At 42.9% G+C, this 72,089-nt stretch overlaps 1 protein-coding gene and 1 pseudogene across 3 annotated transcripts; one reads left to right on the forward strand and one right to left on the reverse strand.

Annotated features, from left to right (window-relative positions):
• Nucleotides 1-13,449: 13,449 nt before the first annotated feature.
• LOC130881022 (40S ribosomal protein S10-like) lies at nt 13,450-13,994 on the reverse strand (annotated as a pseudogene).
• Nucleotides 13,995-44,250: 30,256 nt separating this feature from the next.
• Nucleotides 44,251-55,805, forward strand: Arl14ep (ADP ribosylation factor like GTPase 14 effector protein). 3 transcript variants are annotated; one of them, XM_057781461.1, is made up of 6 exons: nt 44,267-44,357; nt 46,824-46,964; nt 50,183-50,668; nt 51,774-51,901; nt 53,029-53,253; nt 53,727-55,805. In XM_057781461.1, the coding sequence occupies exons 3-6, from the start codon at nt 50,243-50,245 to the stop codon at nt 53,779-53,781; spliced, it is 834 nt and encodes a 277-aa protein (XP_057637444.1). In that variant the 5' UTR covers nt 44,267-44,357; nt 46,824-46,964; nt 50,183-50,242; the 3' UTR covers nt 53,782-55,805. The 3 variants fall into 3 exon arrangements, with proteins under 3 accessions (XP_057637445.1, XP_057637444.1, XP_057637446.1); XM_057781463.1 differs by having other exon boundaries at nt 53,779-55,805; XM_057781462.1 differs by lacking the exon at nt 46,824-46,964 and having other exon boundaries at nt 44,251-44,357.
• The last annotated feature ends 16,284 nt before the right edge of the window (nt 55,806-72,089 follow it).

Here is a 72,089-nt window from a genome sequence, read left to right on the forward strand (position 1 = left end):
ATGCTCACTCTCCTTCTGTTCCTCCTTTGGATCGTGAGACTTCAGTCCAGTGCTCCAATGTTGGTCTCTGTCTCTGTCTTCTTTCATCGCCTGATGAAGGTTAATATTCAGGGGGATGCTTATATGTTTTTCTTTGGGTTCACCTTCTTATTTAGCTTCTCTAGAATCACGAATTATAGTCTCAATGTCCTTTATTTATAACTTGTGCAACCACTTTGGAAAGCAGTGTGGCGGTTTCTCAGGAAAGTCGGGTTCAACCTACCTCTCGACCCAGCAATACCACTATTGGGAATATACCCAAGAGATGCCCAAACATACAACAAAAGTATATGCTCAACTATGTTCATAGCAGCATTGTTTGTAATAGCCAGAACCTGGAAACAACCTAGATGTCCTTCAATGGAAGAATGGATGAAGAAAGTATGGAATATATACATATTAGAGTACTACTCAGCAGTAAAAAGCAATGACTTCTTGAATTTTGCATACAAATGGACGGAAATTGAAAACACTATCCTGAGTGAGGTAAGCCAGACCCAAAAAGAGGAACATGGGATGTACTCACTCATATTTGGTTTCTAGCCATAAATAAAGGACATCGTAGAACTTTTTAATTTCTCTTCCTCTACTTTTTGTTGTACACTCTTGTGATAGATAAGTGTGTGTGTGTGTGTGTGTGTGTGTGTGTGTGTGTGTGTGTGTGTGTGTGTGTGTGTGTGAAATGATTACTGGGACTGAGAATTAGGGGAAAGAAAGCTGTAATCAGAATATTTTGTATGAAAAACTTCCTTGATAAAAAAAGAAGAAGAAAAGAGAATTCTATAAGAGTTCTAAAATTTGTACCTTGATCCCAAAATCTCCCTGGACTGATCAAGTATTTGCTAAAAGATCAGCACATATCTGCATATATAATTAATGATAATAAATAATAGAATTTATATATATTAATGGAAGGTGTGAAGCAAAAAATATCATTTACGTCAATACGCAAACTTTGGCTCCCTACAAAAAAGAAAAGTGCAAATGAGAAATTAAATCAAATGCACGGGGAAAGCAAAAATATAGGAGTTTCAGTCAGGTGGTCGATATTTAAGAATAATAAAGAATTCACTAAAAGGGCATCAGATTCTCAAGGAAACTGTTCACGGTTTAACACCAACACAGCAGAAAGAGTCCAAAAAGGTTGGGAAAAGGTCAAAAGGAAATGCAAGAATGATACCTGATGATACCCAGTGAACTTGGGGAGGTGGGAGAGAAGGTTTGTCCAATCAGTGGGTCAGGGCTAACGTCTAGCACAGTGTGGGGTCTAGACTCTGGAGTACACTTCCACCCAGGAGCTGTGGGAGTGTGTACAGCGGTCACACCATACCCAGATGACAGCACTGCACGGCTCTCCTCCCACCATCTGGCTTACATTCTTACAGCCTCTCTGGCTTTGAGCCATTGGCGGGTGGACACAGATGTCCCCGCCATGCTGGGTACGCTAGCTGCTTACTTGCGGCACTGTCAACAGCTGTGAGTTTCTGCCCTAACTCTACCCACTGCAATAAGAACCTTCTCAGGTCAAGGTTGAGGGCAGCACAGATATGAGCTGCAGCTTCAACCAATTGCACGACTACGGGCAAATACAAGACATACTCTTCCAACTAGAAAATGCAGGAATCCCCTCACTGGGTTCTCCATTTGTGGTTAAATCTGCACCAACTTGACTGAGCCATGGGGTAACCAGATACTTGGTCAAACATCTCTCTCTCTCTCTCTCTCTCTCTCTCTCTCTCTCTCTCTCTCTCTCTCTGTGTGTGTGTGTGTGTGTGTGTGTGTGTGTGTGTGTGTGTATGTGTGTGAGGTTGCCTCTCAGAAGAGGGAGTGTCCTTAGAATCAGAAGTCTGAGTAAAGCAGATTCCTTCTCCTGGTGTGGGCAAGGCTCATAAGATCAGTGAACCTCTGACTAGAAGAAAAATGGCAGGTTTCACATGAATATGAGAGATCCCTTCTTGTCTGCTGGCCTTGAGCTGAGATGTGGGTTTCTTCTGCATTTGAACTTGAACTGAAATGTCAGCCCTTCATCAGTCCTAGCACTAATACTTCCCAACAATACGGCAAGATTGACTCTCTCGGGTATCCAGTTTGTTGACTGTAGAGTTAAGGAATTTCTTTGTAATGACTGGATTAATTTCTTATGGTAAATCTCTGAATCTATTATCTTTCTTTCTCTCTATCTATCTGTCTTTCTATCTATCTATCTATCTATCTATCATCTACCTATCTATCTCTCCTTCTGTTGCTCTTGCTCTCTCTCTCTCTCTCCAACCCCACACACATACACATGCATAACATGTATGCATTCTGTATATTCAGGTTCTGTATATATGTGTTCTATATGCAGGCTCTGCTTTTCTTTGAGATCCCTAACATACACTGTAAATAAAGTCCCTCAAAAATGTCTATAGAAATCCCCTGAAAACGGTAAGTTTGACCACAGCAGTTTTGTATATATTTTGGAAATCAGACCTTTGTCAGTTGCAGAGTTGGTGAAGATCTTCTCCCATTCAGTAGGATGCCTTTTTTTCTTAGTGGCAGTGTCCTTTGCTTTACAGAAGCTTCTCAGTTTCAGGAGGTCCCATTAATTCATTGTTGCTCTTATTGTCTGTGCTACTGGGGTTACCACATCAGTTCTGTACCACAAAGACTATAGTGGCTTCCCCTCCTTCTTAGAGACAAATGTTTTGTTTATTTCAGGGAAGGGGAAGGAAAAGGGGACCGAGAGGAAAATTCCAGCTATGTTTATTTCACCTCCACCCACAGGCAGATGAGGACACAAGACCATGCTGTGTGACTGCGTGGAGATCTGAGTTCATCTTGTTAAGCAAGTGTTATCCTGAGCTTCAGGTGACTGACGCACACTATGTAATGTTAAATTACATGATTTTCTTTTTTAATAAATAATTTTTCATGTTTTCTTTTTTATTTATTATGTGTATAGTGTTCTGCCTGCATGTACACCTGCAGGCCAGAAGAGGGCACCAGATCTCATTACAGATGGTTGTGAGCCACCATGTGGTTGCTGGGAATTGAACTCAAGACAATTAGGAAGAGCAGTCAGTGATCTTAACCTCCGAGCCATCTCTCCAGCCCAAATTACATGATTTTCTTAGACATCAAAAGGTACATGTCAGGAAGTGGCTTACAATGTCTACAACAAAAATGGGGTGTGATGTCAGGTACATAGCTAGACCCTGTAGAGAAGTTCTGATCGAGTCCTGGTCCCTTGTCTAGACACACCTACCACAATTAGTGTCTCTGCTTCCCCTTAGTTAGTAAATACATCAGCATGTAAAGATATTTATCAAGGAACACAGAGTACACATTAATCTGCACTCAAATTTACAACTCAATGGCATGAGTCAGGCATTTTTAGCTGATCCCAATAGCCCGTCTGCCATGAGACGCATAGCATTCTATAATCTGGATATGTCCCACTTGATGGAATAATAAATGCTATGCTACGACCGTTTTGGTGTTTCCATTTTTCACGACAGTGAACACGCTGTACATGTATCATGGAGAGCCACTGAGAGTGTGAATACAAGCAAAATTTCTTGCAGTAAATTATTTGATCAAAGAGGCTATGCAATTCAAGCACTGAACAATATGATCAAATGACCTTTAAAATGTTGTGCAGGGATATGTGTTTGCCAATAACATTAGTACTAGCTATTATTAAATTTAAGAATAACAACCATTTTACAAGTGTAGCTAACATCTTGTTTTGGTTTGTATGTCTCTAATTATGATTTTTTTTCAAATCCATTGACACTTTAAAATGTTTCTCTGTATGTTAGATATTCATGTCCTACGTCTTTTTTCATTATTTCTCTTGTCATAATTGTTAATCCCCATAACTTTTGTGCATGTTAAAATCATTTTCTCCTCCCTCTAAAGTGCCATAAATATTTCGCCAATCTTGGTGATGGTTTTCATGAAATTTTCTTATGTAGTCTGTGGCTTCTCAATTGGATTTTGCTTATAATAGCTGCTCCTGCTCTATGATTTTGAAGTAAGTCACTGATCTTTTTATATTTTGAGGGGTTTTGGAGACACTGTCTCACTATGTAGCTCTGGTTGGCCTGGAGCTCACAGAGCTCTGCCGGGACCTGTCTCCTAAATGCTGGGATTAAAGTCACGTGCCACCACTACTGGCCACTATTTTTTTTTAATTGTATATATATGGATTATTGAGTGTGTATGTGGAGGCTAGAGAATCATTGAAATTCATTGTTTCTTTATAGCCTGTGGGCCTCAGGGCTCAATCTCAAGTATCAGGCTTGGCAGCTACCATCCATACTTACTAAACCATCTCGCTGACCCAGCTTCACTTACAGGTCTTTACTGTCCACAGTTCCAATTTCTTCACACACCCTGCTGTAGGTCTTTTATTTATTCATTTCTGAGTAAGGTTAACAGTCCTGCTTGGTAGAGAATGCAAAGCTGACGTAAGTGCTCTTAATAGGTTTGGATGCTAGATCTTCATCCCCTTGCCTCAGGCTTCTATCCACACTGAATCACTGCAACTGCTTCCAGATCAATACCTTTCTACAATGCATCCCCAAGACAGCAACCAGACTGATCCCTTTTAAATATGAAACAAATCCAGATAAAATAATTTTCATTCTTCTTTTCAAAACTAGCCAATACATCTCAATTTTGTACGCCAAGTGTCCAGATGCCACATAGTGTCTTAAAAATCTTTACATAACCCACATCCCACCGCTTCCTCTGGGTAGTCTCCAGTTTTCTCCTCGCTCCACCTAGATGTATTGCTATCTCTGATTTCCTTCACTTGGTCCAGATATAAATCCACCTTGGATATTAATACTGATTGCTCTCTGGCTAGAAAACTTATCTCAGATGGTGGCAGATCTCTTTCTCCACCTCTCCCAAGCCTTTTATCGAAAGAAATCTCAATCACACCATCTACGGATCAGGTTAAAAATACCTTTTCTCCTTTTTCACAAACTTGACCTTGGGTTTTCATTTTAGCATTGTTCCCCTGGCAACTTGATAAAGGCGGAAGAGTATCCCTGTTACCAAGCAACAGCACTTTAGGAGGCAAAAAGCCTTGATCCATATACAGAAGTATCTGGATTGGAAGGCTGAGTGTGAACTATAAATATGTAGCCGGGGCCCGTATCTCCAGACTTCACTGCAGTGACAGCTCTTTAACTGAGCACAGGGTTTGGTGTGGGACCTGGGAGCAAACCACGAATCCTGCATCAAAGTTGAGTTTCTAAGGCAGGTTGAATGTTAACAGCTGTCCAGATGGTTCTGCTTTTCCTATAACTGGACAAAACTTGGAGTGGGAGAGTCAACACAGTAAAGATGGGTGGTACCGTGACAAGATGTCACATCCAAAATTCAGCTAAGGAACTACACAACAAGTTGCCTAGAAAAAAAAACTCTCCAAAAATATCTCATCAAACTTCACATAAGCTTTCAGTTTTGTGTTGGGCCACATGCGTAACCATCCTAGGCCACATGAGGCACACTGGCCACAGACTGATCTACATGACTGCACAGACGGGTGCAAGGTCCACTTCCACGGAAGAGGACCACCGGGCTTCCCTCCAGGCCAGCATGCCCCTTTTCATGTCATTCTACACAAGGCCAATCCTAGCGTGGCCCACGGCGATTTTGTCGAACCAACTTCCAAAGAAGCGTGTTCTTGATTCCTCTCTTAATATAGAGTAAATGGTTTTGAAGTAACCCGTGTAGCAGACGGGCACAATGTGGAGGACCCAAAAAGTTCTGAGTGAGATTGCTAGGCAAAGCCAGAGCTGACTACAGGAGCTGAGATGCGCAGGCTCCCAAAGGAACTGCAGGGGAGCTCGTCGTCGACACATCGACCCTCCTGTTATCCACTCAGGTCTAGGATGCCTGTGTCCAGCTTCCTGCCTAATAAAGTCCCAACCACTGTGATTACACTTACTGCTAGACCTGACAACTGCCTACACCTGGCTGGAGGGGGTATCACAGCCGATCAACAGCAGCCCCTGGGAAGCCCAGCTAGAAAAGCACGAGACTGAGTCCAAGCCTAAGACTAGTCCAGGAACTCCTGCTCAAGGGTGTGTGATAAGTGCAGCTATTTTACTGCCCCCTAAGCAAATCTCTCATTGCCTCCTCTCAGCCCAGATGTTCTTAGACTACCAGCAAGGACTTTTTCAGACATCTGTTTGTTGACCCTTGGCTTCGACAAATGTGGCAGCAGTTTCTGAAACTGCACAGGGAGAGCACGCCTTTGAGCCCTATGTTGAAGGCAAAGGTGAAAGCTAAGCTGTAAAATTTCACAGCCTCACCTGTGGCTAAATTTCTGTTTTACGGATTGGAGAGATGGCTCAGTGGTTAAGAGCACTCACTGCTCTTCCAGAGGTTCTGAGTTCAGTTTCCAGCAACCACATGGTGGCTCACAACCATCTATAATGAGATCTAGTGCCCTCTTCTGGCCTGTAGACATACATGCAGGCAGAAGACTCTATACATAATAAATAAAATCTTTTTTTTAAAAAAAAAAATTGTTTCACTGAGAGAGGATGACAGCTTCCAGGATGGCTTTCAAGAGTTTGGGTTTCAAACCAGCCAACTGGCCATGTCTACTGGAGAGCACCCTGTTTGGTAAAACCCCTCACACTACACTACTTTTTGATTCTCCATCCTCCTCAACAGTACTCCACTCCAGAACCTCTGAGCACTGCCTCCTTATGGGATGTCCTTCTCTCCATGACTCAATGTGCTGGGCCTTTCAAGACATCCCTTCCTTGGCAAAATATTATTTGATTTGCCTGGCATAGGATTCACATCTTGCTGTCTTTATCTGATTCAGGAAGCTGAGTCCCTTGAACCAAAGTCACTTTTGAGGCAGCTGATTACCTTTCCAGCATCTGCTTCCTCCCCTTCCCTTTTGATCCTGCCCAGTTTTTCATGAAATCTGCTCAAACAGTTCAATGCACATGGATGGAAGCTCTTTGCTCCTGGGCTCGGATGGTAGCATTTCCAGCCTCACTCTGAACCTCTCCCCCTGCCGCTTTCTCCTCTAGCTTTGTATCCTCCTCCAAAGTGCAGACTAGATTATTTTCTATCTGTTCCGCATTTCAATAAATATCGGCATTCTTTTTTCACTGTGTCAGATATTGTACTGAAAGCCTAGGAATCAAATGTCAGGTGAGAAAACCCAGGTCTCTATACCATTTACTGGCCACTGGGAGGCATTAAAAGATTTTAAGAAGCATTTTTTTAAAAATTGGAGACATAGAAACTGCTTTTAAATGTACCTATAAAGTTATGAAAAATGAAAGGAGGGGCGCTCATGGGATCCCAGCCTTTCCTGGGAATTTATATGTAGATAGCAGTTGATGGAGGATGTAATTGCTTTCAATGGTATAGCCATTGCTAAAGGGCATATGTTCTGGTAAACAAACTCTCCCCATGCTTCTGTGAACAGCCCTAATGAAACTCACTGGGTCACACGGAGCAGAACTAAAGACCTAAAAAAAGCAGAAGGGAGGCTAGTCATGAAAAAAGATGAATGAAAGAGGAAGATGAGAGACTAAATATGACCAAATATGCTATGTACATGTATGAAGTATAATAAACTCATTGTGTATAACTAATAGATGTTAATAAAAGTCTTACTTTAAGAGCTATAAAGTATTGTAATTGTGTTTGATATTATTGGATGCAGTCACACATACAATTCATAAATTTTTGTAATTTTATAACAATTGTGAGACTTTGAGATGAAGAAACAAACTTTTCCAAAGATGTCACCCTTAGACATATATTTAAAAAAATCTAAGTCAGGATGTCACAGAGATACCAGCTACCTATGTTTAATGCTTCATATCAACAGTAGTCAGGTTACGGGATTAGCCTAGATGTCAAACAACACAGAATGACGAAGAAAGTTTGGTACATGTGGCGGCTTGAAGGAAAATGGTACCCAAGAGCTCATAGGTTTGAATATTTGATCCCCAGTTGGTAGAGCCATTTGGAATTGAGATTAAGAGGTATGGTTTTGTTAGAGATCTCTCTCTCTCTGTGTGTGTGTGTGTGTGTGTGTGTGTGTGTGTGTGTGTGTGTGTGTGTGCTTGGTACTCAGACATGAGTTCCCGGCTACTGCTCCAAGACCATGCCTTCCTACCTGCTGCTATGCTTTCTGCTATGATTGTCATGGATTCACGCTCTGAACTTGTAAGCATCAAATAAATGCTTTCTTCTGTAAGCTGCCTTGGCCATGGTGTTTTATCATTCCAGTAGCAAGGTAACAAAGATAGTACATATATACAGTGGACATATATTCAGCCCTCAGAAATGAAATATTTTTCATTTGAAAGAAAATAGATATAGAGTCTGAAGCAGCAATCATTGGGCCTGCATGGGTTGACATCAGGTTCTCTGCATATATATATATATATATATATATATATATATATATATATATCATTTGCCAATACTTTCAGTACTTTTGTGGACTCCTGAATATGTGATTGAATGGACCTCTGATTCTTGAGGCACTTTTATTTTTCCGTTTGCTTGACTTGTCCAACTTCAATATAATGTTTTATCTTATTTGCTTTATCTTATTATATTTTATGTTTTGTTATCTCTTAGAAGCCTATTATTTTCTAATGAGAGACAGATATGAAGTGGATCCAGGTGGAAATGGAAGTGGGGAGGAACTGGCAGGAGTAGAGGGAGGGGAATCTGTATCCAGATTATATTGTGTGAGAAAAGAATCTTATGTTTTATAAAAGGGAAAAAACAAAAGTATTTCAAGTGTGAAAAAAAGAAAGGAAGAAAGGGAGAGAGAAAGGAAGGAAGGAAAAAATGGATAAATTTAGAAATTACTGTGCCAAGCAAAATATAGAACACTCAAAAATATAATCATTGCATTATTTTTTCATATGGGTATCTGGGATTCGTGTGTGTGTGTGTGTGTAAGGGAGAATACTTGACTACTTAGGAAGAGAAAAATTAACCACCAGGAGGTGGCAGGAGGAAGAAGAGAAAGTAATGGGAGGCTGATATGGTTTTGTAGGCAAAATGAAAGAAATTTAAATTGAAGGAACCTTCTGAATGAATTCTGACTGTACAAACCATGGGCTTTGAAGTAAGTAACTTTTTGAAGGCAAAAAATATTAATACCTAAATTATTAATAAAATATTTGACTACATATATATTAATTTGGATTTTCTCTATTTTTAATTTTTGAATTATTTATTAACTTGGATTTCCAACTTAACTTCCATGTTTTTTAGGAACATGAATAAAAACATCCACCAATGTTTGGACTTCTTCCCCTCAGTGCAAACAGAAAGTTGCATATCTTGGTACCAACACTTGAGAAAAGCTATCCAGTCAGTTCTGCTTGATAAATGTGGGAGGTGAGGCAGTGACAGCCACACTTTCTCTAGCTCCTTGCTCTCTCTTGGCAAAAATAAATAAATAAATAAATAAATAAATAAATAAATAAATAAATCTTTTCCGGCTGGGTCAACTCAACTCAAAATGGTAGAGGGTCTTTCAGCATGGCTTCTGGAACGTCAGGCTTCATTAACCTGCAGCAGACATGTGACCTAAGCCGGTCATAAAGGCTGTGGTATGAAGCCAGCGAGCCCAGGAAGAGATGCTAATACGGCACAGCCTGGTCACTAACAGGGCATTGTTGGACATTGCTCGCTGCTGCTTTCCTTTTGCTGATCTCTTGCGTGCTCGGGGGTCCTCTAAGCCGGCCCTTGGACGCTGTGCCGACAGGTATCTAGTGCATAAAACAAGCATAAGCCATTCAAAATGGATTACATGTGTGTGTGAAATTCTCAAACAATTAAAAGAAATAGTTCCTGAGTCTTAAGGGAGTTAAAGGGAGAAGTTGAAATGAAGTTTAAACAATGAAATAAGTCGGTGCATATTTACTGAGCTCACAGTATAGAGAAGGAGGATGAAGACAATGCCTCGGTGTTATGGGGATGGGAGGGAGCAGAGCCTCCCCTGGACCAGACGCGGGGTTCCAAGTAGAGGCAAGAGGGATGACGCTATCTAGACAATTGTGTGTTTGCTTTAGTTCGTAACTTCAAAGTTATGGTGAACTGTTTTCACTAATGGCCCCTAATAAAACCAAGATAAGATGCTTCTCATACCAAAGAAAAGAGAAAGAGAAGACCACCTCGAAATCACTGTTGAGAGAGACGGAGGATGGACTCCCACAAGGAAAAGGAGGCTAATTCACTAGACAGGGAAGGAAAAAGCTTCTCTTCCAGAAAGATATGAGAGTGAGAAGAAATTTGCCTGAAAAAAATGATGGTGCCTAGTCATAAACAAGAAAACAGAAAGCGAGAAAAAGCTTTCTGTGCTTCGGGCCTTGAAAGCATCTCTCTAGATCCAGAGCTGGTAATTTATGAGCAAAGGAGTCCCAGACTATAAAATGCTCACTGGGAAGCCAAATGCAGGGACTCCACTTCTGCTGTTGCTGACAATTCCATTTTTCATATTTTATTTTTGCTTTTGCCCTTGTTATGCCTGTACATTTTACAGTATAGTTTTCTATATAAGTGAAGTAATTGTTGCTTTATTAAATGGCGCTATTAAAGCAAAGCTTATCTCAGATAAAATTTAAGAATTTTTAAGCCCACATGTGAGGATTTGTTTTGCCTGTTTTCTGTTGTTGCTTGGTTTTGTTTGGGAAACAAGTTCTCACGTAGCCCATATTGGCCTTGAACTCACTACGTGGCCGAAGGTGATTTTGAACTCCTACGCCTCCTTTCTCCATCCCTTGCTGGAATTGCAGGTCTGAGATACCACACCTAGTTTTCTATGGTGCTGGGCGTAAAGCCCAGAGCCTCCTGCATGTTTACATTGTACAGTAACTTCCTCTGAGGTGACATTCCATCCTGGATGAAGATTCCTTAAGACTCGGTAAGTATTTTTTTTAACTGTTTGAGAATTTCACACATGCATGTCATTCATTGGGGACAAATCCAACCCCCTTTAATTCCTTCCAGCTCTTCCTCTATCCTACCCACCACTTTTCCTTCCTAATTTCTTATGTTTTTTTCTTTTTTAAACCCACTTAGTGAATGATGCCACATGTTCCCATGTGTAGAACCACCTTTTGGTATGAGTAGCCTCTTGGAACCTGAATTCCCGAGGACAGCGGCCTTCCCTTCCATTCTAGGAGCCATTAGTTGTCCTTGGCTCCTCATCTAGGCCTTTCACCGTCCTTGATGGATTCTGGTTGGCTTGGTCTTATACAGGTCTTGAGCCTTCAGTCTCAGCTGCTGTGAGTTCAAGTGCGCAACACTACTGTCACGCCTGACAAACGCTGGTTCGCGGAAGCTGTCCATTACCAACAGCTCTTAGAATCTTCCCACCCCTCTTCTCCAATGAGATCTGAGCTCTGAGAGACAGGATGTGATGTAAGTGTTCTGTTTAAAGCTGAGCACTCCAAAGTCGCTATTTGTGGCATTCTGACTAATTGTGATTCCCTGTGTTAATCACCATCTACTGCAAAAAGAAATTTCTCTGATGAGCATTAAGAAATGTAGTACTCTCTGTGTACAAAGGTAAGAACTTGGAGGGGGGTGGTATCTATTCCTACATTCATTTAATATTCCTAGTTCACTTGCATTTCCCTATAATCTAACCAACCCTGGATTTCTGACCCAGTTAACAGTATCAGGCATTAAATCTGTCTTATTATTGAGTGGGTCTTAAATTCAATCAGAAAGTGCTTTTATTTCTATAACATTGGCACAATCATTGTACCTTGTGCCAGTGGGCCAGGCCAGTCATTATTAAAGCCAAGCTTGTTTGTTTTTCTGATCCTGAAGATCAGCTGCAGTGCCTTGTAGATACTAGACAAGCGCTCTTCTTCTACTGCGCTATAACTCCACCCTAACAAGCTCTGTTTTGAAGGCACAAAGTCTTATCTAACAGTAATGTCAGCACAGAAAACCTTTAGCATACCCCCAAAGAGAAGGTTCCTCATATTTCTCTTGATAGGCAGTCCTTTTACAATGTGGCCTTAATAATCATACCATTCTCAAATCCGTGGGTGAACTCTGATCAGGCTGTACCAAAAACAACCACCCCACAGCTCTCACTTCTCATTCATATGGGAATAAATTAAAAGCCTTTTATTTCACCTAAAATAGTACTACAGACTTTGAGGAGCAAGTAAATGTCCTCTTCTGCTTCAGATGAAGTAACAGAGAATGGACCAGACACCCCCTTATAAGCAGAGAGAATACCGGACAAAAGTCCGGAAGAATTGCTTTCAGACACACGGGGTAAAGCAGGGTGCTTTGTCCTTAGTCCCAGTTTCTGCTCCAAGGAGCCATTGGTGGTAATACTCTATGCACGGAGCCATTGGCGGTAATACTCTATGCAAGGAGCCATTGGCGGTAATACTCTATGCACGGAGCCATTGGCGGTAATACTCTATGCACGGAGCCATTGGCGGTAATACTCTATGCACGGAGCCATTGGCGGTAATACTCTATGCACGGAGCCATTGGCGGTAATACTCTATGCACGGAGCCATTGGCGGTAATACTCTATGCACGGAGCCATTGGCGGTAATACTCTATGCACGGAGCCATTGGCGGTAATACTCTATGCACGGAGCCATTGGCGGTAATACTCTATGCACATCCTAATTGTGTCAGACAGTGTGACTGGTAAGAAAGTAAAGCACGTAGTGGTAAAATGTACTTTATCCCAACACTCATGACGCAGTGGTTTGTGAATCTGAGGTCAGCCCACTCTCCACAGTGAGTTCCATGCCAATTATATAGTGAGACCCTGTGTCAAAAAGAAGAGAATGGGAAGAAAAAGTAAGAAAAGTAAGTAATCCTAAATAAAAAAACAGACATTATTGTATAAATAAATTCGCAGAACATGTAAACTTACTATAGATAATACGTAAATTTGTCAAGTCTAATATACAAGTCCTGCATAAAAATAAATCTGTTTGTGTTAACAAAATAAGTTTTTAAAAATTAACAAAACGAATAGCTTTTGCGTAGGAGACAGATATATGTTCTACACACGCACGCTGACAACCATGAAACAGTTCAGGGGGAGCAAAAGGAGATGTGAGCAGACACCATGCCTCTTATTCAGACGCTTCTAAGATGGAGTTTCTCTATAGACCTAGAGATTCAATGAGATGTCGAGCAAAGTTCCAGCAAGACTGTAAAGAAATTGACAACTTGATACTCAAAGTTATGAAACTAGATAGAAAGCTATTTAAATTTTTAAAAAATAAAAATTTTGCAGCACTTACAGTGATTCATGAAAAGACTCATTCTAAAGCTTCATTAATAACGATAATCTCCTACATACAGACCCGTGGGACAAAATGAAAAAGATGGAAATAGAGTCGCACATTCATGAATTTATCGTTGAATTTCTTTTCTTTGAAGTTTTTCAACACAATATAATCTCCAACTCCACGGAAGTGATTGACCTCGTCCTCAATCAAAGCTACCTCTAAACTGGAATTCAGTTGCTGAGCCAGCCCCAGATTCAGCTTTCCTGCCAGCGCCAGCAGGAACAGCACTCCTGTAGACATCTCTGTTCTGCCTCCCCTCTTGGGAATCTTGCAGGTTGCCCACCCTCTGGACCTATGGGCCAAAGCTGCCAGTCTCAGGACTGCTGCAACACAGCGTGGAAGGCACAACCTCCAGAGGTAGGTCAGGGTAATGTCAGAGATACTGGATGCCCTAGTTCATAAGGTACCAATAGAAAAGTCTCCAGGCAAACTGCTCCTTCACATAGCCTCAAGACTTGAGGTGTCCCTGGCCTTCATTGCATGAAGATTGGGAACATTCTTGTCTGCCAGCTTGGGGTGTCTGGGTATATGAAACATCTTTCTTTGCAACCATCACTGCTTAAAAAGGAGTTCATAGATGTCAGCCTGGTTCTTCTTAGGCATCGACATGGCGGTGGCTGCAGAGTCTAGGGCAGAGGTTGTAAAGCTATCTCACTGTTTAAACCAATATTGAGACAATGCATTGGCAAATGTCAATCTTGTCAACAATAATGTGGCAGCAACTGAAAATTCACAAACAAAAATGAATAACCTGTCCTACATGGCACCCAATACAATAAGTTAACATTTACCTGTCACAAGGTCTATACACAAATACTTCTAAAGTTTTACCTATAGCAGCCAAAACGTAGAAACAAATTGAATGCCCACCAGCAAGTGAGTGGATTGTCAAATTTTAGGATTTCCATACAATGTCATATCATAAACTGTAAAAAAGTAATGAACTGTTGATATATATGTCATATTTGAATTTCAGTAGCATTATGCTAAATGAAGGAAGACTGCCCCCAAAAAAGTCGTATTGTATTATCCCACTCACAAGAAATGTGAAGGCATGTAACCCTAATGACTAACAATAAATATCCCATTAGGCTTCAGGCTGGGTGGGAGGTTGCCTGGAAATGACCTCCAGGGAATCGTGCCAGTTATGGAGATGTGTTATACACCAACTGGGGAGGACAATTACAAATCTGGAAGTTAATTGAGCTTTAAAAAGTACATAAAATGTATTCTATGTAAATTACATCTCCACAAAGTTGATTTTTGAAGATCTACTAAGACATATCTTTAAGAAAACTTTTGAATTATACTCTTCTAAGACTCGAGCCTTGACAATAAATCTAAACATGATTAAAACCAGAAACCTATCATGGTTCTTGCCACAGAAAGAGGCTATAAAATTTCCTGCGTGGATCAAGATTAGAAAATGCAGGCCTTTCTTTTGAGAATATGCTTTCTCATTCTTGAGTTCTGAATTGCTTTATTCCCAAGGGCTCAAAAGGAATGTATATTTCATCCTCAGATTATGTGATTCCTTTCTTTCTATTGCCCCCTTTCTCCCATCCACCTTGATGGGCACTGACATTTCCCACTACACACGGTAACAGACCACAACCTAAAATTTTTAATTTATGTATTATATTTATATAGTTCATAAAATGGCTTGTTATTTTATATAAGCATATAAATATGCTTGCCTATTGCCTATTTTGTTTGTATTTTCTCCAACAGGGAAACATATATTATATATTATTATAAATAAATATATATATATATATATATCCCTGTTTTGTGTCTTCCCACTGATTATCTACTACAGTGTAGACTGCTGTAGCTACGTCATCTATTCACTATACTGAAGACCATCTAGATTTCCCCTGAACTCCCAACACTGAGCACTGTTCTTCTGGATGCACATAGAGGACACTCTCTGTGAGCTACTGGAAATAGAACTTGCTCATTCAGTGTGGTTTTATTTGTGCTACTTGCTTAATTTCCAGAAATACTATACCAGCTTTCATTCCCCAAAGTGTAACATGAGGGGGGGCTGCTTGTTGCTGGGGGTTTTGCCCCACCCGGTACCCCACAACTGTTTAGCCCCAAAGAAAATCACACATAGGTCTCCATAAATTATAAGCTGATTGGCCCATTGCTCTAGCCTCTCACTGGCTAACTCTCACATCTTGATTAACCCATATTTCTGATCTGTGTTAGCCATGTGGCTCAGTACCATTTTCAGTGGGGCAGATCACATCCTGCTGCCTCAGTAGTCTGGGCAGGAGTGGGAGGAATCAACTCCCTCCTTCCTACACCAAAGCAATTCATCATGTAGTTAAACTTAGTCTTATTGAAATATAGGAATATCAAAATAAAAATTGTTTGATTTCTGGATACTCCACTCTCACAAGAAAAGAAATAATGATGCACATCTCCATGGGCAGTGGTCATTACAGGTTCTTCAGGATCTAAGAACAAACTGATGTGCTGTCTTTCAGAGCTGGGGGGAGCTGCCTGGCAGGAACCCACTATTGATGATGACAGCACTAAGTATGATTTCATGCCTCCAAGTCTAGACCCATTCAGAAAGCTAAGATGTCAGTACTTACCCTGCCTAAACTACCTGTGAACCAAGAACAGTGAAGCCATGATAGGAATGAAGTCCTAGAATCATAAGTGAATGTTCCTCTGGTTAAATTAGGAGGGTACTGATTTAAGCATTGGAGTCATTCATCTCAAATGCACAGCTGCGTTTGTCCTTAGGAGTTTGCTGTAAGTCCCCAAGTTAGAAAGGCTGTGGAAATAAAATGTCTAATACAAATTTTCAAACCTTCTTAGTAAGTGGAGCCAAATTATTTTAGTGCAGTTTCAATTTTTAAACGAGAGTTTCACAAAGTGTAGTCCAAATGCTTCTTACATTTTTATGATGGTTGGTTTCGATCATCAACTTGACCTAATGTAGAATCACCTGGCAAAGCAGATTCAACGATGGATTGCCTTGATCAGAATGATCTATGGACATGCTCAAGGGATTATCTTTATTATGTTCACTGAGGTGGAGAGATCTAGCCACCGTGGCTCCACCGTTCCCCGGGCAGGGGATCCTGAGCAGTGCGGAAGTAGAGACAGCAAGCTAAGCTCAATAATCGTGTTAACCACACACGAAAACTGTTAATGCAAAGACACGACCCTCACCTCTAAAGGAATACTGGAGTTTATTCTGGAGCCAGATACAAGTGACAGCAGTCAGAGGACACAGATTCAGATGTCTCCAAACACCAAGTTCCGACTGTAATAACAGGGCCATTGTAAACTGGGGCCTTTTCAAATACGACGGTGGAAACATAAATGGGTGGGTTACAGCCAAGAGGGAAAATCTTTACTACAGTCCTCGGATGCTCTTTGACATCCTTTCTAGTTTTTGAGTGGTGGAAGCTGGTGGCAAGTTACTACATTCCAAAAGGTTTCACCTGATAGCCACAAGAATGTTAGACCAGACACATGGGCAGGTGAGGAACCGCTACTGAGGAGGATAAAGATAGGGCATGGTAAAGTGTACTTAGGCTCTGAACCTGCAGCATCTCAACCTCTCTACCACTACTGATGCTCTAACCAACCTTGTGAAAAGTTCAGTTGTAAGGTGTGGCTCATTTCTGGAGAACATTCGTAGCACAGAGTGTGTGTCCAATGAATCAGCCAAAATGTGCCTTTACAGGAAATAGGTGCAGTGTTTGGGTGTATGGACTAGTTGCGTGGCAAAATACAAGGTATCTGGGCGTTGGTATATTGAAAGCCACAGAAATCTAGACACCAGCAAGGGAAAGAGGGTGGGGATGTGCTTAGTCTTGCTTCTGTTGCTGGGACCAGCTATTCTCACAAATCAGCTTAGGAGGGGAAGGTTGATTTTAGCTCATCATTCCAAGTTATAGCTTATCACGGTGAGGAAGTCCAGGCTTCAGGAACTTGAAAAGGCTAATCCCGTTATATCCATAGTCAAGAGCAGAGGGCAATGAACTAATAATGTATGCAAACGAATTAAGCAAAAAGGTCCCTGCCTTGGCTAATGTATCAAATTATAACTATTTCTTCAAAGGCATTCCTAATATTAAAATACATGATTTTTAAAAAACATCTTATTGAATGAATAAATGAAGTGGCTGATTCTTTAGATTTGACTAAAATAATCGATATTCGTGAAAATTTGTATTCATTGCATCAAAAGGAGAAAACATTTCTGTTGTTGAAGCTTTCCCTTGGGAGAGACGAACAAACATTAACACCTCCCCCAAACTAAGCCTTGAGTCCCCCACACTCCACAAGACTGAATTGTGAGCCCCCACATACCCCAATACTGAGCCCTGAGTCCCTTCTCCCCACCCAAACTGAGGCCTGAGTCCCCCAACCCCCACCCAGATTGAGCCCTAAGCTCCCCACTCCCCACCCAGACAAAGCCCTGAGAGACTCCCTTACCCAGATTGACCCCTAGTCCCTCATTCCCCATCCAGACTGAGCCCTGAGATTCCCACCCCCTGCCCAGACTGAGCCCCGAGCCCCCTACTCCCCACCCAGACTGAGCCCTGAGCCCCCCAACCCCCATCCAGATAGAGCCCTGAGAATAGACAAAAGTAACAATTCCACCCAGGTCTGGCTCGGGAGCTAGTGAATTTACTGGGTTCGCTTAGAAAAGCGTGGGCAAGAGGATTACTTACTGAAGCACAGGTGACCTCAACCAATTATATCACCAAATATTCCCATTCTAGCACAAATGAGGATTTCCCTCTTTCTTCCTAGACAGAGCGTCCTTTATTTAGTTAACCTGCCACCCTCCATACGCTGTACCATACCACCTCACCAGACAACATAGCCAGCACAGATTTAGAGAGGGTCTTCAGGCACAGTCAGTGGCTAGAATCTTGGTTGAGAGAGGTTTTTTTGTTCGTTTGTTTGGTTGGTTTGGTTTGGTTTTTTGGTTTTGGTTTTTTGAGACAGGGTTTCTCTATAGCTTTGGAGTCTGTCTTGGAACTAGCTCTTCTAGACCAGGTTGGCCTCGAACTCACAGAGATCTGCATGCCTCTGCCTCCTGAGTGCTGGGATTAAAGGAGTGTACCCCACCAATGCCAGGCCTTGTTTTATGGCTTTCCCCCCACTTCGCCTTTCTTCATAGGAAAGTCAACAGGCCTGATCTTATCATGTTGAGGGTGTCTGGCAGGCAAGGACAGCTGCTCTGATTAAGATGGCCCTGACTGCTGTGCTCTAAGAACAGAGTTTTGCACCTTCTTAAGCTGAGCAGAGCCATCTTCCTTCATTAGAAGCCTGGAGCACAGGGCTCCTGCCTCCCTTGCTACGCCATGGTCATGGTCCATTCTCATCTGTCACGCAGCATCGTCTTCCTTCATTAGAATCCTAGCGCACAGAGGCTTCTGCCTCCTTGGCTGCATCATGGTCCAGTCTCATCTCTCAAGCACACAGGACATTCCACCATAAAAATGCAACCAAGTTGATGTGCTAAGAATGACTTTCTATGTGAAAGAGAAAATGAATCTTCCTTAAAAGCAGTCCATTTAAGAACGTAAGAATTACTGATGCTGTTCAAAGATGGACACTCCGGAATGAGTTTCCTATGACAGGAAAATTGAACCAAACTCAAAAGGAGTGGAGATAAGGGAGGAGATGGGGGTGATCTAAGGACCGAGGAGACCTCAGAGGAAGCATGTGTATGATGGGCACTGTGTTGAGGCTAATGATAAACCAATCCCAGGAGAATGCTCTGTGTTCTCAGTTCTCTAAACTATTTATATATTGTAGCTAGCTATTTAGAGATTCCTTCTTGGAATATACGAATTCACACTTCTCAGTGTTTCTAGACAGGATTACCATCCAAAACAACTCTGGAGCTCTAATTCCCAATAAACCAGAGTCAACCCTCAAAAACAAGACTTGGGGCCTGAGAAGTGTCTGTGGCTCTAATTCACTCTCTCGTCATTCTGTTTCATCTTAGAACAAAACTTCTCACTGAAAGATCGCAGAGAATAGGATAAATATTTGGAGGGCTATGGGAGGTTGTGGGGTAACAAGAAAGCAGTGGTAGGGAGTGCAAAGTCTATAGTTAATTGAGCAGCTTAGAAAAGAGCAGTTTTCAAGTCTTATCTGCTTCTCATAGCTGGGAGTCTAGAATTTTCATCCAAAGCAGAAAGTAAAAGATTGCACCCAACGTCCTCAGCTTGGCTCTGCATAGTACTCTAAGTTAAAAATAGCTCCAATGGATAATTAATGTTGCGACATTGCTAATTTATTCAAATAAGAAGATTCTCATCTATGGCGTTTTCATCCTTGCTCAGCCAGCCAAACTTTGCCTGAAGGAGAGAACACACTGGGGTCACTAGACTATCACTAATACTAGGGGTTTCATCACTAAAGTGATTTCCAAGCTCTTCAATACAAATAGCACATGCTGCTGTCGTTATTTCTATTTTTATTTCTTTGGGGTGTCACCACCAAAAGCTGGAATGGACTATAGCAATGTACTCTGCACTTGATCTTTAGAGAATGTGAAGGACGGACGGTGTCTCTGGAAACTTCTGGTGCATTCTCCTGAACTGGAGGGAAATGACTATCGAGGCTGTAAAGTCCAGCAAACCTGGGATCTCCAAAGAGAAGCTATTAGTGACTCTTAAGCCTTGGCTTTCCTAACAGCAATATTGGAGCAATGATATGCATTTTGCAGGACTATTGTTACCAATAGAGGCAACATGTATTTGAAACGCAGTGCATTTGATAGGTGTTAGCATCGCCCTCAGAAGTTTGTGAAGAGAAACAATCCATGCAATAGGCCTTGTTCAGTCCCCCGTCTTCGGTCATTAGCATGAGAGCATACTCTTTTTTATTATTATTATTTTTATTGAGCTCTACATTTTTATCTGCTCCCCTCCCTATCTCTCCCTTCCCCTTCAACCCTCTCCCAAGGTCCCCATGCTCCAAATTTACTCAGGAGATCTTGTCTTTTTCTACTTTCCATGTAGATTCAATCTAAGTATGTCTCTTTTAGGGTTCTCATTGTTGTCTAGGCTCTCTGGGCTTGTGATTTGTGGGCTGTTCCTTTCTCTTTTTTTTTGCTTTATATTTAAAAATCACTTATGAGTGAGTACATGTGATAATTGTCTTTCTATGTCTGGGTTACCTCACTCAAAATGATGTTTTATAGCTCCATTCATTTGACTGCAAAATTCAAAATGTCGTTATTTTTTCTGCTATGTAGTACTCTATCGTGTAAATATACCACATTTTCCTTATCCATTCTCTGGTGGAAGGGCATCTAGGTTGTTTCCAGGTTCTGGCTATGACAAACAATGCTGCTATGAACATAGTTGAGCACATGTCCTTACGGCACGATTGAGCATCCTTTGGATATATACCCAAAAGTGGTATTACTGGGTCTTGAGGAAGGTTGTTTCCTAATTTTCTGAGAAATCACCACACTGACATCTAAAGGGGCTGTACCAGCTTGCACTCCCACCAGCAATGCAGAAGTGTTCTCTTTACCCCACAACCTCTCCAGCATAAGTTGTCAAGATCAAAAACATTGATGAGAACATACTCTCCGTGTCCCATCCTACTTCTATATGTGCTGTGTTTTTTCTCAATAACCTAAGCACAGCCACACACAATTCTTTCTGGAAAGCTTGGATGCAGGGCATTTGTATGTGTTTCTCTTGTAATTCTTTCACTGGGGGAGCTCAAGTATGAGACTCATGATGGAAGGAAGAGAAGCCTTTTAGGCCCTACAAAGAGAAACAAGAAATAAGACAAAAAAAAGAAAGAAAAACTCCGATAATATAAACAGATACTCAGATTATGTATTTTGCAATCGTGGGAATATTCTATAAATTTATGTTATAATGCAGTAATGGCTGCACATGTCACTAAATATATAACCCAATATAGCAGTGCTGGCACATGTCCTGTATATTTATAATCCAATAAAGTAGTAACATGTGTCTGCATATTTGTAACCAATATGACTACATATTTCTGCCTATTGAATTTCTGACTTGACAAACTGAATTTTCTCATCTACTTTATTTAGCATGCATTCAAATTTAAATTTAAGAGACACAGAGTGTTGAATAGTTTTGACAACTTGACACAAGCTAGAGTCACCTGAGAAGAAGGACCCTCAATTGAAAAAATTAGTCCATCAGATTGGCCTGTAGGCTAGTCTGTGGGGCCTTTTTGTTGATAATAATTGATGTCAAAGGGCTGACCCACTCTAGGTGGTGCCTCACCTGGGTGGGTGGGTCTGGGTGGTTTTTTAAAAAAAGCAGGCTGAGCAAGCCACAGTGAGCAAACCAGTAAGCAGCATTTCTCCAAGGCGTCTGCTTCGGTTCCTGCCTCCACGTTCCTGCCTTAGCTTCCGTCAATGGACTATGATCCAGCCTCTGTCGGCCAAATCAACCCTATCCTCCCCATGTTGCTTTGAATTAGTGCCCTATCACAGCAGTAGGAAGCAGATCGTTACACATGCATAGCCAGTGGCTATTGCACTGGGCAGCACAGTTCAACCACCAAGAGAATGTATTATTATCATGCTGGCAACATTTAAATTAGTAAATGTGATGACAAATATGAGTATCTAGCTAAAATATGTATAATTCTCTCAATGATGGAAAAGAAAAAAACAGACATTATAATATCCAAATCTATCAGTAATTGTATCTATTATCAAAGCACAATAAGGAAAAAAGTTATCAGACTGGAGAAAATTTTTCTTTTCCGCTTTTTCAGATTTCTATGCTGCTTACACATCTCACATTCAGTTACAGAATGTTCCTAAATTATTGCCTGTCTATGCTCTTCTCTCCCGTCCTCTGAAGCCCCGATTATATCAGACATATGCCCAACTACACAGTCTACCTCCTGGTTGGTACCTCTCTTCCTTTTATTTTTTCCATTTCCATATTACAGTTGCTAATTTTGGTTTTTTTCTAACTCTGCCTTCCAATACAGCAGTTCTTATTTTCGCTCTGACCTACCTACTCTTTGACCATTCTGTTGAATTTTAATTTCAATGGCTTCATTTCAAGGAGTTCTTTCCAATTTTTTTTTTTCAGATTTGGATATTCAACTACATAATATCCGACACCCTCCCATCGTTGTTTGCCTCTTCTCACGTGGCTGGGGGGCGGGGGCTACAACGAATGCCCTCAATATCTCTCAGGCTGTTCTACTTTCCCAAGCTCTTAAGGTTCCACTATTCCTCTTCACTGTGTCTCTTTATGCTCTGCTTGCTAAATTACTTTCTTCTATGGTTTCTAGAGTTAATCACAAGCTTTGTTTGGGAGTACCTTGTTATCCTACCCAGCTGCATGTGCCGCTATACCCTATTTGCTTCTGCTAAAGACCCTGGAATGTCGCTGCGTCAAAGACCGGTGTCCAGACTAAAACTCAAAGAAGGGTGTTAACTTGAAACTTTGCATCTGAATACTGAAAAATCTTAGATCTTTCATTTCTCCAATAATTAGCTTTCTAGATTTAGTGTTTTAGTTTTCTGATTCTCCTGTCAATTAAGAGACAGTAAACCCAAGATCCAGCCTTAATACAAGACCAACTTTCTGCCTGCTACAGTCAAACCTTTGTCCTCTGTTCCTGGGAGAGCTTGAAAACTATAGACAGCAGTTCCTGGGGCCCTCTCTCCAGTCTAACACTCCCCCACCTCAGACACTGAGTCATCAGCAGGCAGGAGTAACACTCTGCCTTTTAGATTTTATTTTTTGGCACACAATTTGTGATGGCTAGGGTTGGGTGTCATCTTTGGTGGATCCAGAATCACTTACCTTGGAAACAAGTCCCTGGGTGTACCTTGATGATTTACCCAGATGGGATTAGCCTCTGAGCATGCCTGTGAGGAATTTTCTAGACAAGGTTAACTGAAGTAAGAAGAGCCACATTACCTGTAGGTGGCACTGTTCCATAGGATGGGACCCTGAACTTAAATAGGAGAAGCAGGTTAAGTGCTAGTCTGCGTCTGGCTGCAGATGCAATAGGACTAGTCAACTCAAGCTCCGGTGGCCATGACAACCAGGCCATAATGAACCGTATGCCACGACTGTGGGGCTAAATAAGCCCCTCCTCCCTTGAATTGCTTTTGTCCAGCATTTTGTTCCAGCAATATGAGAAGTAACTAGTGTCCAGTGACTACTGTCTTATAACTCCTACCTGTAGTTTCTGTTACTCTAAGAGCAAGTCTCCTGTGAGTTACCCACCACAGAGAACTATGATCTATATTGTATTTCCTGCTGTTTCTGCCTCTACTTCTAAGGCAGTTCCGGTCAACTGACTCTTGTGCTCCCTCAGATCTTCATTCGCTTCTGCTGATCACACTGAACACAACTACATGTTCTCTGGGTATTCTGAAGTCCTGTGGAGTCACAGAGGTAAGAGAAGCTAGTTAATCACCGCATTCACAGGCCCCAGTGAAAGACCCCCGAAGAGGACCTTCCCTCAGGAGGAGACCCCTGGACCCAAGGATCAAGCCGAGACCACGGATGCAAATCGCAAGAGGTTTATTAGGAAGACACAAGTACCTGCGGGCGACAAAGTCTTTCGGGAGGCCTTGTGCGCCGGCAGACTGGGAAAGGGTCTTTTTATAGGAAAAAGGGCGGGCAGTAGCGGCTTACAGGGATTTCATTGGTCAGTTTGAATGAGGCGATGGGTTCACTTTGAGGATAAGTTCCTCAGGAACATGAAGATCTGATAATAACTGACTTGACTCTATCTAGGGTGCATGTGGTTTTCCCCAGAATTTTCTGTTCCTCTCCCAGGCCAGATGTCTGACCACAGATAACCTGTTTGTCAGCCTAAGAGCACTGGCCTTGCCCTGAATCTATACCTGTTTGTGTAAAGGCCTTGCGAAATGGCGTTACAACGGCTAAGCTGGGTTTAGGCAATGTAGCAGGGCTGGGGGTCTTTCACCCAGCATCGTGTGTGTTTCACAGTCGGTCTTTTCCAGAGACCACCTGGGCTCTGACTTCCCAGGGCCCCCCAAGTCTCCTTCCTGAGCAGGCCTGGGAAGGCAGATGTTCCAAAGCAGATCTGTGTTCACCGGCCCCATCAAAACATTTTAGGCGACAGGATTTTTCGATAAATCTTTAGACCCTCATAAATCATGCAGCAGAAGACAGAGGCAAGATGAAAGATTTCTAGGGAATTTTTTAATTAAGAAGAACATAGTAAATCCACAAACAGCAAAGAAATAAGAATCATTCACTTTAAAGATTATGACATCCATCCACACATACCCACAAACACAGACATAGGCAGTATAAAATGTGTCTATCTGCAAATATTTATTAAGCACTTAATAAGCAATGTGCTAGCTTCCAGAGATATAATTAAGAACAAAAACCAGTTAATCGCCTCCTTTTCCTGCTAAATTATAAATCTGAGGAGGGCAGAAGCCATATTTTGTTTATTCATCACTGGACTGTGCACTATTTCTGGCACTTTATACTTGATAAATAAATATCAGATTATAATAATATGCAAACAAATTGTAATACAAAGATAAAAGCCTAAAGGGGACTATGGATATATCTCTATGGTAGAGGATATGCTTGACATGCACAAGGTCTTACTTGAAATCTTAGCACACACACACACACACACACACACACGCAAGCATGCACACGTGGTGGTGAAGAATATAATATGAAATTGTTCCTTACTGTAACAGCTATAAAAATAAGACACAGCTCACTATCATCTCAGTCCACTCAAGTGGACAGCTTTCCCTATAAGCAAGACCTAAATAGCTGGCTACTTCTTGTCTCCCCTTCTCCCCTACTCTCTTCCCATGACTCTATTCTGGCTTTTTTTTTTTTTTTTTTTTTTTTTTTTTTTTTTTTTTTTTTTTGCCTGCTGATCCTGGACCACATGACTACCTTTCTAAAAGTCGCATGGATTTGTACGTATACATAGAGAAGCCAGAGGTCAAGACTGTGTATATTCTTCTATTCCTAATCTTTTTGCAAAAAAAAAATAGTCTCTCACTGACTCAGAGCCCATTGATTGTTTACACTGGCTGACTGGCCAGCTAAACCCAAGGATCCTGCTCTCTCTGCCTCTCAGTACTGGGATGATTCTTATGATTCAGATTTTTATGTGGGTATTTGGGGTTCTGAACTTGAGTCCTTTTCTTTGTTCAGTGATCACTTCCCCCACTGGACCATCCCCTCATCCCCTCTAAAAGATGCTTTTTCTGTGCACCCAGTACACCAAACAACCATGATTCGTGGGATCTAACTTTGGCCTTTTCTCTACCAACTGTTTAAATTTGTTCAGAGAACAATCTCTGTGTCACCAAAAAGAACACGTCACAGGTCTTCTTACCCTCTCAGCTCAGTTAATATTAGGTTATATGATCAGTTAAGCTATAAAGCATAGTCAAATTCTTCAGTACCAAATATCTCTTCAACCTCTATTCAAAGGCTCTCTCCCACCTCTGCTAATGCAGAGGCCACTTGCCTTTGGAGAGCGTCTTTCTTCCTTGAATAAGTGTTGTGCTTTAAAGGTAAAATTTACATCAAGTAACATTCACTACTCACTTTTAAGTGTATAATTGACTTTTGGCAAATGTATATATTAAAATCATCCCAAAAATATAAAACATTGATATCACCGTATAAATTTCTTTTCTTGGCAGGCAATCCCCAGCAGCCCCTGGCAATCATTGATCTGCTAGCTATTCCTATACTTGGACCTTTCCTCAAGATAAGTAAAATCATGCAGCATGAAATCTTGTATCTACAGTTTCTTTTATGTATAATAATGCTTTGTAGATTCACGTATGCTATTGCATGTCAGGAATTTCATCCTTCCGTCCTGAGCTGTACTCCACTATGTGGACTTACTATGATGGATTCATTCACCACTCAATGGATAATTTGATTCTCTCCTTATCATATCTATTACGAAGAAAGCTTTACAAATTGTTACATGGATATCAGCTTAAATGCGTGTCCTTAAGAGTTGGATTCTGAGTCGAGCTTACCTTGCAGGAATTTTCTAAGACTATTGCCACTTGTATATGTCTTTGACAAAGTGAAGAAATATGCTCAAATCTTCCATTCATTTGCTCATTTTGCATAATTGCATTATATCTTATTATTCAGCTATATGAGTTCTTGATTAAAAAGTGGAAACAAGTATTTATCATATATATCTGTATTTCATTACAGCATATGTCTCCCTTTTCCTTTAGTGTCTTTTGAATAACATAAGTTTTGTTTTGTTTCTTTTTTGCTTTTTCAATGAGATAAATATTTGTTTATGATACAGACTACAATGGAAAATACAAGAACTAAGAGCTTGGACTCCTAACGTCGTGTAACATGCTCTACTACTTAGAGTACTGATGGCAGAGACAGTATCAGAAACACAGTTTGTTTTTTAATTCTTTAAGTTAAATGTATACAATCTATCTTAATCATATCTACCACCAGTTCCCTCCCTCCAGCAACTCCCAGATCTCCTCCAATGTATCTACTTCCCAAATTCATGTTCTCTTTTTTTATTTTAATAATTTGTACTTACAATATCCACATGGGTGTGGAATCATTCACTGCATGAAGGGACCCTTCCTCCAGAGTCGTCAACTGCCAATAGCACCTCAGCTAGGCGTGGGACAATGGGATCCCTTTCCCCACCTGCTGTAATTTTTAACTGTGTTAACCTTCGGTAGCTCTTATGCAGGCAACCACAGCTGCTGGGAGCTTACCTGTGCAATAGGCATGTCATGTTGAGAAAGCCAGCAATTCACGGCATGCCTCCCCATTGTCCAGGTCTTACATTCTTCATGCCCCTTCTGTGATGTTCCCTGAGCCTTGGGAGTGAAGCTGCTACAAATGCTTAATTCATAGCTCGGTCCTCACAGCAAAGCCTCCCCATCACTTAAAACAGCTATGAGTCTCTGCAGCAGCCACTACCTTCATTATAAAAAGCCTCCCTGACCAAGTGTTTGCTTCTGATGAAGTCTAATGTGTTTTTATCTTAAGGCTCATGCTTATTTTAGTTTTGCTGCCTGTTGCTATAATAAAATGCCTTAACAAAACCAAATTAAGGAGAGAAGGGGCTGGAGAGGGTCTACTCCTTGTTCCTGGTGGTTCTTCCTCCCTTCCATGAGGAGGATGCAATTGCACAAACACATCCAGAAAAGAACTGATCCCAGACAGGTTATTAGGAAGGACCAATCAGGAAGGAGAGAGAGTTCAGAGGGGAGAGAGTTCCTAGAAATTTGTTTTGATGAGAGCCCTTTATCTGCTCTAATAAAGTTTGCAGTTTTTGTTCTCTCTCTCTCTCTCTCTCTCTCTCTCTCTCTCTCTCTCACTCTCTCTCTCGTGCTGCTGTTTCCTCAATGATCTATAATTTATGTTCCCTGTTAGCTGCTTTCAGATCTGTAACTGGGATTGTCTGGAACCCTCCAGATCTCCACTTTCACTCCTGGAGGGTGGTGGCTGCCACCTTGGCTTTCCTCCTCACGTCTGTACCTATTACTACCTAGAACCCTGGGGATTTCTACTTTCAGCTCTCCAGTGGCTGTCATTCTGGCAGCCCTGCAGCTCTGAGGGAAAGACTTCCCTAATGGAAGTGTTACAACTCTGTTGTAGTGGAGGAAAGGTTTCCCCAAAGCAAGTATTTTAGATCTGAAGGGAAAGGACTCTTCACAATTAGGAGCCAAGGAATACCATGCAGTCACTTGGCACAACAAACCTCACCCAAGAGATTTATTGGGAGGAGAAGACCCTGGAGGGTGTGTAGATGGAGCGGTGGCTACGTCCCGCCACCTGGCTCCAGCCACCGGCTAGCTTTACCCAAAATAATTACACGGAAACTGTAATCTTTTAAACACTGCCTGGCCCATTATATCTAGCCTCTTCTTGGCTAACTCTCATATCTTGATTAACCCATTTCTATTAATGTGTGTAGCACCATGAGGTGGTGGCTTACCAGGAAAGATCTTAACCTGTGTCCGTCTCAGAGAGGAGAGGCATGGTGACTGTGTCACTGCCTTCTTCCTCCCAGCATTCAATTCTGTCTACTCCACCTATCTAAGCTGTTGTCCAATCAAAGGCCAAGCAGTTTCTTTAATAATTAACCAATGAAAGCAACAGATAGACAGATGACCCACCTACATCAAGGGTGGCTGCCTCTGCTTGGGCAAGAAGCAGCAGGAACTGAACAGAAGGCAGGGTTTATATAGAGTTTCTTGGGGTGAGAGGAGTTTCCAGGGTGGCCTGGGATTGGTGGAATTTTTGTGGCCTGGTTTTGGGGTAAGTTTAAGAATTGGGGAGATTCTTTGGCAAGCCCAGGTATTGGCAGGATTCTGGTTTTTGGTCTTAGCGTTGGTCTTAAAATCAAGTCCAGGTCAGAATGTTCACCCTTTGGTCCTGGTCTTGGGGTAGCAAGGTCAGGGTGTTTTTCCCTTGGTCCTGGTCTTGGGGTCAAGTTTGGGGCAGGGTATTCTTTCTCTCTCTGGCTGGTTTACCCTACAACCCCCAAGTCAGATCTGTAACTGTTACTCTCTTTTGGGAACCATTACGATCTCCACTATTTTCACTCTCAGGGAGCTTCCTGCTCTAAGGTCCCCTGCCTTAGATCTCTGACTATCATTCTCTTAATGGCTTCTTTCTCCAACTGTCCTTCATGTTTCTGTCTAAGTAGATCTTCTTTTTTTTTTTTTTTTTTTTTTTTTTTTTTTTTTTTTTTTTTTTTTTTCGAGACAGGGTTTCTCTATGGCTGTGGAGCCTGTCCTGGAACTAGCTCTGTAGACCAGGCTGGTCTCGAACTCACAGAGATCCGCCTGCCTCTGCCTCCCAAGTGCTGGGATTAAAGGCGTGCGCCACCACCGCCCGGCCTAAGTAGATCTTCTGTATAGGATGTATACTCTTTTTGTGTGTACCATGGAATGAACTCGGCAGTACTCCTGGACAACCACCCATCAGAGGGCTCACTGGGCTCCCAATTACACCAAGGCAGGGGGAACTTAAGCATCTAGTCTCATTGCATCTCAGTCAAGAGCAGAGAACAACTGAAGCATGCATGCTAGCGCTTGGCTCACTATGTCCACCCACACAACTTAAGACCCCTGCCTAGGGAATTGCATCACCCATATTGGGCAAGTCTTCCATGCAATTACAGAATCGAGATAATACAGCACAGAACCGTCCACAGGCCAACATAACCTGAACAATACCTAATCAATACTCCTTTTCCATGGCCAGATGTAGTCGCACACACCTTTATCTCTAACCCTCTGGAGATGGAGATGGATGGATCTCTGTGAGTCTGAGACCAGCCTGCTCTACATAAGTAAATTACTGACCATCCGGGGATTCATAATGAGACCTTATCCCAAAGAAAGAAAGAAAAAACTGATTTGCCAGGTGATTCTAGATGATGTAAAGCTGGCAAAAACTAAGTATCACAATGCTTTGTGGTTCTATCTAAGAAAGAAATGTCTAATTCAAGATCACAAAGAACATCTCACACACTTCCTTACATAACTTCTATAGTTTAAATCTTAGGTCACGGTGAACACATGGGTATTTACCTGCTTTGATATCATTTGGACAAGGTCTATAACCCAGCTTCATGACCAAATCACATTCACAAGGCCCAAATCTTAGAGAAATAACATGAAGCCCATGTTTGAATAGGTGAGTCTAGAGAGGATCTGTTCAGTCTACAGCATTTAGACTCATTAACAATGCTATGAGAGCTATAAAATGACAGCCTCCTGATCATCCCAGAGCTTCATCTTCAAAGCTTCTCTTCCACCTCTGAAAGATGGGAAAGATATGATGCATACTCTTACATAAAAGCAGTATTTGGGAGAGGCTTGGAAAGGGCAGCTGGGTGATACAGGCCAGTGCAGTGATATGTGTAAAGTATTCACACTTCTGGTTCACACCCAAGAGTATTCATTAACACTTCCACTTTATGCTTCTGGTTCACACCCAAGAGTGCTCAGTAAACATACCTACTTCATACTCCTAGTTTGTACCCAAGAGGGCTCAGTAAACACACCTACTTCATGCTCCTGGTTCACACCCAAGAGGGCTCAGTAAACCTATCTACTTCATGCTCGTAGTTCACATCCAAGGGGGCACAGTAAACACACCTACTTCATGCTTGTTGTTCACACCCAAGAGGGCTCAGTAAACACACCTACTTCATGCTCCTGGCTCAAACCCAAGAGGGGTCAGTAAACACATCTACTTCATGTTCCTGGTTCACACCCAAGAGCGCTCAGTAAACATACCTACTTCATGCTTCTGGTTCACACCCAAGAGTGCTCAGTAAACACACCTACTTTATAGACCCCAGCCTTGACTTGACTTTATCCACTGCTTTCCCATCCCTATGCATTGTATCCCATCACATTTGCTCACTTCAGTTCCCACTGAGCAACCATGTACTAAGGCGGGTGGCGGGAGTTCACTGGTGAATGTAAATACGGGCCCTGCTCCAGTGATCCATTAGGTCAGGGGAGAGGAAGGCTGCTAGGCCGCAGTTAAAATGAAAGCGGCTAAAAGTCACCACCTTAAACTTTGACCTGGTTAGTAGGAGAATGAATTTTCCATGTCCCATCTGCTGTTAAGGAACTATGTGAGTGTGTCGTCAGCTATGCAAACACCCTAGGGACCTTCATCTACTTCAGGGAAGACCCATCTAAATGGCACCCCTCATTCACCCCCACACCCTCCTTTTCCTCTCTCCATCCATGTTTCAAGAGAATTGAACAGACTGCATTTATCTATACAGGCCATGTTTTTCCTGTCTTGGTGCCTCTTCTCATGCAGTCCTGAAATGTCCTCTGCCCTCCCTATGTGTGAAGTTCTTCCCGTCAGCTAGAATTCTTATGCCTGAGAGGGGAAGAAGGTCACTTCAAGCTAGCCTGAGAAAACAGAACAGGAACCTTTATTGAAAGAATAACTGTATGCTTCACAAAATATGACAGAGAAATGGCCGTGCTTGTATCAGAGGTAACAATGGAACCCAGTCTCTGGAAATGGCGGGGATACATTTTCTCCACAGATCCCCTTCTCCCTGTGTATATACTCACATGGTTTTCGTTATTGCTTTTCCTCTACCAAACGACCCAAACCCAAAGAAACAGGGCAGACCTGTGCTGGAAATTTTCAGAGGGAGACAGATCTGCCCCGCATATTTTCGGTGCCTAGGGATGGACCAAGCAGCTGTGGTCTAAAAATGCACTGTGCTCGCGTGCTGGAGGGCTGCTCTCGCCACTTTCACAGGCCCCTCCCCGGAAAGAAGCATGAAAGAAAAAAAAAAAGCAGAAAAGGCAGGGAGAACAATGGAGCAGGCTGCATGGAAGGTATTTCTCCTTCACAGCAGAGTCCAACAAATGCTCCACCATAGACACTTCTGGTGAAAGCACCTTCACACACAAAATTGTCTACCCCCAGTAAAAATGTGTAGTACTCTGTTTTTGTGCCTGTCCTTTTGAACTCACAAAGACCAGTGTCAATCGGACTCAGTTTTCTCCCTCAACTTCTGGAGATACAAACAGCAAAACAAGCAAAAAAGAATGTGAGGGTGTATTGAAGACCGAGGACAAAATGATTGGGCAATGTATCACATCACTGGCACTCGATTGTTTTTTAATTTGTGTGTGTGTGTGTGTGTTACCTATGAGCTAGTGTGAAGGTGAGTGCGTTTTGTGTACATTTGCATATGGAGGTCAAATGTCAATATCCAATACCTGTCTTGATCACTGTCCACCTCAGTTTTTGAAGCATGGTCTCAACTGAACGTGAAGTTCACTGATTCAGCCCGACTAACCGGCCAGTAAACTCCAGAGCCACGCTTTCATTTACTTGGCACGTGGGTACTGGGGATCCAAATTCAGGTTCTCATGCTTTTATGGGAAGCACTTTACCTACCAAGTCATCTCCATAGCCCCTGCCCTTGAAAACTGTAACGAGAAAAATCCACTATTTTATTCTTTCAATGTTCTTTGGAGTGAATAAACAAATGGCCAAAAAATAAAGTAGCAGAAGAAAATCAAGACATCAGATGACTCTAAATCTTGCTGCTAGTGTTATAGTTTCTTAGAAGTAGCTTTTAGAGGCGAGATGATCCACTTGAGAACTGAATCTAATTGTATGTAAAATGCACAATGTTGAGACTCTTTTAACTGCTTTTTAAGAGATGCTAGCATCCAAGGTAGGCCTTATCTGTGAAAGGCAAGAGCTGTATCCCTGAGCTAAAACCCCAGGCCTCAAACGGTTTAATTAGCCTGACGATACGGAGAAAAGCCCGTGAAAGCAAACAAACTCCACCATGCTAAAGAATCAGTCAAGCCAGCTGATTTAACAGCCTATTGGCCAGGAAGTTAAGTAAAACTTCTATGTAGAAGCATTCCCTGTCTCCCCAAAAGGGCAGGGAAAGATAATGTTTTCTTCACCATTGTCACGGACTCTATTAAAAGCTGGGGAGAAAATACAGTACAACCAGGAGAAACTTGCGGGAAATGAAAAGCAATGTTCTGTCCTCCCTCTGCTGGATTCATCACGCTATAGCTCTCCAACATCCTGCAGAGAGACCCAAACGAAATCCTTTCTGGGAAGTCCAGAAGTGCTTCGAATTATTCAGTCTTTCACCAAACAAGGCAGAGCGAGCCACCAACGCCATTCGTATCCTCAGTCACCGTTACTGATAATGACCAACACAAGAGCGAGAGAACAAATAAAAGCTGCTGGCTCAACTAACTGTCTGAGAAAACATCCAAAAGAATATAAAATGCTATAGAGACCATATACAATGTCTAACGTGCTTTGCTTTCCTAGGAATGTGATCTTAGAGGTTGAAGAGCAATGTGGTAAAGGGGAGAACACTGCATTAGGAGTTAGGTGACAAGCATAAGCCTTGCTGTTCCCTACCAATGACCAGGTGCGCAGCTTTTGCACACATTGGTGGTCACTTAAGCATTGGTTGTATAACACTGTTGTCCCTGGAATGGAGTTTTATCAACCTCGAGATGAAGACACTACACGCCAGAAGTGTTGGCTCCATTTCTGTGTCAAATTATTTTATAATTGTATCGCTATTGAGTGATAAAATTTTAATCACTTATTTCTGCTGTTCTCTAACAGCATTTGGGTCCTTCTCAGACAGAAGCAAAATGGCTGAAGTCATCACTATAAATCGTCCACTTCCTCCTCGAATGTAATGCCAGACACATTGTGGATAGCCAAATGAATCATAATTGATACAATAACGATTATGGTGGCATGATGAGCCTTTGGGATCTTAATCTGAGCCAAATCCATTTGGCTATATGGCTAATATTTTGATTAGCAGATGTGAGGAGATATGTATTTTCTTCCCCCACGCCACCCCCACAACAGTCTGAAGGCTTCAAATGAGAAAAATCAAATGCAAAAAAAAAAAAAAATGCAGTTCCAATTTGTCTTGCTGTTCAGCCACAGTTAACTCCCCTTATGTCACATGCTTTAAAATCAAGTGACTCCTACCTGCCTTATTCTTTTCAGTGACATTGGGGGTGGACTTCTGGCCTCACGCATGCTAAACAAGCACTCCTATGAACTCCTATGCTGAAAGACTGTGGTTAGGAAAGAAGGAACAAGATGCAAGATGGAGTCAACCTATTCAAACACCTTTTTTTTCAGCTTAATGAAATAGCTGTGACTGAAAGGTAACCTGCCACAACACAAAGAACATGTGTGAGCTAGCTGCCCAGTGTTTCTAGAAATAACTGTAGGTTCACAAACAGAAGAACTAATTACAGCTACCAGTTACTGAGAACTTACTATGGGCCAGATACTAAGCCAAACCATTCATATAACCCTTTGTAAAGGGGTCACAAAAGTATAAATGAATACACATACTCATTTATGCCCCACAACAATTTTATAGGTATTCTCATTTTTATAGGGAAATATTTGGAACTTAAAGAATTACATTAATTGGCTGGGCGGTGGTGGCATATGCCTTTAATCCCGACACTTTGGAGGCAGAGACAATCGGATTTCTCTGAGTTGGAGGCCAGCCTGGTCTACAGAGCTAGTTCCAGGACAGCCACCAAGGCTACAGAGAAACCCTGTCTCGAAAAACCACCACCAACAACAAAAAAGAATTAATTTCTTTTGGTTACCCAACTATCTCACAGCCAGGCTATCTCACTCTTGTTTTGTTTCGCATCATAATTTGGACATTGTAGCAACTTACCTTTAGGAAACAATTAGTTACACACCTTGAAGAATAACTACAATTAGTTCAACAAAATGGCTCAAGGGGTTACACCACTTGCTACCACATCTGGTGACCCGAGTTTCGATTCCTGGTGCCAATATGACAGAAGGAGAAAACTGACTTCCAAAATTTGTGCTCTGGGCTCCACATATAAAAACACATGCTAAATAAATACATTAATACATGAAATTTAAGTTTTCCAAAGAATATCTATGATAGGGCTAACAAGATGGCTCAGTGGTTTAAAAAGCTTGCTGTGTAATCCTGGTGACCTGAGATCAATCCCTTGAATTCTTGTAAAGGTAAAATAAGTCCAGCTCTACAGAGTTGCCACTTTAAAGTCAGTCTGGGCTACACAGCAACATCCTGTCTCCAAAGAAAATGGCGGGCATGGGGGCAGAACGTCTCGGCGGCATTACTTATGAGAGCTGCAAATAGAATGAACCAAGTTTTTATCATTAGTGAAATTTTAGAAAAAAAAAATCCCAAGGAAAACAATTGGCAGCGGCAAGGAACTGTCAGTAGACATGAATGAATTTCAGAGCGAAGGTTAATCACAGGGAGGCAAGTCTGAAGGACTACATGGGATACAGTTGCAAAGTTCAAACAACTGCCAAATCAGTCTATGGTAAATGACTAGAGTGGTGGTTACCTGGGCAGCAAAGGATAATAACTGGGGTGCAGAACAATGTAGGCTTCGGGAACACTGATGATTTCTGGACCCGGGCAAGACAGAACCAAAAGCTCATAAAACCCTAAGCAGGCAGGTCTCAAACACTTCTCTGTGATGGGTTAAAATCCAAAGGGAAAGTTTACAAAATGAAAACCAATTAGCTAAGACTTTACCATCTTCAGTTGTCCATGGTGCCTCCTAAGTGCCATGCCACCTCTCTCTAAGAAACCGCATGTGCCCGTACCTTTCCTGAGCCTCAATACCTTTCCATATCCTTGAGTGTCTATGAACTGCGGCTACCAGCTGACACTAAACCCTGCCTGTGCTCTGAACACAGGTATGTTTTCCTACAGTGTGATGCTGAAGTTTACCTTCTGACTTTCCATCTTGGTTTTGAGAACCCTGATCTTCTCATTCTCACAATCATGGGCTTTTCCCATCTAGTTCATTGGTTTCTGTTTGTAAATATGTATCTCTTCAGCCGTTCTACCCAATCACCTAGTTGGAGCTGGGCTCTGGGAATGGCATAATAAAGTATAGCATCCCGGCTCATGATTCTTTTCTTAATTGTTTTTATTGAGCTATATATTTTTCCCCTCTCCCCTCCCTGTTTCTCTCCTCCCCTTCTACCCTCTCCCATGGTCCCCATGCTCCCAATTTACTCAGGAGATCTTGTCTTTTTCTACTTCCCATGTAGATTAGATTTATGTCCCATGTAGATTAAATCTTAGGATTCTCTTTGTTGTCTAGGTTCTCTGGTATTGTGAATTATAGGCTGTTTTTTCTTTATGTCTAAAAGCCACTTATGAGTGAGTACATATTATGTTTGTCTTTCTGGGTCTGGGTTACCTCTTTCAGTATGATGTTTTCTAGATCCATCCATTTGCCTGAAATTTTCAAGATGTCATTATTTTTTTCCACTGTATAGTACTCCATTGTGTTTTTTTTCAGTAAAGGGACATTTAGTTTGTTTCCAGGTTCTAGCTATGACAAACAATGTTGCTGTGAACATAGTCATTGTGGTATGATTGAGCATCCTTTAAGTGAAATTGCTGGGTCTTGAGAAAGGTTATTTCCTAAGTTTCTGAGAAATCACCATACTGATATCCGAAGGGACTGAACCAGCTTGCATTCCCACGAGCAGAAGTGTTCCCTTTACCCCACAACCTCTCCAGCATAAGTTGTCATCAGTGTTTTTTATCTTGGCCATTCTTACGGGTGTAAAATGAAATCTCAGACTTGTTTTGATTTGCATTTCTCTGATGGCTAAGGATGTTGAGCATTTCATTAAGTGTCTTTCAGCCATTTTAGATTCATCTGTTGAGAGTTCTCCATTTAGGTCTGGACTCCACTTTTTATTGGATAATTTGTTCTTTTGATGACCAATTTCTTGAGTCCTTTGTATGTTTTGGAGATCAGCCTTCTGTCTGGTGTGGGGTAAGTGAAGATATTTTCCCATTCTATAGGCTGTCACTTTGTCTTGTTGATTATGCCCTTTTCTTTACAGAAGCTTCTCAGTGTCAGAAGGTCCCATTTATTAATTGTTTCAGTGTCTGTGCTGCTGGGGTTATATTTAGGACTCACTCATGATTCTTACCACCTAGACACCTAGACACTTCTATGTCCCATGTCCCTCTATGTTGATTTAACCCAGTTGTTCTATCTTCACTGGCCTCACACATCAAGTGACAAAACTTTTCCTGGGAGAAACAACACACATCTGTCTACTCACCCCAGGTATGGATCCCACAACAGATCAACGTGTGGATATCACCAAAGTCCAGTTTGGTGAACCAATGAGTTTGACTGGAGTTACTTACAGGAATACGGATGAGGGGGTGACTTCCAGGAGCAGAAATGACTCACAGACAGCTGCATCACCAAAAGCCACTCCAGCCTGGAGACAGCTCACAAAGCTGGGAACCTGGAGCACACTGCACAGCCTGCAGACAGACAGCTCAGCAGGTTGGAGACTCTCCCTTCCAGGACTCTGCTCTAACCCTCCTCCAGGCAGCTCAGCTGGTTTCTGCTTCCTCCAGGCAGCTGAGCTGGTCTTGGAGTCTTACCATCTTTCCTTCTCTGAGAGTCTTCTTTGCAGCTTGACTTTGCTCCTCTGAGAAGGAATTAAGACTCTTTTTGCTTACTTTGACAAGGAAGGGCCCAGTGAATCTAGTCAGTTTCAGGAACTTTCTAAGGCTGTTTTGAATTGTTTAACATCCTGTTTACAGAGCTGTCTTGCAGGATAGACTGTTTCAATCTTTATTTTGTATTTATCATCAATATTAATATTATTTTTTTGGAGACAGGGTTTCTCTGTGTAACAGCCCTAGCTGTCCTGGAACTAGCTCTTGTAGACCAGGCTGGCCTCAAACTCACAGAGATCTGCCTGCCTCTGCTTCCCAAGTGTTGGAATTAAAGATGTGAGCCACCACTGTCTTTATTATGGACATCTTATACTTCCAAATGTTGCAATCTTAGAGGAAGCTTACACAAACCACACAAAGACAGCTATATACTAGAAGAGAAATTCTGGACTTACGTTTTCACACATGTATGGTCTCTAAGTTCAAATAGGCCCTAACTGTTCATTTCACACTATGATAGTTAGCCAGTCTTTTATTTCTTCTAATCTTAGGCTGAAATTTTGCATTCATTGGCTCATAATACAATCAAAATACTCAGAACTGGGAATGTAGCCCAGTGGTACAGCACTTGCCTGTGCAAGGCAGTAGGTTCAATGCCCAACACCTCTAAATACATAAGTTAAATAATAAGTAAATAAATAAGGTATCGAGCAATGCCTGTTAATAGCACTATGGAAAACTTTTTCTTTAGTGCCTTTAACTTCACCACCAATAAAAGTTACAAATTTTTGTAACATATTGCATTTGGTATTTGTATCTCTAAATATTATTTATAACCATTATTATTTTGAAAATATTATATTTATTAGATTTTATATAAACCATGCTGTCTTATGCATCAATATTCGAACATAAGCAATTTTTAAAATATCTATAAATTTGCCGTTACTCTTTCTTTATACCTTTCTGGTACAGGAAAAGCAGAACGACCCTCACATATAATCAACAAAATGAAAAGCAACGCCACATAGCAAGAGATGGGTCATAATAGGCAAAGCAGTTTTTACAGGCTTGATAGAACACAAGCCCTGAGAACCTGGGGCCACTACACAAGACTACCCAGAAACTTCCCTGCTGTAAGAACTAGCTAGTCTGGACAGAAAGACCAAGAGACACAGGCAGCCATCACACCAGACTCCGGCATTTGTTTTGATTCATAGGAATTATTGAAGTGTTAATTTGAAGGTCTCCTTTCTCTAGCTCCGTTCTCTACACTATTTCCAGCCACGTGTACATGCAGGAACCTGCGCCATCAACTGCTTCCAGCACTAACACTTTGTAGCCACGGCCTCACTGTGTTTCAGCTTTCTGTAGCAAGATCAGTAGTACCCAGCCCGAGGTACAAAGGGATACTTCTACATAAGCCAAGATTTTCTCGGGATAGCTTCTCCTTCCTGATAGGATTTCCATCTCCTCCCCCTAAACACACACACACACACACACACACACACACACACACACACACACAAACCCTGCAGTCCCACCTCTGTCTTCTTCACTCAGTAAAGATAGGGATCTCTTGGGGGATGGAGTACTCATCTTGCTCTATGCCCTGAATACTGTCTCTGGATATTAGGCTGGGCTGAAAGACCCCATAGAATTCAACATTTGTTTGTCTTAGAGTCACAATCTTGCCCTGTGTATTGTCCAACAATTATTTCATCTATCTTGCTCAGTTTTCTAGCTAAAGTCTAGCATCTACATAAACGAAGTCCAAACATTACTCTAATAATCTAAGTTAAAAAGACGAATTGGATAGTCTGATTTTAGTTTTTTTATAAATTTATTTATTATGTATACAGTGTTCTGCCTGCATGTTTGATTGCCTGTCAGAAGAGGGTGCCAGATCTCACATATAGATGGTTGTGAGCCACTGTGTGTCTGCTGGGACTTGAACTCAGGACTCAAAACCTCTGGAGGAGCAGTCAGTGCTCTTAACCTCTAAGCCATCACTCCAGCCAGATGGTCTAATTTAAAAATTCATACTTAATGATAACCGACAAATGCTCTTAATACTTAACAAAGCAAATGGGCCTGAATATGTTCTCTGTGTGGCTGTCATCCCTGTGGGTTTTTTTTTTTTTTAATTCCAGCAAGGGTCTTATCACATTTGCTATGAACACCTTATCACTACAGTTAAGGTGTTTACTTTGTTCTTTGCATATTTCTTTCATATTTTTCATATCTATTTCTGCAGCTGTGCTAATATGTGTGGCTACTGAATAGCTGAAATGTCTCCAGTGTGATCTCAGAAGTGTTCACGGCAGAAAACATTAGATGCTTAGGTTATAATATGGAAAGGGTGCAGCCACTTCACACTTCTATGTTAATTACATCTCAAAATGTTTCAGACAGACTGAGTTAAACAATATATTTCTTTTTTCTTTAAGCTTTTTGTTTGGCTTGGCTTGTTTTGTTTGGGGGGGGTGTTTTTATTTCTCACATAGTATTTCATATTATAGCATAGGTTACGCTAAAATATCCAACAATCCTTCTGCCTCTGCCTCCCTATCACTGTATCCACCACGCCTGTAAACAATAAAGTTCTAAAATTAATTTTGCCAGCTTCTTTAAACCCTTTTCACGTCACTACTACGAGGCTTACAACTCCATATTGATCATATTATACTCGTGAGTATAACGAACTGGCCAGTTCTGCCTACAGCAGCCATGTCTGCTGAGAGCCTTGTTTTTGGCACTCTCCTTTCCTGGGATATTGGACTATGCTTTCCTGGTTTTCCCGGTGCCTCATTGCCTGCTCCTTCTCAGAGAGCACTCCTCTGAAACGTACATCTTGTAGTGATACTTCATTGTATTTTAATAGTAAAGCTTGCCTCAAGTTCAGAGAGTAAAACAGCTGCCCTGATCACCTTAGCAGCCAGGCAGTGCAAAATGGTGATGCTGCCTCCAGGAATCCTCAGAATGAGACTGAGTGAGAGCTGTCTCCTCCCCTCTCATATTCCTCTCTAGTTCTGGGATTCAGGGTGTGCACCACTACCGCCTGGATTCTATGGCACACTAGTATGGCTACTGGGATTAAACATGTGTGTCACCACCATCTGGATTTTTTTTCAGCATTGATCTAATGTAGCCTAGGGTGGCCTCGAACTCACAGAGATCCATCCACTCCGTCTCCCAAATCCTGGGAGACAAGTGTATGCCACCACTGCCTGACCTCTATTGCTCTCCTGATCTTTAGGCAAGCTTTATTTATTAAAACATAAATAAAATATCAGTATAACATCTATTGTTCTCAGCCTTCATTATGCTTCAAATATGCCCCAGGTTGCTTGTAGCAATCACATTCCTGGTCGTCTGGTAGATAGGCTTGGGGGACAGAGATTCTGATGTGGGAAAATAGAATGAGGGCAGAGAATTCTGAACTCATTTTCAGCCCCGTTTCTCATTTTACCCAGGGCATCCATTGGCTGGTACGGGAGAATTGTTTGTATTCTGGCAATCATGTTATAAAGAAACGCTGATTGGCCAGGCAGGAAATATAGGCAGAAAAACCAGACAGGAAGTAGAAATGATGTAATAAGAACAGGATAATTCTGGGGAGGAGAAAGTTGATTCCTCCCACTCCTGCCCAGACCACTGAAGCAGCAGGATGTGATCTGCCCCACTGAAAAAAGGTACTGAGCCTCATGGCTAAAATAGATCAGAAAAAAATGGGTTAATCAAGATGTGAGAGTTAGCCAGTGAGAGGCTAGAGCTAATGGGCCAATCAGCTTTATAATTTATGGAGACCTATGTGTGATTTTCTTTGGGGCTAAACAGTTGTGGGGTAAGGGGCGGGACAAAAACCCCAACAACAAACAAGCCAGTACTCATGTTACAATTGGCTAGCTCATTGTTTTCTTTACCTACTTCATCCCCAAGGATGCAGCAGGCTACAGACTGACATCCCCAACCCTCCTCTTCCAGTTTAGAGTCCTCTCATCCCAACTCTGTCTTGCACCCGTGCATCCTCACTCACTGTGCAAAACAACACCCAGCCCTTTCTCCTTCTCCCTGACCATTCTTCCCTCTGTGCTCCAGCTGTACAAGCCCAAACCCTCCTCTCCTTCCTCTTGTCTCTGTCTGATCAGCACCCACACCCCAATGCGTCTTCCTCATGAACCGCTATTCTCACTGTGCCTTCCTCATTCCTTCAGTTTAGGGTTCCTCGGGCTCGGAAGGCTGGAAATCCTGAGCCAGCTAGCGCTTGCAGGGACAATCCTGTATATTTTAGCTAGCACTGGCAGGGACGATCCCGTACATTTTAGGATGCTCAGCAGTTTCCCATTCCTACTCTCCCAAGGACCAATTAGGAGCACCCCCTAGTTGGGTAGAACCCAAAATGCCTCATGAGGTTGAGGTTGGGGAACTAGTTGGAAGGGAATGCTCTATTGCCAGAACCCCAGTATCCCCATAGAGACACAGCCTTATTTGCATCAGCAGAAGAGATTCCGGGTCTTGGCTCCTCCCTTTTATTCCATATTCTTTTTGAAAAGCTTTACAGTTTTCATCAGGAGAGAACACAGTCTCGGATGCAGCATAAAAAGGACACCGTTTGTCTTCTTCTTGCCTCCTACAGCTTCCCACTCCAACGACGCTGCTGAGCGCCTTTGCAGCTCAATTAAGGATGGATGGAATTCATGAGAAGCGGTGACTGTAGCCAGTAAGTATGCCAGTAGCTGAGGAGATCAATGCAAAGCTGGTGGGATGTTTTAAATTTAGGAGATGAGTAAGCATGCACTTTGTGAAACATAGGCAGAATTGTGTTAAATATACGTAGTAAGTTAGTAAACTGTAAGGCATGCCAAAGTTAAAATAAATGGAAGATATGACGGAACAGAGGGTCACTTGCAGTCAAAAACGGAGTAGAAAAACTGTTACAAAAAAATCACGGTATGTCTGAACCGACGGTTTAGTCAGACCTAATTCAGTCCCATTTAGGTGGAGACACACAAAACAGTCTCAGGTTGTCTACCTACTGCCAGGTGTGGGTTGGCCCACTTCAAGTTGTTGGCGCGGGCTTGGGGGGAGGTCCTCATAGACTTCCAAAATAACACAGCCATTTGGAATCAAGGACTCAGTGGAACCACTAAACTAAACCACTCCATGAATAGAAAGAAGGGTTAACTGAGGATCAAATTACCAAGGCTATGTGGTGGTGTTGGGGGCGGGGGCAGGGAAGCATTTTAAAATGCAAAAGCAGCAGAAAAGCCATCAGGGGGAAATTTGAGCGGATGTAGGTTGTTCAGATTGGCTAGGAACAAGACACCCTTGCCCAAGACAGTTGGCCTTTGGGCAGAGTTAGGGAGGCTCCTGGAGGATTAAGAGAGGGTCCTTGTTAAACAGAAGCCTTGTCTGTTTACCTGGCCAGGGTCCTTCTGTTCTGAGCATGGTCACCAGCACTGTCTTTGAGGGGCTGCTCTGGACCTAACAGAGAAGATCCCACAAGCCCCACTGTCAGCTGAGGACTTTGGGGCAGTTGATGGGTAGTGGGGAAGAGAGAGTCAGTTTTCTTCACGGCTGCAGCTCCTGATACTCTTCCATGAATGGCCCTACACAGACACTGATAGCACTGAATGATCTCTCTCTCTCTCTCTCTCTCTCTCTCTCTCTCTCTCTCTCTCTCTCTCTCTCTCTCTTTCCCACACACACACACACTCCCTCCTTTGGAAGGGAGAAATGGTGAGAAGATTTGGGAGGAGTTTGGAGGGAGGGAAGGAAATGGAATCTAAGTCTGTGAGCGGGCACCAACTTGTCTCTTCCCTTGAGGGCTAATCCCACAGAGGTGACCTCTACTATGAAGGCGGGTCCAGTTTAAAATGACCTGCTTTCCCTTCCCTTCCAAACCCTTTGTGCCGTCCCTAAGAGTAGGACCTTGGTTAAGATCGGCTAATCTGGCTGAGTCTACCTAACTTTCTGAGGCCTGACTCTAAACTGTATAACTGTACTTTTCTTTTCTTACTTTTTGCTTCGGATGCTGGCCAGAGCTTAAGTTTGCTTTGTAAACTTAGTTTTGGACTTTTTAACTTTTTTTCTGAAGTTCTACCCTTCTACCCCAAGCTGCCTGCCCTTGCTGTCAGCCCTACTTGATTGTCTTCTCCATATTCATCCTTAGGGCAATTGAGATTAACTTGCCTGCCCTGGGGCCTGTCTTTTAGTAGCAAAATATTTTCATAGTGTATAATAAAAGAGAGGGTTTTAGAATGTATTTAGTTGGAATGAAACAAAAATAAAACATGAAGTGGGGGTGCGTGCCTTTAACCCCAGCACTCGGGAGGCAGAGGCAGGCGGATCTCTGCGAGTTCAAGGCCAGCCTGGTCTACAAGAGCTAGTTCCAGGGCAGGCCCCAAAGCTACAGAGAGACCCTGTCTCGAAAAAAGCAAAAATAAAATAAATAAAATATTGGACTTTAAATAAAGTGTCCGTTCCTGAGTTGCTTTTAACTAACTCTCCTCCAGGGTGTGAGGGTATCTGGGTACAGACGTTCAGTAACCTGCACAGGACAGATTTGCAAACGAGGTTAAGGAAGTTCGTGGTTGCTAAGAGCTTCCAAGACTCCCGATCCTCGCGGGAGGCCGCAAGCACCCCAGGGCGAACATCTGAAGCAACTCTTGCTTTGGATTGAGTCATCTCCCCTCCTCCCCAAAACCCAGCTCTTCCGCCTCCGGAGGCGGCCGCACTGGCTTCCGCTCTAGGCGGCTCCCGGCTCATCTTTATGGTGCGCGCGGCCTCTCTAGGCGTAATAGCCGTCCTCTCGGTGTCCGCGCGGGGCAGGCGGGAGTGTGGAGCACCGAGTCTGGCCTGTGCAGATCCGGTGCTTCCGGACCGAGGTGCCGGGGCAGCTCGAGTAGACCGGGCCGCACGGCTGTGAGTGGACGCCGCGGGGAGCATCTGAATGTGGGGGACCGCGGGGTAACCGGAGGAGGGGAGGGGAGGCCTGCAGGGCGGAGGGGGCTTGTGGCTTGCAGCAGCCTGGCACCTCGCCTTGCCCTGGCCGCAGCCGGTCAGCCACCGCTTCTGGGCCACAGCCTGCAGTTTTGTAGTTTGCAGTGGGAGTGGAACCCGGGGCCTCGCGCAAGCTGCGGGGCTCCACTGCCGAGCTGTACACCCCCAGCCTCATCAGTTTGGGGACTCGCTCTAGCTGAACTGCCCAAGCTATCCGCCAGCCGTCACGGCCACCTTAGTTGCGCGGGTTACAGATGCGAGTAACCGAGCCTGACTCTAGTTTTTGGTTTAGATTCGCCTGCCTTTGCCTCTGCTTCCCTCCCGAGTGCTGGGATTAAAGGCACGTGCCACCATGCCCGGCTTGTTTGTTTTTCAAAACAGTTTCTCTGTTGCCTTGGATGTCCCGGAAGCCTCTGTAGACTAGGCTGTCCTCCAACTCACAGAAATCCGCCTGCCTCTGCCTCCCAAGCGCTGGGATTAGAGGCGTATGCCACCTCGTCCGACTTTAAAAACTATTTTGTACGTATGGTATTCAGCTTGTATGTATGTCTGTGCTCCAGTGCGTGCCTGGTACCCAGGGAGGTCAGAACAAGTCTGATTCCCTTGGAACTGGAGTTAAAGAAGTTTGAGAGCCACCATGGGGCTGCTGGAAATTGTACCCAGGTTTTCTGGAAAAGCAACCAGTGTGCTCTTAACCGCCAAACCATCACTCCAGCCCTCTCTTTAAGCTTTAAATTCACAATCTTTCCTCCCGAGTCATGTGATGATTTGGTTAAGCATTTTAGTGGGTTGATTTGTTTTTGTTTTTTAAATTCCTACCCTAGTATAGTGTACATGATAGATGTGTGTTGGACTGTCTGATGGTTTGAATCATTCTGATGTGGCTATAACAAAGGGGCTTTAATGCCTGCGTCCCATACAGGGTTGGGGTGGGACTAAAAGTAACCAGGTATGATGAACAGAAAGACTTGCAGTTACTCTTTGGCATGGGTTGGTGGAAAATACTGTAGAGTGCCTGCCTTCACCCTCTGCAGTGATGCTGGGAAGAGCTGCTTTGAGTCTGTGGGATGTAAAGTTGGCTTGATCTGGTTGGAGAACATGTAACCCTTGAACTACCATACTCTGAGGAGGGTTTGCTGGGACGGCCAGTGATTGGCCAAACTTGATGGACCTAGAGAGGGAATGAGCAGTTCAGTACATTATTCATAAATAAATAGAGACACTGGAAATCCCGAGCTTCCTCTTGGATGAAATCCCCAGGGATAGAGTTAATGTCTCTTATGCCTTTAATCCCAGCGCTCAGGAAGCAGAGGCAGGTGGACCAAGGCCAGCCTGTTCTACAGAGTGAGTTCCAAGACAACCAGGCCTACACAGAGAAACCCTGTATTGGGGGGGCGTGGAGAACCTGGAGCAAATAGTTTAGTTCAATACTTGTCTGGGTGTTTTTGGAAAACAAAATGATACTGATCCATTCAGAAGTTAAAGTATAATGTATTCAGTGTTAGTATTTGTCACTAGGAATGTAGGAATGTCTAGGTATAATTTTGAAAGTATTTGAACACTTGGGTTTTATTAGAACTATTGGAAAATTTCCTTAAGTTTAGGGAGCAATAGTTCAAATTCATGAGATCAAAATTAGCAAAAAGTTTTAGGGGGGTAGTGTTTGTTAGGGACTTCTTAGTAGAAACTACTTTTCTTGCCTTGGGAATTTTTTATACTATAGTCATCAGAAAGGATGTCTGGAGCATACTGATCCTTCCTATTCGTTTCTTTAATTTATTGTTTGAGCTAGTGTTTCATTGAGCAGTCCTGGAACTCATTGGGTAGACCAAAGCTGGCCTGGAATTCAGAGATCTGCCTGTTGAAGGCATGGACCAGCAGCCTTTTACTGATTTTCCACAGAAGGGAAAGGCTGGTAAATCATTACTGTCACACAAGTGTGCATGGTGAGTTTTGCAAAAATCAACCAAGTAACTGCTTAGAAATCGGTTTAAATGAAAAGGTGTTTTACTGTAAGATGTTCATGGTGAAACAGGTAATGGAGGCCAGACTAACGTAGTCCACCGTGCGTTACGAAGGCCGTCGGACCTCCCCACCTGTTTACTGCAGATTCCATCAGACAGTGTGGTTCTGGTTTTTGCTGGGTCTGAGAGTGCACAGGTAGTAAAAGTGTTTCTGAGCTGTCATAATGGCACTCACTTTTAACCATAGCTCTTGGTAGGCAGAGGCAGACAGATCTCTAAATTCCAGGACAGAACCTGTGTTTCTGACTGTTAGTTAAGGGAGGCGTTGCATCAGTATCCTGGAAGAACAGAGCAGCCTTGAGGTAAGGGGAGCAGCATGAAGCTGTTGAAGAAATGTCTTAGTAATTGCAGACCTTGTTCCCAGCACACAGATCACATGAGTAAACAGATCCAAAGGGCTGTGCGGCAGAACTTTAACCTAGAGGAGGACAGAAAGAGCTGCAGTGAAGGATGGGGGAGTGGAGCAGAGAAGGAACAACCCATGTGCGAACTTTGAAAGCAGAATGTGAGTGACCCTCACGATGGATGGCTAGCCTGACTCTTGACACGCATAAGCTGACTGATGACTCAGGGCCACCTGCCTGGACTCAGGCTGTGTTCTTTTACACAGATAGTTTACCCAAGTAAATGGTGTTGTAGGGCCCTGAATTTTAATGTTTTTAAATTTCATTTTTTTTCTTCTGAGACCGGGTTTCTCTGTTGCTTTGGAGCTTGTCCTGGAACTAGCTCTTTTTTTTTTTTTTCTAAGATTTATTTATTTATTATGCATACAGTGTTCTGTCTGCATGTATACCTACATGGCAGAAGAGGGCAGCAGATCTCATTCTAGATGGTTGTGAGCCACCATGTGGTTGCTGGGAATCGAACTCAGGTCCTCTGGAAGAACAGCCAGTGCTCTTAACTGCTGAGCTATCTCTCCATCCCTATAAATTTCATTTTTATTGAACATTTAGTCTTTGATCAGATTATATGTGTGATGGAGGGTGGGGGGAGGCTGATGTACATGGAACCCAGAGATTGATGTTGGATGGCTTCCTCAATCATTCTCCAGTGTGTTTTGAGGCTGGGTCTCTCTGCTCTGCCTGGAGTGCCCTGTTTCAGCTAGATTCCCTAGCCAGTGAGCCCCTCCTGTCTCCATTTTCCCAATGCCAGGATTACAGTATATACCAGAGCACTTGGCTTTTGTGGGTTCTAGGGCTAACACCTGGGTCCTTATGCTTGCCTGGCTAACGCTGAGCCAGCTGTGTAGTACCAACATCCTTGTGTGAGAACGAAACACTAACTCTTGGCTATGGCATTTAAACTGAGCAGTTCCTGTGACTTGTTCTTCAGAAAATCAAGTTTAGCAAAGGCTCTGTGCATACTAGAAGGCTCTGAAAATGGGGATGTCAAATTTAGCAGATAAAGGTACAGGATTGCCCAGTTAGATATAATTTCAGACAGGTGGGATTAACCTGTATCTTTTAATGCATATCAGAAGCACAGATTGACAAAGTTGACTGATAAGCCTGTATCTGGTAACAACTATAGACAATTCAGACAGTACAGTGACTGGGACTAGGTAGATGGTTCAGTAGTTAAGAGCACCGGCTGCTCTTCCACAAGATTTAGATTGAATCCCGGCCCCCACCTAGCAGCTCACAGCTGGAACTCCAGTTCCAGGGCATCCAGTGCTTCACTTTGTAGCATTGCACCGACCCCGTAGTACACAGACTTCCATTCAGGCCAAAAACCTATACACATTTTTTAAAATGCAGTGATCGAACAGGCAGTTTAACAATTGACCCTTTGAAAATTTTTTTAAATATTTATTTCTTTATTATGTACACAGTATTCTATCTGCTTGTGTGCCTGCAGGCCAGAAGAGGGCACCAGACCTCATTACAGATGGTTGTGAGCCACCATGTGGTTGCTGGGAATTGAACTCAGGACCTTTGGAAGAGCAGGCAATGCTCTTAACTGCTGAGCCATCTCTCCAGTCCCGACCCTTCAAATATTTTAGTACTCTACGAGCTGGGATTTCTAAAAATAAACTACCTGAGTTCCAAGATAACATTTTCCCTCTTTTGAAACAGTCTAGCCAGACTAGCCTCCACAACCTTCTTAGAAGCTAAGAATGACCTTGAATTTCTGACCGTTCTGCCTCCCCAAGATTGTAGGAGTGTTCCCTCACTCCTGTTTATACAGTGTTGGGGATTGAACCCAGGGCCTTATGTCTTATTCAGGGAGTTCTGGGCAGAATGCTCTTGAGTTTTCTGTTCCAGGCCATTGTTAAGGATCCCCTCCGCATACTGAACTGTGATCATTTCTACCTTGTTTTCTCCTTCACTAACCTAGACTTTCTCCTTCGGTTCCAAGTTTTTGGATCTTTATAAGAAGTGGCAACCAGCACTTCTTTCTCATTCTCTCTTGCATCCAGATCACCCACCAAGTAGGGTGTCTTATACATAGCAACAGCCACGCAACTGCCATCATGAATTGCTGGTAGTCTCATCCCACAAGGCTTTGTCAAGGACTACAGTGTACTCTCTGCTTGTTCAGCCGATTTCAAGCCATGGTAATACTTGCATGGCTGACAGTTTGTTTCATTAACTTTCCTGAATGCACGTCGTTTACCACAGGTGGGACACCAACCCCAAATCTTAATAATGATCTACAAAGTACCTCCTGGTGAGCCAGTGAGTTTATTTGGCTTATGTTATAGAATATCAATGAGGTCATTTGTAGGGATGTAGGTAACCCTGAAACAGCTACATTATTTCAGAGGCTCACCCCATCATGAGGGACAGCTGTTTGGAGACTTTATACTTGAATCCTTCCTTCAGTTAACCTAGCACTTTCTGTGTCACTGTGTGTGCTTCTAGTCTCACTGTCAGTTAGTTGCTATGGTTACCAGACCGAAGTAATCACCACTCCAAGATGGCCGCGGGATGGTCATGCTATGCTCAGAGGAAGAAGTCATACTGCAGTGGTCTCAAGCCTTCTATCTTTTCTTGTAAAGATTTTAGCCTTTAAGCTTTGTGTGTGTGGTTCTTCATCTGTAGATCTATAGCTGGTGTTTGTTCATCCAGAAGAGATCTAATTGTCTTTTCCCGTGTTAGCCAAAAATTTTTCATTTTGATTTTTAATACCCATCTATTTATAGTACCACATTATACAACAAATTCCAATCAGTTTGTGTGTGTTTGTCTATCTACAGCAGTATCATACTGTCTTTAATTATCTTTCTAGTAAATCAGCCATTGTTTTCTTTCACATTTTCTTGGACCTTTTCTCTTTCATGCAGACCAGTTAAGTTCCAGCGTGATGGAGTAGCATTTCCAATTGTCTTTATAGATTGACATGGTACTGAATTTGTAGAATTCCATAAGGTGTCATGTGTCTTTTGCAGCTTTCGTATAATATGTAAAGCACACAGTGTTCTGTTTCCCAGCATTGTCTGTTACACCTCTGCTGGTTCTTGTTCTCTTTCTCTTCTTACATCATGTAATGTGACCTTCAGTTCTGCTGTGACGGAGTGTTCTGGTGTAGTTCTGACCTGACAAGGACTGTTTCTCACATTCCGGGACTAATTACATTCTTACTTACCCCGGGCCGTGGTGTTTCCTACTTCTTGTTTGCTGTGTTTTACTTTTAATTTCTAAAGAAGTGCTACATTTTACTACTTTTTGCAATTTTCAAAATCAGTTTTCAGTACAAATCTGTCTTTAATGTTTTCTCTAGGTTAACCTACCAAAGAAATTTCTAGTCAAAGAAAACAGGGGAAACGTGCTAGACTCAAGGATGATGGATCCATGTTCAGTGGGAGTCCAACTTCGAACCACACAAGACTGCCATAAGACCTTCTATACTCGGCACACAGGTTTCAAGACCTTGCAGGAACTGTCATCAAATGACATGCTTCTGCTTCAGCTTAGGACTGGAATGACCCTCTCTGGGAATAATACAATTTGTTTTCATCATGTAAAAATTTATATTGACAGATTTGAGGAGTTACAGAAGTCATGTTGTGACCCGTTTAACATACACAAAAAGCTAGCCAAAAAGAATCTACATGTAATTGACTTAGATGATGCCACGTTTCTGAGCGCAAAGTTTGGAAGACAGCTGGTACCTGGTTGGAAGCTTTGCCCAAAATGTACCCAAATCATCAATGGAAGTGTGGATGTTGATTCAGATGACCGCCAGAGACGGAAACCGGAGTCAGATGTATGTATAGATGCTCTTGTGCTTTCTACAGTTTGGGACTTAAGCTAGACAGAGTAACTGTAAAGAACTATATTTACATTTTTACCGCATTCCTTAGCATATAACAGATTTAAAGTTGAGGTGAAATAAAATTATGTTTCAAAATGTTTCCATACACTCAAGGTCCAGAATAAACACTAAACAAGGGCTTCGAAAGAAAAAACCTAATGTGCCCAAGACTCCAAGGCTGCAGCTTGTATTCTTGGACCTTAGGAAGGAGACATTAGGATCGGCCTTTAGATCATTGGCAGAGGCTGACTCGGGGAACTTAGATTCTTTTCAGATACTAAAGTAGCTAAATGTGTCACCTACTGGAGAGACTATACCAGGAAAAATGTCTCTTTGTGTGCGGGAATGCTTTAGAGAGAGAGAGAGACCTAGTTTATGATTGATTTTTTTTGTTTTTGTTTTTTTTTTTTTTTTTTTTTTGGTTTTGGGATGGGGGCTGACTATAATTTTAAGTTATGTGCATTGTGTTTCTCTCAGGCCCGTCTCCAGGACCAGCAATATCTGAAGGTCAGCGTAGACATTTGCTGACTATCCCTTCAGCATCTTCACCTCACTCCATTGTTCTTTCATGACCAGTTCCCCATCATTTAGTCTTGACTTTAGGTGTATAAGAACAGCTCGAAAAACAACTTATTCTTGACTTTGGATATATGAAAACATTCCAAAAGACCACTTATTTTCACCTCCTCAAATAACAGACTTAAACCCTTAAGCATCAGAATTTTGTTGTGTGAAAGCCTTATAAAAATGCTACAGTTCAGAACATGAAGCCTCATTGCTTCTCTTGGTTCTGTGCTGTTGGGTGTGTGATGGCTTTTACTGTCGTCTCTCCTTGTGGTGACAGCCATTGCTATCCTCAGTTTGCCAGTCTCTGGCAGCTGTAGTCCCAGACACTCAAATAACAAAAGCAGTGCAGATAATTAATAGTAAAGGTGGAATATAAACTAGAAGAGTGGATTTTCCCACGCACCTTCCCGAGTGGGGCTGCTCGGGGTCCTATTGAAGTCCTGTCTGGTGTGAGACTGACTAACGCTCTGATCTCCTTACCTCCGTCCAGGGAAGAACTGCTAAAGCTCTGCGCTCCCTGCAGTTCACAAACCCAGGAAAGCAGACAGAATTTGCTCCAGAAAGTGGTAAGAGGGAGAAAAGGAAGCTCACCAAGAACTCGAGCGCTGGCTCTGACAGGTAGGCTGCTGGCCGTCATCTGGAGCTGTCTGTTAACTGTTCCTAGCGGCATGGTACCTGTGTTTTTCTCTTAACTCTCAGTCCTCTGACCAGTCATTCTAAGTTGTATTCAGAATTAGTAAAAACCTTCCAAAAGCCTTGGCTGTTATTCATAGGAAAGTAAAGCATCTATTGGAATTCCAGAAGCTTCTTTCTGAAAGGTAGCATAAAGTAAACGATGTAATGTTTTGGAGTGAGAGTTAAAACGGTTGAAGAAATACCTTAGAGCTTGGCAAAGTTACTGTTTGCAGAATTTGCTACTGATGATCTCTGCTTCCTGGGAGAGAGCTGACCAAAAGGTCATTGCACTTACGAGAGCCCAAGAGTTCTTTCGATTTTGCACAGGTCCGAAGTAGACATACAGTTCTAGTACAGTCAACAGAAAGAACAAGTTATTTATAATTTATCTTTAAAATAAGTATGTCAAAAAATACTGACAAATTTATTATAAACAGGTCAGGCTATTTTCTAACTGAAATCAACATTTTTACCTTTATTCCTTCTCTTAAGTTTTTCCATTGAGTGATCTGAGATATTTTCAGACCAGATTTGCCAGAAGTCATTAAGAAACACGAAACAGATTGATTCGAGTGTAAGACCTCTAGAGAGTGTGTCCTGTGTTCGCAAGCAGTATCTGTCATTTGGTGACTAGTGAAACAAGTCACTGCTCCTTCCCATGTAAGCTGTGTGGAGCCGTGTGCACACATCCGAGTATGTGAATGTGTGCGGGTGCGTGCATATCCCATGGCCTGTGTGTGATGAGAGTCAGGGAAACTGGAGTCTGTTTGTCTCCTGCTTTGGGTTCAGGAAGCACCTCAGTTATCAGGCTCGTACGCCATCTGTTTACCATCTGAGCCACTGTAGTACCTTTTGACTTTCAGCACTTAGAGCTGCGTCACCTCCTCCCATCTGAAATTTCTTCTGCAGAGTATGAATTATGCCCGGAGCCTCGTAAATGATGTGCTGATTTAGCAGGGCTTCATCCCTACAGAAAAGTATTTATCTGCTTAATTTTTTCATTATATTATTTTCAATTAAATATTTAAAAATAGCATGTATGAAGTGCAGCTCACTGTTTTATTTTACAGACAAATTATTCCAGCGAAGAGTAAAGTCTATGACAGCCAGGGTCTGCTGATTTTCAGCGGCATGGACCTCTGCGACTGCCTTGATGAGGACTGCCTGGGGTGCTTCTATGCCTGCCCCAGCTGCGGGTCCACCAAATGCGGAGCAGAGTGCCGCTGTGACCGCAAGTGGCTGTATGAGCAAATAGAAATTGAAGGAGGAGAGATAATCCATAATAAACATGCCGGGTAATTTATAGTATAAAACTATGAGTCTTTAAACTCCTTTCTTTCTTCCTAAAGTCCTGTCGCTTGAAATGCAACTATAGCCTAAAGTTGGAAAATAAATTTGAAATACTTCAGTGTGAATTTGGTTGCATCGGGGGTGTTTTACAGTAGTTTATTTGATCTAAATTTAGATGGGTTGTTTCTCCAGAGCCAGCTTTAAGCCTCTCTGGGCCGATCTAACAAGTGTAGGTAGTTTGCACCTCTTAGGGTTCCATATGCACAGATTTCAGTAGTGAGGGTTTAGTTGAATCCTGCCCATCTCCTAGATTCGCGTTTCCCTCAGTGTACTATTAGCTGCATGGAGTTCTAACTCAGCAGTGCAGAAGTCAGAGTGTGCTTAGCGGCTGTGCTTCGTGCTCTGTGCCAATCGTGAGCTGCTTTTCCGTTCTGCCAGTGTTTGCTGTCTGTACACCTGTTATTTAATTCACTTACAGCAAAGCATATGGTCTGTTATCTCCCTGTCACCCATATGATATTTTACAAAAGTGATCACCCAAATACCTGGCCAGCAAAGAAGTAAGCAGTGACCATTGTGGATGTAAATTTGGATCAGTCGTGAATGGAATTGTAGACGTCGCTCGTCATGGGAGTCTTGCTGCCATTGCTGTTCTGGAGACAGATGTGCCTTGAGGAACCTGATGCTGGAAGCTTCTCCACATCGCTGAGGAAAGAGGCTGTGGTGAGCAAAAAGATTGTCCTAGGAAAAGTGATGGTGAAACCTTCCCATTCAAGACTATTTATTGTAAATAGATATTTTGCAACATTGGACTGGTCAGAAAAGTTCCTGTTTAGTATGTTATTAACAAAACGGGCAAATACTTCAGACTACTTTTGGGCAATAAAATAAAACTTCAGTTCTGAATACATAAACTTTTATTTTCATGTTCATTTATAGCTACAAGTTGTATTATTTTGATGGATATTTAAAGGCCATATAGCAGTTCTCATCCCCCTTGGTTATTAGCATTTCTGGTGTTGTGGCCCTGCACTGTTGTGCAAATAGACCCAGCCCTTAGCTGGGAACAGGGCCTGTGACAAAAAAATTGATCTCCGTGCAGCAGAGTTGTGGAATGTTAGACTGCTTTAAAAATGACCTGGATTCTTAGGTGCTAAGATACAGTTCTTTTCCTCCGACTAGAGATGAGCACAAATGCTCATGCTGTTGGCTTTCATGTTCTTTATGAAAATTAGTCCCTGGCAAGAATTCCTTCCTCTTTTTCCATGTAAAGCGTGAGCACAGTACATGATGAGTAAAGTAGGATTTTGTCGTGGTCGCTGTCCATTGCGGCGAAGGCACCATGGCCAGGACAACTCTTTATAAGAGGAAGCATTTTCCTGTGGGCTCACTTGCAGTTCAGAGGCTTAGGCCACTGTGGTAGAGAGCGTGGTGGTGTGCCGTCAGGTGTTGGAACAGTGTCTGAGACCTTTACATCCTTAGCCACAGGCAGAGAAAGAGGCTGGGCCTGGCCTGGACTTGTGAAATCTCAGAGCTCATCATGCCCAGTGACACACTTCCTCCAACAAGACCTTAGCAAAAAGTACCTCTCGGTGGTGATTAAGCCTTCAAATGTATGAGCCTGTGGGGCCATTTTTATTAAAATCATTGCAGCATTATTTCTGTGCCCTGAGAACTACATACATACCCATACAGTGAGGATTGAGAGTTCTGAAAATGTCACTTCAGGGGGTGATGAAAAAAATAGAGAAAGTAGAACTTAAGTTTCTGGATAGTGATCTTTGAGAGAAATCTGTATGGGTGTAGTGAGTTGACCACCAATTGAGAATGCCATTTTTGTTCATTTTGTTATCTCTATACTCACTGGTTTTTCTTTGATAAAAATTTTAACTTGGAATTAAATGTTCTTTTAAGTTAAAATTTTTCTTTGGCCCAGCTATCAGAAACTGATAGTTCTTGGATCTGAATTTCAGCTGAGCAGTATCAATAAAGCTTTTAACTACATTTTTAAATTAAAAGGCAGGATGTTTTTCCTAAGTTTAACTATTTTTGTAGGGATATAGGTAGACTCCAGTTTTATCTGGATCCTTAGGATCCTTTGATTATAGTCATCTTTTCTTATTTCTTCTTTGATTCCTAAATGTGCTTGTGCTCTTCAAAGTATTTTTTGTGTGTATTGTTTTGTTTTGTTTGCGGCAGGACCTTGCTCTATAGCAGAGGCTGGCCTGGGAGCCCTGCAGGCTTCTTACCTCAGCCATCCCAGGCTGACATGCATCTGTCACCACACTGCCAAGTTGTAGGCATTTATTTTTGCTTACAGCACGAGTCTATTTCTAATGGAGAAAGACCTTATATAAAATGGCTATATTTCAGCATTCCTTTGAACAGATCTTTTTGTAGACAGTAATAACTTTTTCCAAGGGGAAACATCTTGAACAGTTTTGCTGTTTGTTCTTTGTCCATTTGGGGACCAAACAATGAGCATATTGCAGCGTTTGTAGACAAATGTATATCTGATCTTGAGTAAACTAATAAAGACTTTATTTTAGAAACAGTGCAGGCTTGCTGTTCATTATTTTAAATGTGTGTGTGCGTGTGTACGTGTGCACTGGATGTGCAGGCCCCAGATTGATTTGGATGCTTCTCGATTCCTTGCCACTTTATTTATTGAGGCTGGACGACTCGCTGGCCCTGGAGCTTGCTGATTGGACTGTTCTAGCTAGTCAGCTTTTACAGGTGGCCACCACACCCACAAACGTGGGTGCTGGGAATCCAAACCCATCCTTACTTGAGCAGCAAGCACTTTATCCACTGAGCCAGCTTACCACTGAAAAGAATCCCTATCTGTTGTCCCTATCTGTTGTTAGGTTTGTTTAACAAGAACATTTGAATCCTTGGTAAAGTTTTACCTCCCAGAAATCCATATTTCAGTCTCTACTCACACCCCTCTCAACCTACCAAAAGGGAGGTTGGTTGACTGTGCCGAACAAGGGGGCAGGTCCTAGCTGGACCAACCTTTCACGTGAAACTTCCCACTTAAATCATAGTCACCTTGTGAAAAAACTTAGTGTTTATTGAAAGTTCATGTGACACCTTAGGTTTTGCTGACATCTGCTGGTGTCTCCTTGAAAATAAATATCAAAGACCCAACAGTTTATGAACCTAGGAGCCAAATAACCCTTTAGCTTTGTAAGTTGGTTCTATTAGGTGACATCAAAGTTGTGGAAAGCAAACTCTATTTTGGAAACTAAAAGTGTATTATTACTTGGTGAGCACCATGGTTATCTTGGGAGGTCAGAGGACACCTAGATTTATTTCTCTCCTTCCACCTTTACATGGGTATCCAACTCAGTTCACCAGACTTTTGCCAGATGAGCCATCTTCTGCCCCTTTGTTTGCTGATCAGTAATGTCCCCAGAATCCTGAAAAAATCATGCCGGAACTGATAAGAGTGGAAGAGAGGCGTTGTCACTGTAGGAGCCAGCCATGATAAGCTAAATATGAACAGATCACCCGAAGGAAGTTCTTTACTTCCAACCCTTATCACCTGCCAGAGTAGGACTCAGTCATCAATAAATTAATAGAGGCCAGAGTTTCAGTAGTTTACCCTGAAGCAATACCTGGTTGCAGGAAGAACTACAGATTACCTGAGCACCAGCCAAAAACAGATCAAAGGAAATGCCTAAGGTTCCAACAGCTGTAAGTAGGATCACCTACCAGCACACTCACCAGGACACCCCTAGACAAATGTCAGCCAATCAGGGGTCCTGAACCTCAGAAAACCCTCACCCCCACCTTTACTACTATAAAAACCCAATTCTAACTGAGCGCGGGGCTCTCCGTTTATTCCAATATGTTGGATATGCAGAGAGACCAAGTTTGCAAACTTGCACAAAATAAAGGCTCTTTGCTTTTACATATGGGACTCGGTCTTTTTGTTGGCCTTTGGGAGACTTCACAGATTTGGGCATAACAGTAGCCAGTGGTGGGAAGCCAGGCTTGCTCCCGAAAGGCCTTGGGATTGGGTCTGGTTCAAATTACTCTAAAACCACAGATAAGGTGGCAGGCAAGCAAAATTAGGTGTAAGTAGCATTCCGTGGGTTGCTAAGGACAACAACCATTGTTTCCTCTGTTCCTCCAGGTCATTCTGCTTTAGGTAACAAGTCATACCTGGCAAATGGACAGTAGGAACAATGCTTAAAGTTACTAAGTAGATCAGTAAATCAGCATCCAATGGTTGGGCTGTGCTGCCATAGTCTACTTCAGCGGAGTTACTGATGTACGTTGCGACATCTAGTTGAGTGGATTGTATAGCACACACCTGACTGAATCAGTTTCTCTGGAGAACAGTAACTGATATCATAATGCAGTTAACTTCTGCCCTGAAATAGTTCCCAGAAAGACCCTGGCTTTAAATCTAGGTTAAAAAAAAAAAAAAAAAAAGCCCTTGTCTAGGTTTTCTTTTATGCAACTGTGTAGGGAGCACAGCCTAGAGAAGCAGTGGAGGAGCTGGAACCCTTCTGCAGCAGGCCTGCCCTCTACTGAAGGAACAGAGATGCCTGGTCACCTTGACTGTGACCTGGGTTCCTTCGTTATTCTAGGAGCTAAGCACCTTCTGAACTCTCTTTGTGAAAGAGTACTCTGCATCTCCCTAGCAATAGAATCCATCCTTATGCTTATTAGAGATCCTTCCTTTGGGCCCTAGCCCTGAGCACTGTTTCCCAATCAATAGAGCTCATTCTGATGTTAAAGATTTCAGAGACTGCTGGAGCAGGGTGTTTTGCATGGGAATTTTGAGGAAGCCATTCCTGTTTTCATTCTCACCTCTTCCGAAGTTCTTTCATACCTGAGGGCTGTGCCATCTGTAGGGACACCCTTCCCCCCAAGGCAGCTACGCAACTACGTCTTGCTTTATGAAGTGGAGATATTTTGTCTCTGTTCTCTTACATTGAGAAAGGGTTTCTGGGTGGGAAGTCGGGGGTCAGGGATTTCAAGCCAGTCCCTTCCATCACACTCTTTATTTTGCATATGGAGAAAATGCCTTTAACTCCCTACCTGATCAGAAGGACGCTTGACCCACGAGCCCTGTTTAAACATACATTGGTGGTGGTGGTGGTGCATGACTTCAGGAGGCAGAGGCAGGCGGATCTCTGTGAGTTCAAGACCAACATGGTCTACAGTGTGAGTTCTAGGACAGGCTCCAAAGCTACACAGAGAAACCCTGTCTCAAGAAAACAAACAAACACAAAAATTGTTGCCAGCTACAAAAACCTATGAGAATGTGCAGCCTCCTAAAATTCCCACCAGGTGGGGCTAGAGCAATGACTCAATCCTTAACACCGTAGTCTTCCAGAGGACCTGGGTTGTGTTTCTAGCACCCACACGACGGCTCACAACTGTCTGTAACTCAAGTTTCAGGGGTCCAGAAGAGGGTATCAGATTCTCCAGGAAATGAAATTACAGATTGCGAGCTACCATGTGGGTGCTAGAAACAACCCTGGTCCTCTGGAAGAGCAGCAAATGATCTTAACCACTGAACCATCTATCTAGGCCTATCTGGCTTTTTTTTTTTTTTTTTTTAATATGGTTCTAGGGATTGGACTCAGGTCTCCTTGCCTCTTTTTTTTTTTTTTTTTTTTTTTTTTTTGGTTTAACTTTATTCTGAGAATGTCAGCAGAAGTTCAGTGGTCTTTTCCAGACCCAGTGTCAATGCCCCCTTTTCCTGTTAGCATTCATCCCTCTGTCCTTGAGAAGCTGTGGTTCCAGTCAGCCCACAAGGTTCAGATAGGTTTACTTTGGTGATTCTGGATTTCTTTGTGAGGCCTGGCCTTAGAGGGTCTACCACCACCACCACCACCACCACCACTACCACCACCACCACTACCACCACCACCGCTACCACCACCACCGCCACCACCGCTACCACCACCACCGCTACCACCACCACCATCACCACCACTACCACCACCACCGCTACCACCACCACCGCTACCACCACCACCACCACCACTTGAAGCCATCATGAACTTCCTTTTTTTTTTTTTTTTTGGTTTTTTTTTTCGAGACAGGGTTTCTCTGTGGTTTTGGAGCCTGTCCTGGAACTAGCTCTGTAGACCAGGCTGGTCTCGAACTCACAGAGATCCGCCTGCCTCTGCCTCCCGAGTGCTGGGATTAAAGGTGTGCGCCACCATCATGAACTTTCTACATGTAAATAAATATACAACTAGCCGGGCCACCCAGCCAATGAATTACGTATCTTTTGGCTGAGGTCAGAGTGGGACAGGTGAGAATTGATCAGCTTACAAGAGACTGACTGAAACTCAGTTCTACGTCTGCTGAACAGAAATGTTTTACTAGCTCAGGCTGAATAATTAGCTTCTTGGACAATTACAACTGTGTCATTTAGTTCATCATTTATATCACAACACTAGAAAATTACATTCAAGCATCAACTGCTCACGTTCCTCCCTCTGTCCTTGCCATATCTCCTTGAAATAATACAGACGAAAGCAGTGGACTCAACCCACAAGAGTCACGGGTGGAGCTCCTGGATCCTGTTGTCTGAAGTAAAACCTGGAGTTGTGTGGCCCCTTCGTTCATCATCTCCTTTTGCACTCCGTCATGTGATGTTTGAATATAAGTTCCTGGCAGGAGGAAAGTCTATTCAAAGAATTCCAACTGAGCTCCAGTGTGGAGTGGCTTCTTTAGAACCCACTCCCAAGCTGTCATTCCTACCCTGAATCTTGGCCAGATCGCTAGTTCCTGTGAATCTTAGTTTGGTGGAGCATGAACTGGAGTCATTTGGCCCGAAAGGCTAAAGCGCTACAACAGTATTCAGACACCTGCAATATAGCTATCCATTGTCACTATTTTTGTTGGCCTTGCTTCTAAAACTCTGGATATAGTTGAAATTGTTTGAATACTCACAGCATTCTCTACATAACCCTATGCTTCCCCTGTTTACTGAGGCAAGCAGATCTTCCTTCGGCTTCCAGCCTGAGTTCCTTCCTTTTCATCTCTCTCCTGAAGAGGCAGCTTCTGCCCCTTTCCCTTCTCTCTACTTCTCCCCTTCCTCCCTCTCTCTCTCTCCCTTTCTCTCTCTGTCTCTCTCTCTTTCTATCTCTGTCTCTCTCTCTACTCTTCTCCCTTCTCCCCTTCCCCACTTCCCCTCCATAGCCCACTAAATAAATACCCACTTTCTCTGCATGATGTGCCTATTCATGTCTCTGTCTCTCATTTATGTGGCTCCCTGCCTGGGACCAGCTGCCTTCATAGCCAGCCATGGTCTTGGGACCCACTGCCCACTGCATCCACTCAGAGGAATGGCACCATTTTATTTTTACCGTTAACAGTCTCTATAGGTGCTTGGGTCTGTGACACTGATAAAGGGGATGTGAAGATGTGGGTCCCACCAAACAGAAGGAACCCTGCAAAGGACAGCCCTTGATATGTCATTTCCGGTAATGACAGCTTCAAAAAGTCAAATGTACAGTTGACGATATCTTAGGATATGTTTAACATGGTAGAGATGTTTATATGTTTTAATCCTTTTCTTCAGTTTTGAAAATTAAAGCAACAGCATAAAAAATTCTCAATCTCAATTCAAAGTTCTCATCTCAAAGGGAGAAAGAAGTAATTTATTCTAGAGCTAAGAATGAGTGATCATGACCCAGGAACTCAGAGTTAGATGACCTCGAATACCAGGTTCAAATGTAACCGTTCTCATGAAGTTTCTATAGGTTCAAAGAAAGTCATAAATCAAGCTGCTTTTCAAATACATTGATAGAAAATGTCAGGGGAATCAGTGAAAGCAAGGTGGAGAACCCCCGCGGTCTTCGGATGTTCTCCGATGACTTTGCTAGCCTCTAGGCTGGGTTGATGGTAGTGAGGGACTGTTTGTACTCTCCAGCAGGATTTGCAGAGGATTTACAAGGATGTCAGGTCATACACACACAGGTAGGCAAGCAATCACTAAGGGGCTATGATAGCCCAATATGGCTGGGCTCCAGTCCAGCATCCCGACCTTTCCTGCCTCCGGGCAGTCCCTGAAGTTCTAGTCAGTCAGCCTTGGAGACTATTTAAGGTGAGCAAAAACTCTCCAGGAACTTCAGTTAACGGAGTAGACTACCTTCAGCACACATTTCATAGTTTGATGTATTTCTGCAGTTTCTGTTCCAAAACATCTTTGCCAAGTCACACTGATTTCCTTTAAAAGAAAAAAAAATGTTGATTTAAAATTTTGATGAACTTAAATCTTCTGTTTGTCATAACTTTGCAATCATGGAAAACTTCAGGAAAAAGGTAGGGGAGTAGAGAAAACGGGTCTTATCCTATCCAGGTGGCTATAACAAAGTGTCTTGAACCAGGAAGCATATAAACAAGGTAAGTTTATTTCCCGCAGTTCTGGAATCTGGGGAACCCAAGACTAAAGGGCTGGTAGGGTCCGTGAAGACGCTCCTCTGGGGCCTAAGTAGCTACCTCTACTGTGGCTATAGTATTGCAGAGGAGAAGGGGCGGGGAGTCTCTAGGAAGACTTTTAAAGGTCTCCAATCCCACTGGAGAGGCCCCACCTCTTGAGACTGTCATAGGAGATCAGGCATCAGCACATAAATTTAGGGGGGCTTCCAGTCCACAGATGTTTATGCTTCAAGATTTAACTAGCTTTGGCAGACCTAGCAGTGAAGTTCCATTGCATATATACTGAGTCTGACTTAGCCATACACTCTCTTTCTTAATAGTGTCTTCATTTACTTGGCTTGCTATGGCAAAATAGCATAAGCTGAGCTGCTTAGAAAAACCTGAAATTATTTCTCACTGTTCTAGAGACCGGAGTGTCCAAGATCAAGATGGCAACAGAGTCTGTGTCTGATGGAGGACCACGTGTCCACGTCGGTTATTTGCTTCTTCCTGCATATGTGAGTGGAGGTGAGGGGTCCTCTGTGGCCTCGGTTATAAAGACACGGTTCCATTCATGACTGTCTGACATCATGGCCTTGCCACTTCCTAACTGTGAAGCTAAGGATTTCCTCATGCAAGTCTGAGGAAGGCACAGCCATCAACCACAGCAGACGCTACCCCTCACCCTCCCACCACCTACTCAGTGCCGACTTCCATAGCAACCAGTGATCAGATGAGGGAACGGAGGCTTGTAGAGTTTAGGTGAAAGAGCTTGCTGTGTAAACATGAGGACCTAAATTTAATAGCCAGAACCCACAAAATAAAATAAAATATAAAATAAAATAAAAGCTCACGTAGTATTGCCACCCAGCCTGTTTGATGAGTTCCAAGCCAAGCGAGAGACCATGTGTCAAAAACCAAAGTGGATGGCATCTGAGGAACAAGAGCTGAGGTTGGTCTCTGATCTCCATCCTCCCTTGTGCACACACCACACACATACACACACAGGTTGGGCTCAGATCACTCTCCAAGGGCCACCTGGCTTACAGTAGAAAGGGAAGGCAATCAGATAAGTTTTATTTTACTCGCAGGCACCTTACTCAGCAGCACAGGCTGTGTTCTCCCTTCATTGGTCCTCTACGCGTGATGCTCTTTGTATTCGCAGGGGCTGGTTCATTCTGATGATTTCGATAGTCCCACAATAGGGTTACTCCAGTGAGCCCTATAGTTAGCGCTGTGCTCATTCCGCGCTCTTCATTCAGCCACCACCAGAAGTAAATGGAAAGTCATCAGGTCTCTGCTTCTAGTGTCAAGAGCCACACCGAAGGACGCACGATAGCAGTTATTCATAATGGGATTTGACACCTAATAGAATTTACTTTTGTTCTGTTTTGAATCTACCACCATTGCAGAATGCCAGTCTTTCCAGTAGAGGGCGATGTTTCACTGCAAACCTACACTGCTTTGGCAAAGTCGATTTAGAAAATTTGTTTCTTACTGTGAATTGGAGTGTCATTTCCTTTAAATGCTTTAGAGGGGACGCCGTTCCTTCTACATAATAGGTGGAAACGGAGAAGAGGTCTCTTTCTCACCTACATCATTTCTATATGCCTTGTTCTTTCAACTGGAAAAGCCAAATATTCAACTGATGCCAGATCCAATCCATTGTTTAAATACCGATCATCCATCACTTCTCAGCCTGTGGGGCTCCACCCCTCTGGCAAACCTCTGTCTCCAAGATTTACAGTTTTTAAAAGTAGCAAAATCACAGTTATGAAGAAGCAACGACAAATAATTTTATGCTTGGGGTGGGGGGGTCACTACGACATGAGGAGCAGCAGTGTTAAAGGGTCGCAGCATTAGGAAGGTTGAGAACCACCGCTCTGGAGGACAGAGTCTGGGCCGTGGCATCAGAGAAGCCTGAATTTGAAAACTGTATCTGCAACTCCAGCTTCAGACAAGTTACTTGGTTTCCAGAGGTCTCAGATTACTCGTTGGCAAACGTAAGCAGCAGCAGCTTCACTATGGACAGTGTGTGTGTGTGTGGGCGGGGGGGGGGGGGGAGTGTGTCCCATTTGGGAACACAAGCTGATGCTCAGTAAACTGCAAATTCTTGTCAGGGAAAAGTGGAGCTGCCAGTTAAAACAAAGGACACTCAGCTAAACGTGGATTTCAGCTAAATAACAAAGGCTTACTTAGTATGTCTTAGGAATATTTAGATTCGCATATAATGACAAATAATATGTTTATCTGAAATTTAAGGTTTACTGGATACCATGCCGCCTAAATTAGCAACCTTACGCAGAGAACTTAGGCACAAAGGGGGAAATCTTAGAACTTCTTTAAAAACCTAGAGACTTCACTCCAAGCGTTTTAGAATGCCATTAGTTAAGGATTTGGTGTTTGTATTATCTAGGAAAATTAATATCAGTGATATCCTAACGTTCTGTATATGCAGTTGTCCTAGGCAAAGTTAAATTGTCCTTTAAAGCGAGTCTTGGTCACTTCACTGCCAGTACAGTAAACACAATGCTGGCCATTTAAATATGTATTTACTATATTTAGTTGGGCGAAAGTCTTTAAACGTGCTAAACTAAGTCAGATTTAGGAGAGAAAAGAATGACGCCAGAGATGAAACTAGACGTTGGGATCTAAAGTCTACACTCCTGTACTTCCACGCTCTGCCCCTCCTCCCTAGCCATCATAAAAGAAGTCGGGCCCCCCCCTTTGAGTAGGAAAAGTGGGTTTGACCAAATGTGACCGAGGTTTGGGGAAACAAAGAAAATAAAAGGAAGTGTCTGTGGCGCTCTCTTTTGCTTGCCCAGCGGGTGGGAAGTCTGCCGCGGGGAACTGCAGCCTTAGAAAGGGTTGCATCCCCTGCACCCGGGCTCCGCCGGGGTGATGGGCAGAAGGGGGAGCAGTACACCTGTGCAGCCAAGGCGGGTCTCTTAGAAGTGGGGTGCAGTACATGCCTTCTTCCTGCTTTGTGCTGCCCTGCTGTCTGAAAGGCAGAAGAGAAGGAAGGAGCTCCCGCAAGAGAGAAAGCCACCGTGCCCCACAGCCTCACCTGGCTAAGTTTTACCTGTGTTCTGACACCCACAGTCCAGGCGAGCTGACAGGACCCAAAGAACCAGACACTATTCATCAGATTTGTTGGGTACCTTCTAGAACTGTATGAAAAACATTTTTTTTTGAAAGGCTCAAAATATGAACAAATGAAAAAGTCTAGGGTTTACCTTCCATCTAAAATTGAGAGTAAAGATTGCATATTTACAACGGTAACTGTGTAAAACAGTCAGCTCTGCCATTGCCGAGGCATCCACAGTGTCTCTGCAAACAGAATCTCCAGGAACTAGCCCTGTTTGTTTCTCTCCTTTGTTTGCTGTGTTTGCAACACTCCTGATGGCAGTTAGTAGGTGCTGGGTAGAGATCTGTCGAGTTGAGTGGATGAAGTTGGGCAGTATGCATATATGCATAGACCACACCCAGGTTTTTGCACACACATGTGCCCAGGTTCAGATAAGAATATTCAGGTGCCGCCCAGGCCAACCTACTCCCTCTGCCGGAATTCTCTACCAACAGACACCCATTTGCCACAAACTGGCAGAAGAAAACTGATCCTGCTGACAGAAGTGCTGCCCTCTGTGATGCCCAGATGGCATGTCCTTAAAATTAATAACATGGATGATGTCCCAGGACCATTGTTAACACAACAACACTCCAGAGGTCCACTGTTTTAGGAAGCGGGTTACTTAGCTGTCAAAAGCTGAAGGTGTCTCCATAATTCCCTGGGTTTCTGTCCTATAGAAGGATCCATTGGCACGGACTTACCCCAGATTCCTAGACACAGGCAAAGGTATTTCTACTTCTTCACCAGTTGTTCAAGGGCATTGACAGTCTCTTACAAAAGGAACCCGAAGAGGTCCCCTCTAAGGAATTATCAAGATTAGGTCTTGAGAAGTTAAATGCAATGTCTGCCTGTCGTCTCGGCTCTCTAAGGGAAACAGGTGCTGATGGTTCGCTGAGTGACTAACAGCAAGCACACCACTGTGTTGAGCCGAAAGGCTCACTAGCTGGAAGACTTGCAAGGCAGGATGGACACCTTCAATGTGAGTGGCTGGAGACCACGACAGAGATTCTGCTGTCACTAGCGGTCCACATGGGGTGGAACAGGAGTGCGAGGCTCTCAGAGCACAGGCAATAAACCCTGAATGAGGTCCTGGTTCTGTCATTTAATGGGCAGGCAACCCACAGCAAAGAAGCAAGCAGTGAGTTTGTCATCTGCAAGATGGCAAGAGTCTTGCCTGACTTTCAGAGGTTGTTGGCAGGATCCGGGAGGTAATGAAGATTGTGCGGTAAGGCCTCCATGCAAGGGTTGGAATAAGTAATAGCCCTGTGACCATCAGTGCTGAACACACACGAAGACTTATAGATGAGCAAGGGCCACCTGAAGTCATGGTGAGTTTTTGAAGCCTCTCAAAGAATAAGTGGACAAATCAATAAATTGTTTCAGAAAGAGCTTCATGATAACTGTTCCTCTGCCTCCACGGCAAGTAGTCTAAACAAAATTGAGAGCATAGACCACCAGCAGAGAGATCCCAACTCAGTGGTGTAACTTTGGGGAGGGACTGCATCTACACTCTGGCTTTCCACTGGTGAGAAGTGTTGCTATGCACACCCTATGGCAGTTCAGGCCGAGCCAGGCACATGTGTTTGCCATCACCAACTTTTTCTAATTCTCAAGGACGTTTTTGTCTGGAAGAATAGAATACAACGGTTATGAACAGATCTCAAGAGAGGATGTAGTGAGTGCTATATGAAGTAAAAAGAGTGGGTTCTGGGCATCAAAGGGTAGGCAAGAGGGACCAGGAAAGGCTTCATCATGGACAGGCAGCCCGGTTTTCAAAAGATAACATACTCTAGGTAGAAAAAAAAAGATCCCAAGAGTAAGTTTGGAAGTGAGACTTGGCTGGAAGCATGCAACCAAAGTCTGCTCTTCCAGGCTGAAGGGAGAGTGGGAGACGAAGCCAGAAAGGCACGTTGGGCTCATGATGCAATGGCCTTGGGATGTCCAGGTGAGGACTTGGCAGGCCGTGGGCACAGGACACAGGAAGGTTTTAAGAAGGTTTGAGGCAAGAGGAGAGCATGAGGCTGGAGGAAACATGACCAGATGACACACTAAGGAAGTGGTGACTTTGGTCCCACTTAGTCCACCTGGTCCCCTCTCTGGACCAGACTTTTTGGGTGATGCCTTCAGTACCATTGGGATGGGTATAACTTTTCTGAGTCTGAAGAGTTTGTAGCATCTTTTTTTTAAAAAAAAAATATTATTCTCTCATATATTACATCCTGACCACAGTTTCATTCTCCATCCTCTCGCCCAGCTCCCCCTTAGGATTCACTCCTCCTCCTCCTCCTCCTCCTCCTCCTCCTCCTCCTCCTCCTCCTCCTCCTCCTCCTCCGCCATTCCCCTTAGAAAAGTCTAGGCCTTCCAGCAATTTCAACCAAACACAGCATAACAAATTACCATAAGACTAGCGATAAACCCTCATATCAAGGCTGGATGAGGTAATCCAGTAGAAGGAAAAGGATCCCAAAAACAGGCAAAAGAGTCAGAGACAGTTGGTGCTCCCACTGTTAGGAGTCCCGTAAGACCAATCTACATACATACATAACATATACGCAGAGGACCTAGGTCAGTCCTATGCAGGCTCTCTGATTGTCAGTTCAGACTCTGTGAGCCCCTATGAACCCAGGTTAGTTGATTCTGTGATTTTTCTTGTGCTGTCCTTGACCCTTCTGACACCTGCAATCCTTCCTCCCCCTCTTCTGCAGGATTTTCTGAGCTCCATTTAATGTTTGGATGTGGGTCTCTGCATCTGTTCCCATCAGTTGCTGGATGAAGCTTCTCTGGTGCTGATTATATTGGGCTTCTGTCTCCTATACAAAGTATCATTAACATCTTTTTTTATTCCTGACCATGTTAATGGCTGATGGCATTTCCACTCTATTCTGTCATATGGCACAAACTCCTCTTCCTGGTCACTTCTCTGATCTCCTAACATCTCAGCAAAGGGAGGAAAAGGGCTTGCTTAGTACACCCTTTGTCCCTTATCCTCTCATGGGAACTAATAGGCTGTAAGACTTCTCTTTTGGCCACCTTCTTTCAAAGCATGCTCTACTTTCTTGCCTTTTCTGGCTCTGTAGTTTTTTTAAAAATATTTATTTATTTATTATGTATACAATATTCTGTCTGTGTATATGCCTGAAGGCCAGAAGAGGGAGCCAGACCTCTTTACAGATGGTTGTGAGCCACCATGTGGTTGCTGGGAATTGAACTCAGGACCTTTGGAAGAGCAGGCAATGTTCTTAACCACTGAGCCATCTCTCCAGCCGCTAGCTCTGTAGTTTTATCTGCAGCCAGGGAGAAAACTACATTGGCACCAAGGAAACTGCACGACCTAATTAGGAATGACTACGGATGTTGGGAACAGGCAACAAGCACTCTGTCTTAAATACTGCCATTTTTTGACTTTAGATTCCATTTTATCTGTAGGGTAAAACAAAGTTCAAGTTCCCAGTCCAAGCAGAGCTGGGAACCTTCCAGTAGCTGACCTACCTCATCCCTAAACCATACATACATATAGTTACGTGATTTTAGTTCTCTAGAGACATTATAACTGTTCCAACAAGAGAAAGAACAAACTAATCTGATTGGTTGGACTAAAAAGCTTGCATTGTATGTCAGTTGACAATGATGGAACATTCAAGAAAGCCCCTAATCTAAGCCCCTAATCTCTAAATTCTGACTGCTGAGAATTATAACTGTAACTTGGCAACAAATGTTCATGATTTTTATGCTTAAATATTATGCTTCAACTGGCATTCAGGGGTGCAATTCAGCTCCTAAATCTGTTCTGTGGCCCTGATCTATCAGCCCCCTCCCTCCTTTTTTTTTTCTAAAGATTTATTTATTATTATACGGTGTTCTGTCTCCAGGAGGTGACGCCATATCTCATTACAGATGGTTGTGAGCCACCATGTGGTTGCTGGAATTGAACTCAGGAACTCTGGAAGAGCAGCCAGTACTCTAACTTCGGAGCCATCTCTCCAGTCCCTCTCCCCCTCTTTTTTTTGTGCAGCGCTACTTTATATCTTGCCTTGTGGTAACATTGCGTCTGCTTGGGTTGATTCAGAGCCTGGGACCACAACAAGAGAACAATTTGAGGGCTCCATGGTTGCCATGTCCCCAGAGGGATACTGGCTTCAGTCATTCTATGAACTAGCATCTAACCTAAGCTAAACCACTTAGCATTATTCTTTCGAACATTCAGATCTGATAAGCTGAGGACCAAGCTCTACTGGTTGGCAGAAGTGACAAATCTCCATACTGGGATCACACAGAAGCCAGGTCCTTGTATGAAGAAGAAGGCGGTCTCCAGATGAAGGAAAGCACACAATTACTTTCTTCATTGTGTGATAAAATAGTGGGCACAGACAGACAATTCAATGGAGGAGGGGCTCCCTTGGGCTCACAGTGTCAGAGGGAAGAGTTAGATGGCAGGGTTTCTATTTCTGTGAGGAGACACCATAACCACAGCAACTCTTATAAAGAAAAACATTAAATTGTGGTGGTTTGCTTACAGTCCAGAGGTTCAGTTCATTATTGTCATGGCAGGAAGCAAAACAGCATGCAGGCAGCTATGGTGCTGGAGAAGGAGCTGAGGGTTCTTACATCTTGACTCACAGGCAGCAGGAGGTGGTCTGACTCACTCACTGGGTGTAGCTTGAGCATAGGAGACCTCAAAGCCCAACCCTACAGTGACACACTTCCTCCAACAAGGCCACACCTCCCATTAGTGCCATTTCCTTTGGGGATCATTTTCTTTCAAGCCACCATAAAAGTTGTAGAGATGGGGTGGAGGGGTGGGCGTGAGGAAAGAGCATGGCAGAAGACGGCAGTGCTCTTCCCACCATGGGGCATCGCAAGCAGACCACCGGAGCCAAAGCTAGAAGACAAACGTTTTAAATGCTGCCTCCACGTTCTTTTACTGCCAGTACTCCACAGTTTCAAGGTTTACTCCAATCGCTCCAAATACGCCCAATGGATGGGGACTGAATGTTCAAACACATTAGCCTCTGTGAGACATTTTGTACCCCACGTATAACAGAAGTTATGGGGACTCGGACTCCCTACTCTTTCCTCTGAAAACTGGAAGCACCAGAGCTCAAGTTGAGGTTATGTGACATGTCTTATATTGCCTTTGCTTTCTCTCTAAGTCATTTCACACTGATTTCCAGTTCATAGTCTCCCTTAGATTCACCAGTTAAACTTCTTCCACCTGCCCCCTTCTCCGCAGTAACTTGGGTTTGCACAGGTAAGCTCGACTCTGCTCACTACCACAGCAGCTCATCGTCTGCTGGTTCAGCATTTGTTGATCACCATTTTGAATGATTCATGTCAAAAAGCAGAGAGCCAGACTCTATAACCTTTCTGTTTAAAGAATAGGAAACTTGGATCCAGATAACTCGACTAACTTGACCAAAACTTTTAGCTATTTTCTGCCAAAGCCTGGACTTCAACTGACACCATTTGTTTTTAAATTGTGTTCTTTTTCTGATACCTTCTTGCATTGGGAAGAAACCCAAAGCTTACACTTTAGGATACTGAAGAAGACAGTAAGGAAGATGATGTAGTCAAGGGTCCTTCACAGGGTTCTCAGAACTCTGGCTGAGCAGCTGCCTTTCTCCTATGGTGAAGGGCACCATTCTTGTCTTTGCTGAGATTTGTAAATATAAGCTAGAGTGAGCAGGGAAGGTGCTAAGTGTTGAACAAATTAAGGACACACTTCCACTCAAGTCAGTATAAGGCTAGTGTTAGGCTCCATCATCTGGGTATTGCGGATAGATCCACCCTCCAGAAGTGTGAGCTACTTCTTCTTCTAGGCAATGCTGGAGGAGAGACCTGAGGTGCACAGGTCACACATAGTCCGGTTCTGTCAGACCAGGCATCTAGACTTCATGGCTTCACCTTTGCTCAGAGCCTTCACGTCTAATTGATTTCATTGACTCACCATGCTTTCGAGAAATGCTTTCTTTCATTCAGACATGAAAAGCTTCTTAAAAGTAGACTCAGGTGAAAGAAAATTTCTGCTGGAAACCTAGTAAAAGCTAATCGCATACAAAAGCAACAAATAAATAATAAACAAACAAATAAATAAAAACAATGCTTTGAAACTAAGAGCAGACCCCAGAGATGGTCCACGTCACGCTGCATTTCTGTCCCTTTTGACCAATTACTGTACTTCATTCCTAGTCTGCTCTCATCAATCATGACATATTCACCCTGTTTCCGTCCCCTTTGGTGTCTAAAGGTTTATTGGATCAGAGAGTAGAAACTGAGGGAAGGCAAGGTACTTTCTCAAGGTCATGCAGCTCATGGATAAAGAAGCCTGTGGTAGAATGTAGAGGTTTTTACAAAGGCTTTACATACGTTCACAGCCCAGTCCACCTCACACAGTGACCTACACCAAAATGAAATGTGTCTGTCGAAGCTAAGAATTTCTAACACTAATTATTTCATAGACATGTGGAACTTTGACCACTTCTACATCTATTACTTTAATATTCACTAAAAATATCATAAGTAAATAACATATATCATCAAGATAAAAAGATTAGGCATAGCAAATTGAGTAAACTGTACCTATAGTTAAGAAACGTAAGGTCTAGAAAGGTTATATCTCACATGAGGAAACACACTATGGGTGATGACATCTCATGAGAGTGCCCTCTAGATTTGTGGTTCTCAATCTGTGGGTTATGACCCCTTTGGGGTCGACCTGCTTTTTCATTGAGTTTGCCTAATGTCATTGGAAAACACAAATATTTACATTATGATTCATAACAGTAGCAAAATTACAGCTCTGAGGTAGCAGTGAGGGCCATCACAACATGCAGAACTGTATTAAAGGGCTGCAGCTTTAGAAAGGTCGAGAACCACTGCTTTGGACCATAATCCACAGATTTGAAGGAGCACCCACAGAGATGGCAGCAGTCGCTCTAAGCTTGGCACTGAACACACCATATACAGCACTGATAAAACTTAGGCAATAAGGGAAACTTTGACTAAATCACACTATTAAGGATTGGAAAACTTGATGGCAACCACTGGGGTCAAATGATATCTACAAATTTATAAAGATCTGGAATTAGGTATATTTAAGAGTAAATAAAAATAAGAGTTTGCTTCTCCTGTTCCTGTTTTCCCTTACCAAACATCACAAGACAAATATCTAGACTTAGCTCTCTGTCCCTATATTGTTTATCTATTGGTTTTAACAATTACCTTGTCTAAACTTAGTAGCTCTAAGCAGCCTTTGTTTCTTTGGTTTCCGAGTTTCACAAATCCAGATGTTGCTTGACTGGGTGCCACTGGCTTATG

This window comes from Chionomys nivalis, chromosome 9 (genome assembly GCF_950005125.1).
Source record: "Chionomys nivalis chromosome 9, mChiNiv1.1, whole genome shotgun sequence".
Taxonomy (NCBI): domain Eukaryota; kingdom Metazoa; phylum Chordata; class Mammalia; order Rodentia; family Cricetidae; genus Chionomys; species Chionomys nivalis.

Coding starts and splice junctions, on each gene's coding strand:
- Arl14ep (XM_057781462.1), top strand. CDS start 50,243: ATGATGGATCCATGTTCAGTGGGAGTCCAACTTCGAACCACACAAGAC. Junction 50,669..51,773: donor GACGGAAACCGGAGTCAGAT/GTATGTATAGAT, acceptor ACCTCCGTCCAG/GGAAGAACTGCTAAAGCTCT. Junction 51,902..53,028: donor TCGAGCGCTGGCTCTGACAG/GTAGGCTGCTGG, acceptor TTTATTTTACAG/ACAAATTATTCCAGCGAAGA.